General features: G+C 42.9%; 1 protein-coding gene across 1 annotated transcript; it reads right to left on the bottom strand.

The window, feature by feature from the left end:
- Positions 1-7691: 7691 nt before the first annotated feature.
- On the bottom strand, positions 7692-49139 carry STMN2 (stathmin 2). The gene is made up of 5 exons (XM_080929485.1): positions 49051-49139; positions 26290-26385; positions 22609-22781; positions 13201-13392; positions 7692-8233 (listed from the first exon to the last, which is right to left on the bottom strand). Exons 1-5 carry the CDS (start codon positions 49067-49069, stop codon positions 8174-8176), a joined length of 540 nt encoding a protein of 179 aa, XP_080785611.1. The 5' UTR covers positions 49070-49139; the 3' UTR covers positions 7692-8173.
- Between the last annotated feature and the right edge of the window lie 13080 nt (positions 49140-62219).

The following is a 62219-nucleotide window of genomic DNA, read 5'->3' as shown; positions in this document are numbered from 1 at the left end:
CGCGTGAAGCCAAATCAGCCATGTCCGGAAGGACAACTGTGTGTTCTCTCATATGCAGGCTGGAAGGAAAACACGAGCTGGAATGAAGGGATTATTTGAGAAGAGGAGGTACTAATGGGAGAAGGAAGGAGCAGAAGAGGTAACGGAGGAGTCACAGACATCAATCAAAGTCCACTGCAAGACTTACATGGGATCAAGGAAAGGAAATGAACAAAATACAAGCCACACCCCAGACTGCCCAGTGTTTATTAAACGGGTGCGGCTGGGCCTGGGTTTGTCTCCATTAGATCCTGCATATCCTTGGCTCTTCATACAAATGGACTGACCTAGAGCACGAGGGGTGATGAAGAGTTCGACAGAACACAAAATGACAGAGCAGGGAGAGTTTTAAAGGGTCGACATTGAGTACGTGTGGTCTGGCTTCATTTGTCACTGAGTTGATACGTTTATTTAAAGGATCTTTAGGGTATGAGGTAAGCCTTATCACGAACAAGTTTGACAAGATTTCTTTTGGGGGGGGGTGTTACCCACAAACTGAAATGACTCTTCCCTAGTGTTCCAGGTTAGTGGTAAGTTAATGAACTGAGCTTTTAGCTGTGGGAACTTGTTGGGAGCACAGCACAAAGGTCCCTGTGCTCACAGATCTTCAGAGAAACCGTGAATATTAACCACACAGAATTCCAACGGGAAAGACTGGAAAACCTTTTCTTTCATCCAGAGAGCTGAGAATTGGTAGTGATTAATATAGGCTGGTGATCTGCATTATCTGTATAATTAACTTTAACAACCAGGACTGGAGGTAGCTAGGAATCTAAATGACCCTTAGAGCCAGAGGCTCCTTCAAGCTTCCACAATGAGGACCAGAGGTGGTTAGAGCCCAAATGGCCTCTACACTGTCTGAGTGACTGACACCAGGCCAGACCCTTAGGCTCTTAAGCTAGTACAGGTAGTCTATCTCTAGAACTCATCTTCTGAAAGAAACGACCTGTAAACTAAGTCTCAGTGTAATTACATTTTCTTGAGCAGTGGGGATTGGATCACACCAGGAAACATTTCCCCAAACTATGCTGGGATTAAATACAGTGGGAATAAAAGGCCTATTATTAGACTCCCTGAAGTCTGACCCAGGGTGACGAAGTCAGTCTACATGGGACTGTCACTCTTAACTCTCCACTGGATTCACTTTCTGGAATGACACCGGCAGAGATCCCCACGGGACTAATGTGTTCGGAGACTGTACACAGCAGAAGTGGCAAACTCGGTCTGTGTGTAAGAGCTCACATGAAGTTTCCCTTTCCCTGTTTCCCTGTTCCCCTGCAAAGGAAAGCTGGTGATTTTAGCCATCATCAACCCAAGCAAGGGACGAAGTCCAGCCGGCCCCGAGCCTCTGGGTTCAATAGTTTGCTTAGTTAGCTCAGTTCTTCCTCTTTTATATCATGTCTGACAAGTTTCTTTGACATTTAGGTTCTGAGAAAGTGGAAGATACGTAAACCGTTTGAAAGTGGTTGAAAGAGTTGGAGAAACACTTCCTAACCCTTTCTGTATGCGCTTTTGGATTGGGGACGACGTAGCTGACCAAGAAACCTCTGAGATGGCGAGAAGATGCCATATTTCTTACCCCATAGTAAAACACAGAACTCATTTCTCGGTCATGCCAACTGTCTCCTGCAGATGGGGCTGTGCTCTGTCTTTGTCACCGCTATTCCAAGTGACAGTGCAGAGGAAGAAGGCCAGGTGAGCTGAGGCACATTTCCTCTTGAACTCTACCTAAAAGTGCCAAGTGTAATTTCTGCTCATTGGAGAAATCGTGTCACAAATCACATCTTCCTTCAGGCGCAGGGCAAGCACAATCTGAAAACAACCCAAACCAGAGATATTCAGGCCACAGCACCGGTGGCAGACTCATGGGAAGGACCAGTTGTGATTCATGCTGGCTGCTGAGAAAGTCTGTGGTCTGTCATGTGAAATGCACGCTGTCTCTGTCTGTCTTGATCCCACACAGCCCCAGAAGCGGAGCTCCACATGTGGCACCCACAGGCTTCCTTGTCCTCTGGGTTTTGAGTCTGTTTGGCCAACATGAGGTCATGGTTAGAATGAATAAAAGAGTTTTTTGCTGCTTGTATTTCCCAGGCCCTTCAACAGCCTGCGATGGTTTTACTTAGTAAGCTCCACTACCTGTAATAGAACTGTTGTCAACTTTCCCTTGCTTTGCCTTTGTAAGGTACTGTTTTCTGTTTCTTGCTGGATCTCCTAATAGGACAACCAGTAAAAACATAATGGCCCTTGGACACTCAAGCCCAGTGGGTAGCAAATGGACAGAAATAGTCACATAGATGCCAAGCGGGGCATATTTCTTGATGCCCCTGGCGATACATTCATGGAGAACTGAGGGCAAGGAAGACTAGTTAAGGGGGCAGAACGTGGAAATAGCTCAGTGGATAAGTTACTTGCTGTGCAAACATGAGGACAGATCCTCAGAACCCACCTAGGGTCACCTGTAATCCCAACATCCTGATGGCAAAACAAGGAGAGACAGAGACTTTAAGTTCAGTGGTCAGCTACCCCAGCTACCAAGAGACCTTACTTCCAACAAGTGAAAGGAAGACAGACACGTGAGATTTTCCTGTGACCTCCACACAAACACTATTCATACATGACAATCCAGGTGTCTGCATGCACACACAGGAACATGTACCCACATACAGATCTCTCTGCTCTGGGAATAAGATAGGGACAGAATAAAAAAAAAAAAATGTTTCCTATTCCGAGCCTTCCAAGTCTGGCCAGTGGGGTTGGCAGGATCTCTGAGGGGATCGGAGACTGTGCGTCTCTTCCCTTCAGAGAGAGCAGGGCTGAGGGTGTGTCCTGTTTAGTTCCACCCACCCAGCCATCGAGTCTCATGTGTGGGGGATGGCAACCTGCTTTTTAAATTTGCTTTTGGTCATAAGAACTTTGTTAGTCACTTTTCTCATCGGTGTGGCAAAATACCCAGAGCATAAGGAGGGCGGGGTGCAGTCTTCATGGGGGAAGGTCCAGGGGCAGGAGCAGAGGCCGTTGGTGGTCTGGAGCCTGCAGTTAGGAAGCAGGCAGAACACTCAGGCTCTTTTCTCCTTTCCCCACATTTGTCTTGTCTGGGAGGTCAGGCCCGTGTGATGCCGTTGCCTATTTTTTAGGTTGGATCAAGCCTCTCTGGAGACAAGCTCACAGACATAGCCAGAAGTGTGTTTCCTAGCTCCTCCCAAATGCAATCGAGCTAAAAGTGAAGGCAGGCGACTACTAGGACTGTATCAATGGAGGTAGGAGGGGGTGGGGCTGTGAGGTCGCCACACTGAGTTTGGTACATGACTAAATGGGACTTGGTGGTTTTCTAGTTGACATCTCTGTAAATGATGAGTTAAACATTTGGTGACCAGCAGGGTGGTGGCCATTGATGCAGCTCATTGAACATCCTGGGTTTTCTTCCTGAGATTATGATGGGGTGAGCCTTCTTGGCAGCTTGGTGTTGACGGGGTTCATACCACTTGCTTCGGTGTGGTCTGTGCTACTTCAGAGGGGAGGCTTTAGAACGGGCAGCGCTGGACAAGTCATGCTTACAATCTCCCTTCTCTACAGTGACCAGTAAAGTCAGCTCCGTTTGCTTTTGGCTCCAGAATGAGGAATGGCGCAGATGTAAGTAAATCCATGGCGACCCACGTTAGCTATTTCACAGGGGTAGCAAATGAAATATTCTGCTTTTAATTGATTGGGATAAAAAAACATTTTAAGATCACAGCCTGACCCAGACTTGAGTTGTAACGAACATCTTCTATGCAGACCATGACAGGGCATGGGGACCTGAAAGATCACGTCACACGTGTCGGAATGTGCAGTACTGTGCAAGGGGGTGGTGTTCTGGAGGAAAGAGGGATTCATGGGATACGTCAGTGTCACCCTTTACAGAAAGGGGAGGGTAGGGAAGTGACAGAAAGACCAGATCAGTGTGCAGAGGTGGCTGCAGACTGGGGCAGAGTGTGGCAGGAGGTGACAGTAAGAGTCTCAGAGGACAGGGCTGGTAGTCACGTAAGGGAAGACAGGATGAGGGACGATGTGACTGCTAACTAACTGATGGTACTTGCTGACCACTTGGAGATGTTAATGGACACAGAGGGGAGTCCAAGGTAGTTCGGAAGTTTGGCAAAGTTTGTTGTGGGCTCTGTGTTTGCCTTGCATTTTCCAGCCAATGGCCTGGGGTGTTTGTACTGGTTGTTCAAGCCAAGGACTCCATGTGGTCATCCTCAGCAGGCTGGCGGATGGTGCGGCCTAGCCTCGTGGTGCACTGTGCACTGTGCGCTCTGTTTTCTCTGCTGACAAGGTTGTGAAGAGCCCATAGGCATATCCCTAAGCCTGAGTCTGGATTGTTCTCCAAGGTTTCTTGTGGTAAAAACTTGGTCCTGACACAAATTTGGCCTGGTGAGATCTTTCTCTTCCTCTCCCTCCCTTTCTCTCTAGGTGAACAATTCTGTTCTGTCTTACACAGCCGCCATTTTATGCTATTTTTCCGTGGGCCCTAGCATAAAAATATTGAACAATCATGGGCTGAAACCTTTGAGACCATGAGATAAAATAAAACCTTGATAAAGTAAAAAACCTTTCTTGACTGTCCTAGGTGTTTGCACAGTTCTGGTGGCTTTTCTGTCACCTCAGGCTCTTGGGGAGAGAGCAGTATTTGCTGATATGTGGATGTTCTGTACATTCTTTTGGGTGTGGAAGACACGAGAGAGAGGAGTGACTCTTCCGATCAGTAGGATCTTGTGAGTTTTTCCCAGAACATGCCAGCGGCATTTACACAGTTTAAGCATGGCCCTCACCATACCAAGAGCGTGTTAAAGAAAAATCTCTATGTGGACTCAGACTATGCACTGAGTGCTTCACTAAATGGCATCACTCCCACAGATAGCTCTTTGTTTGTGCAGGGGCTGGAGAAACTCCAGAGGCCGTAAGCCTTTCTAAAACACTGCACACCGTGGTATGCCAAGGCACTGTCCTTGTCCTCTCCCGCTTCTCCCCATGCTCTGCCTAGGCAGCTCTTCCCTCTACGCTTTCACTACCCAGCAAGCAGGACGTCATTTCCTCCTCCTTGGCTTCCTTTCTGCGCGTGCACCTACAGTGTGAACAGGACTAAGTAAGCTTCCTTCATCCCCTGATCCTCACGGGACATACCACAACTGACTCAGATCGCCTCTGCCTAGCAACCACTGGGACAGTTTCACAGAGCTGTGTGTTTCTAGTGAGGCGTGGGGAGAATGTGGGACCAATGAGCATCTTGGCTTCAAGGGACAGAGCTCAGGGATAAATTCTAGAGGTGTGGGAAGGTCAGCAATCCTGGTTTTGTTTTTCTTTCTTTTTCAGGGCTGAAGATCAAATCCAGGGCCTAGTGCATGCCAGGCAAGTGGGAAATTCGCTGTTAACAGGCCCTCAAGATGACTTGGAGAACTGCTGGTCTAGGCTAACTTCGTAGACATCCTCTGTCTTCACCAGAGAAATGGGATTTGGCAGCACTTGCTGGAGAATTGTAATCCTGAGGTCAGTTGTAAGAGGCAGGCACTGGACTGGGGTGGGTCACTCACCTCTCTGGGTCCGAGTTTTCTTTTTCCTTTTCTTTTTTTAACATTATGCAGTGGGCCTGGGCTGTGATTTCTGTTTAGGGAGGGACACACCTAGTGTGATGCAGTACCAACCATTTTAATACTCAGAAAGCCTCATGGGAATGATATTTTCATTCATTGTGCCGAATGAACTGACGTACCGTTTACTGTGTTGGGGTCAAATTAAGCTTTGGGCTTGTGACCATTCACGGTCACATTTTCCTACTGATCTATGTAAACTCGTATGAAAATAGAGCTTGCTCTGTACTGATAAGGACTGCCAGTGTTTCAAAGCATGTGATACGGCTGGGGAGATGCCCTTGAGTTGACTTGGTGGCTCGCAATCATCTAACTCTAATCCTAGGAGATCTGGTGCCCTCTTCTGGCTTTCCTCAGTCACTGCACACATACATCCACATCCACAGCAATACTCAACAGACTAAATCCAAATAACAACAACAATGACAGACAATGATAATAATAGTACTACAGAATCTAAAGATTTTAAAAGCATTTGTATATTTTTTTTAATTAAAAAAATTTAAAGAGAACTTCTCACTATGTACACTTGCAATCCCAGCATTTGGGAGGCAGAGACAGCAACTTGAGGCCAACCTGATCTACAGAGAGTTCTAGTCTCGTCAACGCTGCATAGGAGACACTGTTTCACCGGCTTACACTTAGCCAGTGAGCTTGTGAGTGACAGTCCAATTTACTTATTCATAAATCTGCGCTGCTCCAATTATTTCTGACTTTCTGCTCAAAACTGGATGCTGTTTGTCTGGTCATGTAATACCCATCTGGGCCCCTGGCAGGACCCTGCCGGGCCCATGTGTGCAGCGTGCTCGTTGGCAGGACACGGTTTGGCAGTATGGTAGGGAAGTCACATTTTAACAGACGGCCCAAGCTGGGGGTGTCCTGTGGGCAGCATGACAGGACTTGAGGCGGTGCCAGGAGCCCCACCATTCCCAGAATGAGGCTTGATTGCTCAGGACTGCAAACCTGGACCTTCAGTTTCTCCTCCACTGTGCCTGTTGCTAAGGGGAACAGGTTGAAGGCCTTCCCCACTGTGTCAGCCTGTCCAAGGAAGTGGGGGAAAGGAGCGCCCTGCTGCTTCGCAAGGGAAGTCGACCAGCAGGCCACTGGCTTCCTCCAAACTCATTACTGCCTCTTTGCTCCCGAGACTGCCCAATCCAACAGCTCTCCAACTACAAGCTCAGCACCAGGCTCTGAGCATACAGGGCCGAGAGACCAGACCAAACGGTTATTAGTTCACAGAACTCCAATTCTTTATTTATCACAGCTTGCTCACAATGACATACAAGAAGAGAGCACTGACGAAGAGTAGATATGCAGGCAGCAACCTTCAGGAGTTGGGAGTTGGGGAGGAACAACTTCAGAACTGCAATAGGTACGGATGCTGGGTGTCTGCTGACTCTTATCGTTGGCACACATGCCCTGCCTAGCCCATTAACTGTGTCAGCGTCACAGATGGAGTGATTTGGTCTTGTTCATAGGCAGGATTGCCCTACACTGGGGAAGAAAGACCAGCTTGAGCAAAAGTCCACAGTGTTTGTGATTTTGTTTGTGTTTTTAATGCAACAACCAGCTCACAGTCTCCAAGTGGAAAAATATTTAGTAGCATTATGTTCTTGTACTACAGGCAAAAGCTTAAAATGAACATCATCACCCAATGCACCCACAGACAAGCCAACCGACACGTTAGTTAATTCATTCCATCAAAATAACTGAAAGAAGAGAAGTAAGCCCACTTCATGAAGAACATTCTGAACCCTCTGGCTTTGCGTTGTGTTCGGCACGTTAGAAGGCTCAGCCTTCCGCTTCTACCCTGATTGAGCTCAGCTCTGCCTTCCCATCCATCCATCTGTTTCTAAAACCCAAACACACGTGTGGCACATAATCCATGAGAAGCAGAAGGAAGTGCTATGACTGGTAGGTTTCCTTAGCCTGGCTTTGTGGTTTCTAGGCAGGAAGCAGATCATGAGCAGCCCAGTGTGGAGGTTCACATGGACACACAGTACGTGACCTAGGCGTGGTCGTGGTCAAGCTCAGAGATTATGAAGTCCTCTCGGCCATTAGGCAATGGTGGGTTTCTAGCACCATGGACTGTCTACTGACCTCATTTTTGGGTTGGAATGACAGGGCAGGGACTGAGTTCGACATGGGGAGCTTCCAAAAGAACAAACCTAGCAAATTCATCTGAGTGGAAAGACACAACAGCAGAAGCCTGTTACAGGACACGTAAGATTATGAAATAACTTGCATAATGCAATACTTGTATTTTTTAACAAAAATGTAAATATTTACAAAATAAGATCCAAGGTACTTTTTTTTTAAACATCAAGCAAAACATTCTGCAAAGAGACCGCATTGATTTTATTTTATTTTTGATTCTGTTTTTGTTTCGTTTTTCATAATGAGTTCTTTTTAAACCATGTCATACATTTCCCATACTGATATCGCATGATCCATTATAATATAGGCAGGGGGATTTACTATGGGAGGGGCGTGCCATACCCGCCATTGCTTCAGCCGGATAGTTCAACCTGCAGCTCCTTGTTCCTGCGCACCTCTGCAGCATGCCTCTCCTAGAAAACAGCGAGGGCAGAGGGGTCAGTCCGCGTGGTCCCAAGAGTTCAGAGCGCTGCTCTAGCCATTGCTGGACATGGTTGGTCCCAAATAACCCAGGGTGGCGTATACCTAAAGATAAGAATTCCTAAAGGGATTTTCTTCTCTTCATAATGGAAATGTGGGCCCAAGAGACATCACAGTATAGACTGTAAGACATATAGTGTCTTTATGATCTATACCCTTCCCTTGCTGCTGATCAACCCTGGAACCAAATGCCTTGTAAATTATAGGTGAACCTTTTACTGTGGAACTATAACTAATCAGCATCCTCCTCCTCCTCCTCATCATCAACAACAACAATACTATGTTCTTTTTTAAAACTATGATCAAAAGGCCAAATGAAAAATGATAAAAGAGAATATTGACTATACCGACTTCTGTATAGATTCAGAGACGGGCACTGACATATGACACCGATGGTTCCAGCATCTCTTAATTCTTTCTTTCCTTTTATTTTTTGGAGGGGGGCTATTTTAAGGCATCTGTGCTTGCCCATTGGTACTTTGGGAAACTGAGATCCACACTGTGCTCTCTGGCCTACACTGGCTAGTCAGTCCAGCAGAATCATCTTTTCAGGATACCTTGAATGCGTGGAGTTCCCAACCTTGCATCTAGACTGGTTACGGCTGTAAACATATACTCTAAGGGCCCCCTTTCTTCATAAAGGCTTCTCAAGAGGCCACAGATCAGTCCCACTGCTGTTTGCATCTAAGCACTTGCCAAAACAAACTCTTCCCTTTTATGGGGCAGTCCCATGGTTCAAAACAGGAGAATTCCTGTTCTTGTTTCCTTGGCTGTGTTGATGAGAAGGTCTCAACTGTGTCATTTCATGCTGGGCTCATTGCATGTGGTTGGTGCATATTTATTTCCATGAGGAAACTTCACTGATAAAGTTATTAGGCTTGGCTGGGGCATCAACCTTCTAAGGAGTGTATTGATGAAGAAAGATTGGGTCTAGTTTTTTTTTTTTTTTTACATCGGATGATCATAGGCACATAGCTTTGTATAAAGGTACTAAATGGCCGCTGAACTGAATTTTGAAATGTTAATTATTATTATAATATTGTCTATTTTCTATTTAGAACATTTTAAAATTGCTTTTCTCCTCAGATAGTTTCTTTGATTCAATCTTAATGATTTTGATCAGCTATAAAGTAAATCTTATCATTAAATTCTATCAAGGTTAAGTATAAGATTTATATTATATCACTGAACATGCATTTATTACCTATATCCATATAGATATAGATTAGATTAATTTTTTATATGTACAGTATTGTAGTAGAGATTCTGTTATACCCATTTTACAGAAGAAGAAATTAAGGAATAGGAAGGCTGAATAACTTTTCCAAGTTCATAAAGTAGCAGTTGGTTAGATTCAACATTAGTTATTTATGAATGTGAAAATGCTTTTAGACTTTCAGGTTTACGGAGTAGAGCAGAAAAAAGCTGTGATCCTCTAAAGCTTAACATTTTGAGGAAGTAGGAAGCTGACTCCAGAGAAAGATTTTTGGAGTAATGTAATTTAATCGGTTTAAATGAGCCTTTCACAAACATTGAAAAACCACAAAGACAAGGAAAAAAAGTATATGTAGGGAAATCAAGTTGTGTTTGGGAATGTGAGGAAATCAGAACAGATGCAGATGAGTTTTCTTTTGTTCAGTTATTATGAAGCAGAGCTGTGCTGGTGTCCCTTTCTCACACAGAGTCATTAGTGAAAGATGGGCTTGTATAAAAACTGGGAAGATGCGGACACCTTCCCTGCCCTGGAAGATGGCAGAGCTTCAAGCAGGAGCCACAACTCCACAGGATCCAGCACTACAATTACCATCGTTAGTTTACATCTACAGTGTGATATGCACACTCCTGATGTGTTGATGTGACTTTAACTGAAAGTGTTGGGAAAGCTAGGGTGGGCCTGCACATTAATGTCACCAGTCTGTGACATTGGTCAGAGGACTGCTCAATGACCAGAAAATTCCAGCTCAGAGCTGTGAAGGTAGCTGTGAGGCTTTGTCTACAGAGTTCACTAAGGACAGTGTCTACGGAGTTCACTAAGCATGCTGTCTATGGAACTCAGTAAGAATAATGTCATGAAATTCACCAGGGACAATATCTATGAAGTCATCTAAGGACTTACTTCTTCAGTAATGTCCATTTCATTATGGATCTCATACTTAATTTTTCAGGTATACGTGGATGTCCTAAATGTGCAGTAGCTAGGCCCATGCATATCTACATTTACAAAAGGATCTCTTTAATTTCTCCTGCCACTCCTCCTCAGGGAAATACAGTAGTATTTTGACACTGTAAACAGTACTTTTAAAGGAAGACATCTTTGAAAGGTGGCTTTGGGAAAACTTCTGGTCCTCTGAAGTATGTAATAGATATTTCTTACTAGAATCCAAGAAGTGTGAGGTCATTTTTTCCCTTCATTTATCTCTTAATGCCTCTTTAACGGCTGTAAGTATCAAATATAATAAGAACTGGAGTTAGATGACCTCTGGTAATAATTTCATGAGATACCATTTTCTAAGTTTATTTAAACGTAAGATGATGTCAGCACTGTTAGGTTCCTTTCTTATGAATGGTTATGAGCCAATGGTGTGAAAGAAAGGTCAGATATGAGTTGGGAGAGCTCGTAAAAGTCCTGATGCCATACATCAAGATGCTGGTGGTCATGGGATCAAGGACGGTGTGGAGTATGGCTTCTAATACTTATCATGCTGTGTTCAATGACTGAGAAAGATGATCAATTTCCGTTCAGAACACACCCTGGTCTGGGAGAGACCTGCATTCACATCTTCACTCTTAACTCCCCTTGCTTTATAATCTTGGCCAAATGCAGCAGGCTCTCTAAGGAACATGTTCTTTAGATGTGAAATGGAATAGCAATATTTTTTTGGTAGCCTTGCCGATCAGATTAAACATGATGATACATGCGAACATGCCCAGCCTTTATTGAGTAATCAGCAATGGCTGGGTTTAATCCCTTCCCTTATTACTTAATCCTCAGACACACTCAGTAGTAACTGCTCACACCAATGGCACTTGTGTATCAGAACAAGAAAGTGGATATAAGTCAGAAGAGAAGAACGGAAAGTAATAACACATGACTTCATCAGGATTAAAATCTATGCTTGTATTTTATCAATACTGCCTCATAGAGAAAGAACCTTGTTAAGGAAAATATTTTCACTTTAAGCTAAATCATCTTCTGCACTGTGGTTGTCACCAAAGTCATGGCTACGATGCATCTACTTGGTGCTGGTTGGGTTATTAAACTGCTCACAAAACTGCTCACTGTGCAGAGAGATCAGGTCTCTTTGTTCCTAAGTTCTACACTTCTTGTTACTGAGGCAAACCTAATTGTGTGTGCTTTGCTGGACACTCCTTTGATTTTGGTTTTGCTGTTGTGAGGTTTTGCAAATTTTATGAACTAGTTGACAAATAACATCAAGAGGGACAAGCTGTAGGTCTACATGCATCCTTCAGAACCGGTGTCTCTCCTGGACTGCTAGTGATGGTGTGGATAGTCAAGGTGTGGTTGGCTTAGCGTGAGATCAGCACGGTGCACCACTGTCAACTGCACTGGATGTTTTTGGGCCTGTGATGCAAGGGGAAGAATAGGAGCTCCCAGAAAGGACTTGTAAACTGAGGAAGAAGAGAGGAGAGAACAACAAAGGGAACTTGGCCGTCCTGGATCTCAGTGAAACACCTGCTTTGGTGCCACCACATGTGACCTGTGAAGAGCCATGGTCTGACCTGAGACATTGGGAGAGACAGGCCGTTGTTCTGAAGATCAAGGACACACCTACTTATAAATTTTAAAAAGTTAATCTAAAGTTGACTCTCCTGGCTTCTGCCCAAATACCTGGGCCGTGTTCACACATCTTTGAGAGGGACTCAGTGGTTTACTTTCTGTGTTGGAGCCCTGAGTGTTTTCTGGGCAGAGATCTCAAAACAAACAAACAAACAAAACAAAACAAACAAACCAACAGCAACAGAAAAACTCAGGAAGAACACATTCCGTCTAAAAGACCTCTGGGAAATAATATTTTTAGAAACTGTAGCTGGGTACCGTAGTACATGCCAGCAATCTGAGCTCTGAGTCTGAGGCAGGAGAATTATGAGATGGAGTGTAAACTCTCAGTACTTAGAAGACAATGTCAGTATCTCTCACGTCTCAGTGTCTGAGGTAAAAGAGCCACGAGAGCAGGCAGGGTTGATGAGACGGATGTAAAGGTCCATCTTTTTCAGAGTTCCTGTTTTTTTGAAGCTTAATCTACTTTCTGGAAATGGACAAAGCAAGACTATTCACAGCTACTATGTGAACTTTTTCAAAGGCAAGCTTTTGGGAGATGGAATGTGTGTGTGTGTGTGTGTGTGTGTGTGTGTGTGTGTGTACATGTGTGTACATGTACAGAGGGTTAATTAGAGGTCTGAGGACTCCAGAACATCATGAAATAATAGTCTCTCTGTCATGTTTCTCATGTTCCAGAGTTCCTTGTAGATTTTGTTGAATGGAGAAAATGGGCTTATGATAAATATATATTTTAAATTTAGTTTTTGTACTAAATATATGTTACTTTAAAGAAATATTTGTTAATTTTATATCAAGATTAAGTATTGTATTATAGCATTTATATCACCAGGTAAATATTATTCCAACACAATGACTTGTATAGGTGACACACACAATCGAAACCAGCCTTCCTGAGTCCACCATGTGGTGGGGGTGTTTGACTAGGCTCCCAGTGCTGATGTAGGGTTCCCTTACTCCACTACAGAATCAGGCCCCAGGGTCAAGCTACATGATTAACCCTCTGAGGCTGGCTGTCCTGCCCTGGTCCCTAGCCTACCCAGGGCTCCCCAAGCTGTACTGCATGGGAGTGTCCCCTGCTCTGCCCTTGGCTGCTCTTACCTTTTCCTGCAGACGTTCGATGATAGCAGCTAGATTAGCCTCGCGGTTTTCCTTAATTTGTTCCATTTTCAGGATCAGCTTCTCCTCCGCCATCTTGCTGAAGTTGTTGTTCTCTTCCAAAGCCTTCTGGAGGACTTCCCGCTCATGCTCTCTCTTCTCTGCCAACTGCTTCAGCACCTGGGCCTCCTGAGACTGGGGAGGAAGCACATCGTTTACACTCATCTGGATGCCCACTTGGCCTGATGCTAGACCTGGGGCTGCAGCAGCCACTCTCTCCACCCTGCGCCTTCTGTAGGGCAGCACTTCCAAGAGAATGTGTTGGCGGAGACATGGCTCCCTGAAGTTTTGGCTGGGAAGGTTTCTTAGAGATAATATTAGCTCTCATAGAGGAACCGTTTTGTGGACTATGTGGACAGTCTTTCCTTTCCTTTCCTTTCCTTTCCTTTCTTTTCCTTTCCTTTCCTTTCCTTTCCTTTCCTTTTTTTTCCTTTCCTTTTTTTTCCTTTCTAAAATAAGACGTTGCCAAGGGTTTATGCAACATGCAGTGTTAGAATGATCCTTAGCTTTCTGTGAGAACCTGAAGAAAATGGAAAGACCTGGGGCCTGGATTTTCTTTCCCTTATGCCCTCTTTTGCTGCCCCTCTAGTTCTGATTAAAGTGCAGGGTGGGCCCTGTAGGAACTGCTCAACTTTTGTTCATCAAATTCACTTTTTCTTTTTCTTACACACCTGTCCTCCCCTTTACCAGGAGCTGTAATAAGTTCTTTTGAGCTGAAGACATGGCTTTGTGGTAAAGGGCACTTGCTGCTCCTGAAGGGACCTGCGGTTTGATACCCATGACAGTCGCATGCAACTGTGATCTCCAGTTCTCGGAAATCCAGTGCCTTCCTCTGGCTCCCCGGACACCAGGCACACACACGGCATACAGACAGACATGCGGACAAAGCACCTCACACATTAAGTAAATGCTCTGTAGACACTTGAAAACATTTATACAAATTTAATGACCTCTTGGCCAAAAAAGAAGGAAGCCCTGGTTGTGACTGTCACTCCTTACTGTGGTCCTTTAGGAGTGAGGACAGAGACGTTGTATTAGCTGTGACTTATGCATGCAGCTTCTTCTGAGCCTCAGGAAGGTGTGTGGCTCTCTGCAACCATCATCACCAGGGGCTTGATAATGGCAGAGATCCCAGTACCTACCTGCTGAGACTGATTTCCAAAGTTCTTCAGTGAGGTCGAGGAATCTATACTTTTGATTAGTAACCCCAGAGATCCCATTGCTGGTGGGGCCACAGTCTACTTTTTGGAAGACACTTTGGATGTCGTCCTGCTTCAACCTTTAAATGCCAGGATTACAAGAGTAAACCAACATACCTTGCAGTATTAAAATCTCCCTCCCACCCCTGTGGTGTGTGTGTGTGTGTGTGAGTGTGTGTATGTGTGTATGTGTGTGTATGTGTGTGTATGTATGTGTGTGTATGTGTGTACGTATGTGTGTGTATATATATGTGTATGTTTGTGTATGTGTGTTTATGTGTTTGTGTGTGCATGTTTGTGTGTGTGCATGTTTGTGTGTACCCCAGTGCACTTACTTCCCTTTGCAGCTGTATGTTGAGGTCAGAGGTTAGTGTTGAAATGTAACCCAACACTGTTTCTCTGTACTATTCACTCATTTTTTTTTGAGATGTGGTCTCTTGCTGAATCCAGGATCCACCCACCTGTCTGTGACCTCGGGGTATACACAAGTGCCTAAATATTTACATGGATGCTGGGTATTTGAACTCAAATCCTCAGACCTGTGCAATAAGCTTCTTACTCACTGGGCAGTCTTCCCAGCTGTGGAAGTCACCACTTAAAGAAACCCTTCACTAGAACCTGGCTCGGGGGGAGGGGCTCTGAAGCTCCTCACAATTCTGCTGGTTCTGAAAGGTGGCCTATTGCCTGCTTACTGCAGCGTCCTGACAAGCTCTTCCTGCCTATCCCATCTCTGGGGATCTTCCTTGCAGAAAACCCAATTCTCCCCCGAATATGGCTTATTCCTGTGCCCATGCCGCCCAGGATGCAGGCTGGCTCTGGTTCCAGCATTTCTATCAGTGAGCAAATACACAGGAAGGTCAACAGTGGTGGCGCACGATCTAAACAAGTGGCTGTGTGTTCTACCAAATCCTCACCGCGTGCTCAGAGTTCCTACTGTGGCCTGGAGCTGGGCAGGCTAGGAGGCAGATGGGCTGAGATGGATGGAAGCTGATCAAAGCTGCTGCAATACACTGTTCACAGGTGAGTGCTTGGCCCCGAGGAGCGTGGCTGAGAGTGTGGTTCTGACACAGAAGGTCTCCGAGAATCCAAGTGGAGACTTGGACAAGACAGAGGCTAGTTGATAGGATGCAGAAGTAAGGTTGGGGGGGGGAGGGGGATAGAGTCACTCAGATGTGGCATCCCGGGAGATGTCACTTGAGCTCACTGTGTGAGAAATTGAGGCAGCCTGCCAGCGGGCCCTTCTGTGAACATCCTCATAAAGAACTGAGGATCACTGGAATGACTGCGAGAGGCCCACGGACGCCCGTGACGAGACAGGGAGGAAAGTTATTGTCCATGTAGGAACGCTGGAACATTTTGCAAAGAGGTTAATTAGCATCTCTTATGCCACTGAGTCTAAGAGTCTAATTACTGCACAAATGAACTGGATGATAAATCTGAGTTAACTGGTCTATAAAACTCACTTCCTTTATATACACATAAGAGATTTAAGACTACACTTTAGAGGCAATGGTTGTCCATGACTTTTGAAGTACACATTTCCCTGATGCTTCATCTTGTCCCCTCTCATCATTTGGCAGTATATTACTCGATACCCAGAACTACTCATCAAACGCCAAATCCCTTAGTTCCAGGATGCCTTTCCCTGAGTAGGCTGGATGCTGCCTCTGTGAACATCACCTTTCTCTAACGCTGAAAGCACCATTGACCCGGTGAAGGCGCAGAAACATGCTGAACCACGACAGTAGAGTGTATCTGTGTGGATCATCATGAAGCACTCACTTCATGCTAAAAAGTGGGGAGCCCAGAAAGAACCTCATGGAGTTATCATAAGGAGCCTTCTCCTCCTAAGCCTCAGATGGGTTTGCTGTGGTTCCCTTACAGAAAGAGAGTTTGGGTGATTTTCCTTGGCAAGAAGACCACTAACAGGAAGACTTCATGACCATGAAGCACTCCAACTTCCTGAATACTAAACTGTGACTCTATAAACCATCCCCCCCTTTTCCTATATGCCATATCGGGTGCCATTTTACAAGTTAGGATGCCACCTTCCAATGACAATTCCCAAAAGAATACAAACTTGCTGCACCATTCAGATAGACTGATGGCTGGGGGACCGTCAGTGGAAAGCATTGGAGTACTGCAGAGCCAGAACCTAATTGCACGTTGTCTCAGGCTATTTGGGGCCTTTGAAAAGTCATTATCCTTCTTTGTGTGTGACCTGGTGTCCGAGGGAGCACCACTTTACCCTTTGAGATGGAGAAGTCTGACAGACCACGAGGCTTCACCAAGCCCAAAGCCTCCCGAGGCTTACAACAGGTTTCTCTGCGTTGATGTGACCCGCCTCTCGTGTGTTCCCGCCTATTGTGTGTTTCCTCCAGTCTCTTTGAAGAGTGTCTTGGTTTATGATTCCCTTTGTTCTGCTAATAGAAACTGTAATAGAACCGTCACCATATCTTGACCTGTTATCATAGTTGCTCATAGTTGACTCAAGATTAAACCCTCATTACTTCTGCTTTGAGGAGAGATTTGTACTTTTGTGTGGCTACAACATGCCACTGAGAGAGAAGGTCATGTACCCTAGCATTATTGTAGGAGGTAGAGGGTCCTCCCATAAAGACTGAGAGCCAGCACCACGAAAAGGTTGGTGACTGTGTAAACTGCACCCAGTTCTGACCCCGTAGAGGCCATGGCTTGACAAATGCACAACTTCCTAAGGGGAAGGAGAGTGACCATCCTAAAGATCAGAGGTCAAATGGAGAAGCTGAGGCGACCAGGTTTGCCTGCTAATGAGTCCCTTTCATGGCGTTTCACTTAGAGCAAGGAGCTCACTTCTCTTTCAGAGAGAGGCTCATAGGTCATTAGAACCCATTGAGCAGAGATGTCAATCCGTGAATTAAGTCCTGTTGGACTGGTTTGAGTGGGGGAGACGTTTAATTTAGTCGGTTTAGTGTACAGTTTTATCAAGCCTGTATCATTAAACTTACACTGTTTTTCATGATCTTAATGTTTTAAGGCCAGTTTTAGTTGACCCAACCTATTTATACGTCTATTATTCATCAACCTGCTTATTCTATGTATTTCTGATAAAGACTGACTTATATTTAATATATATATATATATATAAAACGCAGTATGTGTCATCACTGTTTATCAGAACTGCTTTCCTTTGTAAAATCATTCAGTGCACCGCAGTCCTTGCAGGCCAGAGCTGGGTGCGTTTAAAGCCAGGAACAGTCAACCCCTTAATGCTGTCCCTTATCAGTCTGGCAAAGACTAATGTCCCCATTCTCACAGAACTTGTGTGACATGGGACATTTTACAAGTCATTTCTATAGGTGAGAGTGTGCTGGTTCTTTTTTTCCCCCCAGTTTGGCAAGAGATGTCAGTTGAGGATTTGCCCTCATCGGATTGGCCGTGAGCATATTTGTGGGCATTTTCTTGACCAATGATTGATGTAGAAAGGCCTAGCCCACAGTGGGCAGCACCACCCTGGGGCAGGTGGGCCTGGGCTGTATAAGGAAGCAGACTAAACAAGCCTGTGGGTGATTCCTAATTCCTAAACTAATTACTCCTTAGTCTCTGCTCCAGGTTCCGCCCTGAGTCCCTGGCCAGACTTCTCTCAGGGATAGATTGATACTTGGAAGTACAAGTTAAATGGCCTCCTTCCTTTCCAAGGTGCTTTTGGTCATGGCATTTGTCACAGTCATGGGAGATGTGAGAGCCTAGGATAATGGGTAAGAGAAGATAGAGTTTAGATGACTCTCCCAACGGCATTAGTTATTAAGTAGAGAGGTGAGTTCAACTGTAGACACTCTAAGAATCACCTGTTCTTGGGATGATTTGAAAGATACCTTTAAACTCAGTAGTATGCTGCAGATAATGAGAGCACAGGTTGCCTGAACTGGGACATGAGGGAAAGAGAAGCCATTAGAAAGGAGGCTGGCACAGCGGAGTGTCAGAGGCGCAGGCTGGGGATGTGTGCGAGCCTCCTGCGGTGCGGATGATGAGTGAATGCACACAGTGCCTGGCTGGCCAAAGTGTTAATGTCTTTTCCCAAATGTGGTCACTTGCAATATGAAGAGTTTAATTAAAAAAAAAAAAAGACATTGATTACCAGAGGTACTTCAATAGAGGAGAAAAAGCAAGAAAAGGTGACATTTTTTTTAGAACACATGTTTCGATCAGCTACACCATGGAGCATTAGTTCTGGCTGGAAGGAGCCTGCGAAGTGCCATCCAAGCTCGTCACCAGATGGTCGGTGCTATGACAGTGTGCACAGTGGACTAGGGACGTTGGGGAACGGCCAGTATATTTAGTACACGGCACATTTGATCCCCTGTGGAAATACTTGTTCAGCAGCTTTCCAGCCCTGAATTCAGAGAGCCCTGTCTGCACAACTTGGACTCCAGGCTCACAGAGGGCTTTTGGATTCCCAGCGACAGGCCGTAAACCCTCTAATAACTAACTGGGTTTGTCTTTACAAATCCCTAACAAAAAATCATGTGTTACGCCTCTGCCCAAGTCTACCTCTGTTCTTTTCTGGAATTAGGGTTATGGTAACTTAATGAGAAAATGCTCGCTACCTTAAGAGAACCAGGGATGTTGGAAGTAACAGTTGACTTTGTTCATAACAATATTAAAATATTATTAACACACATGTAAATGTGTGATTTCTGGGCAGAGTCTTCACACTTTGTAATGCATGGGAAAGGAAATAGGCCCAGGGCGGTGAGCCTGACTCCGCTGAATCCTGTTTCTTGGTTTTCAGCAGCTTCTTAAAATTTTTATTTATTTTTAAGATCTAGAAGCATTTATTCAATGCAAACACTTTTAATATCTCTTTATGGTTTACATAGTAGAGTCTGGCCTGGTGTCCCCCCTGTGTCTGTCCACTAGCGTGATACCACAGCCTTCAAAGCACACGGTCTTTACTCTTGCTTCAGTATGTCCCTAATTCTGAGAACATTTGTTTGATTTCCTTTTAATCTATCACAATCTCCTGTTTTCCCTATTTATCTAACACCATTTTTTCTAGTTTATCTTTTTTTTGTTGTTTGTCTGTTTGTTTCCAGACATGGTTTCTCTACTTAGTCCTGACTGTCCTAGAACTTCCTTCGTACATGAGGCTGACTCACAGAGATCCTCCTGCCTCCCGAGTGCTGGGATTAAAGGTGTGTGCCACCACCAGCTCCTGGCTCTAATTCACCCCTTTCAAAGCTGTGCTCTGATACAGTTTTATTTTTTCCTCTGCTGTCCTTTCTCTTAACTCAAAGCTGAGGTCCTTTAAGGCATCTGCAGCTTCCCCCCACCTCCTGTGCCTCATGGTGTTTCTCAACACAGCAGAACCTTCTGGCCCTAGGGCCTTTGCACCTGCTGCTCTTGCTACTGGAACATTCTATTCTCCTGCTTTGTTCCATAGCTCACTCTTGCCTTTGTGTTATATACCAACGTCTGCTTATGATTGGCTGCCAGTCCCTTAGCAAGAGGAAGCCTAGTTCCTGGAGTTAGGGTTAGGGTGAGGAGCAGGTCCGAGATAAACACCTGTCAGTTGTGCAATCACATCAGTTACAGCAGAAGTTATTTGGAAACTTACTGCCTCTAATTTTTCTCTGGGATGATGGTATGGGACACAGTGTTAACGTCGCTTGCATAGTGCTAGCTTAACATGGGAACTTTAATTTTTTTTAAATTTAATCTTTGTTTTATTCACCCAAAAGAGTAAACTTTGTGGCGCTATGGCAGGACCCGCTAACGCACATCTCTATCTTCGTGAAGTTTAATGGAGGCAATGGTTAAATAAGTAGGAAAGGAGGTAAATTATATTTTTACTAATCACGCCACGTTCTGGGAAGGGAGAGCCGGAACTGCTAATAGAGCGGAGAGTGAGAAAGGGCACACTCGGTCAGTCACGGGGACAGTATGTGAACAGAGACTATAGGAGGCCAGGAAAGGAGTGTCAGCCATCAGTCCAAAATGTGTCCTGTGCTGGCCCTGACAATGCCGCGGAATCACAGGACAGTTTTTACTTTCCAAACTCCTGCGCAGAGGCAGTTCCTAGAGGTGATACAGTTCAAAATTTCGAGCCAGAGTGACTATTTGGTATCAGTTCAAAAGCAGATGTTAAGTTTTCTTCCCATTCCTTATGGAAGTTGTTTGATCTAACAGCCCGGGGGACTGTTCGCTTGAGTGGCTACCGGCCACAGAGGGGTAGTGTGGACTGAAAGTCACTGCAGGGGTAAACCACACCATATGCTTAACCATGTATGAAAAGCTGGGTGAGGGTTACCTGCTTGTCCTTGACTGATATCCTCTGAGATATATACACTTGCTGAAGGTTCGTTAAGGAGCATGAAGAGTTTTTTTCACATGAGTGCTAATTAAGTCAGTACAATCCGATAGAAAAACAAAATCAATGGCTGAATGTTTAAGTTGGTACTTTCTCTGAATTACCTGCCCCTTTCTCCGAATTAAAACTCTACTACCGGAACATAATCCACATGGTGATTTCTTCACTGAAAAAAATCCAAATCGCACAATAAATTTAATGAGATACACCATTTTAAAAAAGGTTCCAAAAATATTTCTTTTCTGAGTGTCAAAATGTCGGCTGATTCTTTTGGTCAATGTCCATTAGCTGGACAATTAATTTCAAGTTCGATTTAATTGTTTAAATAACTGTTACTAGTTTACTGCTGTCAGGATGTAGGAGTTTTACAAGAACCATTAATTATTTGCCTCAGGGAGTTTTATAAGTTTCATAAATTAACACCCAGTTAATTTTTATTATCTCTGTGTTCTTTTCTCTTTGGTCATATTCTGAAATACCATCAGTGTACTTGAAGCTGAACTCTGCTTTCTGAATTTTAATGTTGGACCAGTCACTGATTTGTATTCTAAGCTCTGTGTCAAGTTTGGATGCTTGCGTGTGTGCGTGTCTGTCTGTCTGTCTGCTTCATGAGAACATCTTCCTGGGCTGTGCAATGTTCTTTATATATAAGGGACCTCCGCTTAGTGAGTGAGGAGTTAAATTTCCCAGGATGCAATAGGTTCTGCAGGGCTTTAGACAAGATGGTTGATTATGTCTATGAGTAACAGCACAAGAGGCAGCAAGAAAAGTTGTCTTGTGCATTTACCTGAATTAATAGCTCAGTTTCTGCATCTTAAATATAAATTTACAACAATATTAATAGATCATGGTGTTTAAGATAGTGACAGCTTTTTTTGTAGACAACATAAAAAGTATTGAAATAGGAATCTCATTCATGTAACAAATATAATTCATATTTATATAATTCATATCATAAAATTATATAATTTATATGATTCACAGGATAGAACTGTGTGTGCAGGATACGTGTAGTGGCCACATGAGTCTAAAGTACATCATGATCAAGCAAGTGGGAAATCCGGTGCAGAGATGGATTATGTAAAAGATGCTAGTGGGGAAAATGCAGTTCCCTGGGGCAGGATCATCCAGACAGAACATCTTTAATTCGTAAATTTGCCACCACATCTTATCTTACTGCTCTCAGATTTTTCAAAAATATTTATTTTTAATTATATGTGTGTGTGGTGGGTGTGGGGATTGTGGGTGGTGTGTGAAACTGAGTGTAGTTTCCTGTGGAAGCCAGAGGTGAGTCCTTGAAGTGGATGCTTGGAATGGAACCTGGGTTCCTTGTAAGAGCAGTAAGTGCTGTTAACCACTGAACTCTCCAGCCCTTGCGCCCCAGTCTTATTGGTCATAGTGTTCTTGTTATCCTACTGCAGAAAAATTCAAGGTGTTCAGATAGTGCAGCTCATTCCGGTATTATTGTCTCCCGGAATCTCTGATTGATTCTCTCTCTGTCTCATGTGTGTGTGCATGCACTCGCGTGTGTGTATCTGTGTAAAAACGTGGAAGGGAACAGAGGGGAGGAAGGAAGAAAGGAGAGACCTTAAAAACCTCTGTGAATTTGAGGCTAGCCTGGTCTACAGAGCAAGTTCTGAGATAGCCAACTCTACACAGAGGAACCCTGTCTCAAGAAAACAAAATAAGTCAAACCAAACCAAACCAAACCAAACCAAACCAAACCAAACCAAACCAAACCAAACCAAACCAAATCAAAACAACAAGGGCAACCATGAGAATGAAGCCCATGAAGAAGGTTACCTTTCTTCGTTCCTCTGCAGCCTCCAGCTTTTTCTGGATCTCCTCCAGAGACAGGTCTTTCTTCTTTGGAGAAGCTAGAGTTCGTGGAGCTTCTGAGATGGGAGATGGTGGCTTTAAGATCAGCTCAAAAGCCTGGCCAGAGGCACGTTTGTTAATCTGCTTCACCTCCATGTCTGTGGAAGGAACAGCGAGGGCGTTAAGTAGGCAGCCGGACCATGCAACTGCTTTACTGCCTTGGAGTCCAGCAACTGCATAGATGCTTTTGCTCACAAATTTAGAAAGTTGTCATTTGTGGCTGTGTAGATAAACCTGGAGTGCACTGTCGGTAAAGAGAGGCAGGAACAGAAAGACAGATGTCCTGTCCTCGTAGGTGCAGAGGACTGTGGCTGCTAAGGCTGATGGATTCTGGGCAGATAATGGCTCAGATAGTACAAATTTTCATCTGGACAGTTTAAATAGGTTCACAGGTCTCCTGGTTTGCTTTCTGTCACTGTGACAAAAAAAAAAAAAACAACTTAGGAGAAAAGGGTGTATTTGGCTCACACTTCTACATCCCAGCCCATCACCGACGGGAGCCAGGGCACAGACTTCAGCAGAAACCCGGAGGCTGAAACCGAAGCAGAGACGATGGAGCACACTGCTTAGCAGCTTCCTTTCTGTGTGCCTTGCCCAGGACCAGGGATAGCACCACCCACAGTCTGGACCCTCCCACATCAATCAAGAAAAGGCCCATAGACATGTGCTCATGCCAGTGTGGTGGAGGTAATCTCTAACTGAGGTTCCTTCTTCCTGGGTTACAAAAAAAAAAAAAAAAAAAAAAAATCTAACCAGTTCAATGTGATCTATGGTGATGATGTATTGTTATGCTTATGTTTAAAATCATTAGCATATCCTCATTGTACAAAGTGTTGGGCATGGTTATGACATTTTCCAACTTTCCTATCTAGCGCTTTGTATGTTTTCATACTAAGTCTCCTTGTTCCCAAATGTTCCTCCTCCTACTTTCTTATTATATATATATATATATAATATATGTATATTATATATAATATATATGTAATATTTATTATTTAAATATTATTTAAATATATATGAAAACATGTGAAAAAAGATGAGATATATGCCTCTCTGATTCTGATTTCCCTTGCTAATAAAGTGATCTTCAGTTTCATCTGTTCTTGAAAATGTCAATTTTTTTAAATGTAAGCTAAAACTCCATTTTATCAGTAGTCTAAGCATTTTTAATCTACTCTCTCTGGATTCTTGACACAAATACAAAATAACACATGAGGTAAGCATGTGCTAGATAACTCGATTTAACTATTATCAATGCATATTGTATTTCAAAACATGCATACTGTAGACACGCTCAATTTTAATTGTTAAACAGATGAACAACCCAAAAAATCGCTAGCTGTGCTTATCATTGGCTTATGTACTAACCAGAAGTAGATCACCAGACCTTCACATTTTAATCATATGTAGGATTATTAATAAGCTGATTGTCAGGCTTTCATATTTTAATCCTGTGCTATTATTTGTATTCTAAAATAATTTATAAAATAGAAAGTGATAGATAGGTAGTAACTTGGAGGACGTTTATAACTGCATAGCTCATCTGTAGGAAAAGGCACTGATTTCCTTAAAACTTCATGGTCAGTCTTCGGGCGTAGCCGAGAGCTCTGGTTTGAGCCTCATGCTATAGCCCTCTGGTCTTTGTTTGCAACCAGAAACTTCTCGGGACTAAGCCACTGCTACATGTTACTAATATTTCAGGTATAGGTGTCTCCTGGTACCCTCCAAGTTGGTTCCAAGATCCCCCAGGGGATTCCCAAAGACTCAATGGGCAAATCTCTTACTGTTCTTTTATTTAAGCTCCAGAAAGAGCCCTTTCTACTGTCCCTACATTGCTCAGATAATCACTATTCAGATGGAAATCCAAAGCCAAGTGGACATGTTAAAATCCGAGTCTCCACTGAGTTTTTAGAAGTGGCAGACAAGTGATGTGCTGTCTCCGGTTTCAAACAGCTCACACAGATTTGCTTTTCTGTTCCTCTTAGTCCGAAAGCATCAGAAGCCATTCCATCCCTTGTGTCCCAAGCATTTGGTATTCTCCTTGGGGACCATTTGTGGTTTAAGACTTGTCTACAGAGTTCCGAGTCCCAGGAAGGCAAGGACCACGCTGAATTCATCAGTGGATCTCGGTGACGGCACAGACTTTAGAGTCTCTTAGGAAACATCCAGATTCCTACTGACAGCGACATCTGACAGACAGCGAGTTGCTGATGTGTTGCCTCAGTGACCTTCCAGGAAGCGGGCATGCATTGCAATGGAAGTTTGGTTGCAGACTGACTGCTTACCTGCACACAGAGCTAGGTGTTTCTGCAAAGATAACCAGTCCCTCTAATGCTTACGCCATGAGAACAGAGCTGGAGGAAGAGTGGCTCTGAGTTCTCACGTGGACTTTAGAGCAGTTAAGGCTGGGTAAAGCTTGCTCTTTACATATGTGGGAAGGCAGAGTAACTGTGAACCAATCATGCATCAAAATGCCCCAGGGAGGGTTGGTACAGGTCGTGGCTCTACTTCAATTACATTGGCTGAATTAGGTGAGGTTGATACGGATCGTGTTGAAAGGATAGAGCAATAACTGGGACATGTACTACTCTCTCTCCAACATCCCTAGAGTAAATGATGTCCTAGGAGCCTATGTATTCTTTGGCCTGAGGCCCCCCACACAGGGGAAGATCCCGAAACCAAAGCGAACTAACCTAGTCACCACAATTGGGATAAAGCAAATCTAAAACCCAGCATTTCAGTGAAGTCAACCAGCAGCCTGGCCAGTGGTGCATGCCCTTAATCCTAACACTTGGGAGGCAAAGACCTGAGGATCTCTTGAATTTGAGGCCAGCCTGTGGTATACAGTGAATTCCAGGATAGACAGGACTATATAGAGAGACCCTGTCTCAAAAACAAAACGAAACAGCAACAACAAAAAAAGAACAGCCAACAACTCAAACAGAACCAGCAAATAAAATCAACTACAGAGTGTTATTTAGTTTTCTTCAACAAGGTCCTAAGTTCCCCAGGTTAACCTTGAACTTGCAAACCTCTTGCTTCAGTCTTCTGAGTGCTGGGATTTTAAGTCTGAACCATCATGGGCTGTATTGTTATTGTCTTCTTAATCCCTCTTTGCCTGTGACCTCAGTCACAAGTCAACTTTGTTTATGAATTTAATTATTATTATCAGCTTGCTTATAGTTACCCACAAAGTGTAGGACCTGTACTAAGACAGACAGTGGTGATGGTACATTTTCTCTTCTTTGAGTGGTCTAGGTAGAAAAAAATAACTTCATGCAAATTAGAACCTAATGTAATCGCTTAGTGTGTCTCATCATTTGAAAAGAAAAACCTTAGACATCTGGTGGATTGTGACGGGCTGATGAGGATGCCGGTAACGAGCCAGGGTGCTTCTTCCAAGACATTAACCTGCTGCTGCTGGCTCCGACCTCAAACCGTTGTGGGCAATAGGCGATCAGTAAGACCTACTGGCTGGACACAGCCCTACCAATGCTAAGATCTAGAGAACACTCATCTAGTTATGTTAGCGGCGCTGAGAGGAAAGTGCATAGCCAGTGTCTGCAGATTATACAGCTGGAGGTGTCTGTACCGCAGGTGACTCACCATCGTAGGTGTAGATGCTGATGTTGCGAGGCTCCGGGTAGAAGCAGGAGCAGATCAGTGACAGCATAGACAGCTCCTTCATCTTTTCCTTGTAGGCTGAAAGGGAAGAGTCAAGGTTAGGGTGGTTCTTTCCCAGGGTTTCCTCTTTAATGCCTATGTTAATCCGAACAATAAGTATAGCCTTCTACAGAAGGCAGGCTTCTTGACTTGCTTTCCCAATGGATGAGGGATGTAAAGAACTCTGATGCCTATGTTCATGCCTACAGGGGGATGAGGACTGCAGAGGTTAACTGAAAGTGAGTTAGATTAAAGTAAAAAAGGCTTTGAGATCCAGCAGGAAAACAGAGAAAATAGTGAAAAAACGGTGAAACCAACAAAATTACCAGAAGCAGGCACATGCGCATTGTAATTACTGTCAGTGTGAGTCTGCACATAAATTATGATCCTCAGGGGTTCACTATGCATCCTCACCATTCATTTGGGGATAGTCACAGAGCTCATCCTGAGGGTTGTTAAGCAGCTGTCCCCTCCAGGGAACTTTGTTTCTGTTTTCCCTTAATCTCCAGTGCATTTTCTCATCTTCCTCCCACATATACCGCACTGAGACTGGATAGCTGATCAGGATCTCCCTCTCTCTTACACACAGTCTGGGTACCAGCCTCACAGAGAAGCTGTAGATTGGACTGTGCTGGTTCCAACCCTTCCCTTCCCCTCTCTATGCCCGATCTTCCTCTTCTAATATGCCTGCCCAGGTTAGCATCTCATGGATGACACCAGGACAAGTATCTCAGGATTGGGAAGAGAGGGTGGGACACTTTCACTTTTGTGGGTCATTTAATTATGGAGATTAATTAAAGAAAACTGAAGAAAATGATGAGTATATTATATAGTAACTTGTGACAAGGAAACGGACATCCATGGCCTAGCAATGTAACACCCGTGAGTTGGCAGGACCTAAATCACCATTGTAGCCCAAGGGGCAGAGTTTAGACCTTGGGAAAAGAAGAAATTCCAAGAAGATGAATTTGAACTTTATTGACATTTTTAAAATTATGGTTGATTAGCAGGGTAACAGATCCAACAGATGTTTTACCATGTTTAACACACAGACTGCAGGTCATACATATCTGAAGATAGCTATGAATGTAGCCCAGCACAAAATTGTATTTAAAACTTCATGAGATTTATATCTGTTTTTTTTTTTTCTTTTGGAATTCAACTGTGTGTTCTCCAAGCCTGACTTTTGCAGGCGATATACCACAATGTCAAGAGGTTGACAAAAAACGCTAAACTAAGAAATTTCTAAGAAATTTTAAAGTCTACAGTCAACCTACTCAATTACTAATTTTATAAGGGAGGAAACTGAGTCTTACAGAGTTACAAAATAACTTTGTTCAGTGTAATTAGTGGCTCCCTACTTCTAAGTTAATGGAGGCTGACCTGGGAGGTTTTAAACACTGAAAAGGGTCCTTACCCATGGGCAGAAACTGGAGCTGTGAAGGCAAACTAGGACTTAAGGTCAACAGACATATTATCACCCCATACACTGTTCTAACTCTCTCATGGGGGTGGGGGTGGGGGACTGAAGTTGGCTTGGTGACTAAGAGCACTCAATGAGCTTCCCAGGACCCACACCAGGGGGCTCACAACTGTCTAGAACTCCAGGAATTGGATATCTCTGGCCTCCTCAGCCACCTGCAGTCACATACACATACCTGTGAGAGGATGCACATATTTATACATAATTAAAAATAATTATTTCAAAGTCTATCACAGAAGATTCCTAAAGATAACCCAGGCTTAAGATTCTTTCAGTTTCCCTGCTCACTCATGGTATTTGGATGCTCTGGCACAATACTCATAATGTTATTCACATCATATGCATAATGCTCGAAGGGAGCAAAAATCCACATGTTTGACCCAAAATCTATGAGCAAAATTAACACCCAGGAAGACCTGCTCTCAGAAGTCTTAAGGCCCAATTGAGTCAACCTATAAAAAGGCTGACCCCAGAGTTCAGAGAATGCCATTCAAAGTGCAAGAGGAGAGAGCCTGTCGGTTCTCATATAGTGCTACACATAAATGTTCCTGTGTCAACAAAATAAAACACATCCTCTCTGTTTTGCTCTCTTAAACACTACCCAGTCACGTTTTAGCAGACAGGGGAGCTGGTTGAGACCAGGTGTGGCCCCAAGCACACAGCAATCCTGCATCAGGCTCCTGAGAGCTAAGACACAGGCATGAGCAACCATAGCTGAGTAGCCCTGTTCAATCTTTGTAAGCCAGGCTCATTGTTTCTGGCTGCCTGTGAAATCCAAGACATACTTAAAGTGAGATTTCAGGGAAACATACTACATGCACACTGGGGATTTGAACTCAGGTCCTTGAACTTGCACAATAAAACAACTAAGTCATTTCTCCTACTAAGTCATTTCTCTAGCACCATCCCCACCAATGCTTCCTCTCTGTTCTTTTGTGAAGGAGACATTTGAGAAACAGATACTGGAAGTTCAGGAGGTGATGGGGTGTGGCATGGCTTAGGAATTGTGTAGTACAAAAGGAGCAAAGGAGGTACACAAAACTTTATGGACAAATTGCTAGAAAATAACTGGGTTTGGGTCAAAGGTTTCCAATAACACAGAAGGTAAAAGGCCGTTCTGAACAGGGCTCTAAAAGGAGACTTTCCGTGCAGAATGTAACCAAGCTGAGGCACGTAGGTGGTTTGATGGAGAAGTAGGTGTGGGTTGATGTACTGGAGTACAAATAATGTGAATGATTTTTAAAGTAGCAACACAGAACTTCCCCGCAAATATGAAGCACCACGAGAAATGTGCTATTTCCTGTTGGTATTATATCCACTGACAACCATGTCTTCTCTTGCATTTTGGAATCAATATATGTTAATATTTTTACCATATTCGAAGACTAGGTAGAAATGCATCTTTGTAAGAATGTGGGAGTTAATAGGTAATTTCTTATGTTCCTTTACAGTGGTGGGTTGGTTGACTTTGCTATTAAATACTAATGTTTACAAATAGGTGTATTTGTCTAGGGAATTCATTTAAAATTCAACCCACACAGAGTATAATAATTATAGAGTAATAGTCTCTTAACCTAATGATGTATGAACACTAATTGAACTTTCTTCATTTTCTCCAAATGGCCACAATAAACTGTGAATAATAGTGCTGGCTGCTCTCTGCTGAGCACAAACAATGGATGGAGGCATCGGCAGACACTTTCCTGTTTAACCATCTCAGTAGTGCTAAGAAAGGTCCAGGGTTATAGCCACGGTCAGAGTCGTGGGATAGGCTCTGCACTTTTTGATGGTTTTTAAAGTGGGAAACTTAGTTTCATATAAGTATGAAATCTCTCTCTCCCATTAATGCTGGTAGATGCTTTAATGCTGCTTTGCCTCTTTGTCGATTGTTTCCCAGGTCTGTCTGTCCGTCCGTCTGTCTGTCCGTCTGTCTGTCTGTCTGTCTGTCTGTCTGTCTGTCTCTTTCCCTCCCTCCCTCCCTCCCCCCTCTTTTCCTCTGGTGCTGGTGTTGAACCAACTCTGCATGCAAGGCAAGAACTTCACCACGGAGTTTCACCCCCAGTCATCTTTCCAGCAAATTGTTGTGGGATTTGCTCTAATTTCAATGTCCATGTGTTTCCAAGAAGAAACTATTAAAGGCATTTCCTCCCTTACTTCCCCAGCACGAGTCACTGATCACACAGCTGCAAATACCACTATCCCTCAGTATACACGGGGTCAGTCATTAAAACCTTCTGCAGATATCAGAATCTGTGGATTCTCAAGCCCCTTCAAGAAAGGGTGTGGTATTTGCCAATTACCTGTGTTTAGCTTCTCTCTCTCTCTCTCTCTCTCTCTCTCTCTCTCTCTCTCTCTCTCTCTCTCTCTCTCTCTCTCTCTCTGTTTGTCTTCCTCCTGGATAAGTTCTAAAGTTTATCTTGTTTATGAGTTCATAATATAATGGCATTTATCTCTTTCTTCTCTTCCCTGCAACCCCTCCCACATAACTGGCCTTGCCACCTTTCAAACTCATTTTTTCCCCACTAATAATCATTGCATGCATATATGTATATATAGTCTATATGCTGTTACTTATGTGTGTGTATATTTTTATATACTTGAAACCATGTCTCAATTGTTTACATATCTAGTAATTTAACAATTATGACGTTAGGTAATATGTGTTATGTGCTACTGTTTAGGGAATATTAATATGAAGGAAGTGCTTAATACATGTTTAATAATGCTTAATACAAAGACTTTTTGAGTAGTTTCAGTTTGTTACTGAATCTATGGATGCCAAATCAGCGATTGGATTTTTTTTTTTCAGAAAGAAAATACAATACTTTTTGATTTGTGACTTGTCTATGGATAATAAATTCTGATATTGAAACAGTGGAAACTTCAGAAACCATTTCTCAAAAGAATGTGTGGATTTAATAATCAGTTAGAATTTTATTTTAGATCAAAGCATCATGGAGATTTGTTTACTTTAGAAAACTAAACATGATCATATGAAGATGTCTCCCATTCATCTAAATATTTGCCACAAACTCTGAGCTTTGTTCAAGCTCTCAAATACATCTTAACTGTGTATGAGTCTTGTTTTAAGTAGAAAATAATATACATTATTCATGATGTTATACTCCATTATTTTTTAAAGACCCAAACAATTAGAAGAAAATTGCTTAAAATTTTTCAATTTTCCACTTCATTTGGCTTATGTGGGAGTAACCATTAATATGACATTTCATATATCTCATTTTGTTGTTATTTAATTTGAAATTGGCAGCCTTAAAGAAATTCCTTCTGACGATTCATCGTGGGCAAAATTGTATCTTAGCCCTTGCTTTTAGCTAACATTCAACAGGAAAAGGAGTAATATATGTATGTTATATTCCCTGCTAACATGAAGAACAGCACAGACGTTCTGGAAATGACACATGTTCCCATACTACTTTAGTAGAAACCATCTCCTTTAAAATAATTCTTCTTAAAAAAATAAAATATTTCTTCTTAAAAGCTATTATACTTGAAACTCTAGTGATCAGGGGTGTTTGCGGAGGGACAAAGGCAAGTGGGTCCTGAAGCCACATCAGTGAGGTAGCTAAGCCGTATATAATCTCCCACATATGTATGTATGTACATATAATCCATATATTTACACACACATGTGACATATACACATATATGATGCATTTAAAGGTGTGAGCCTAAAGCTACGAATTCATGATACATGCTTAGAAGAATGAGTTTTGAGGTTTGGTCTTTTGCTGTGTATCCTAAGGCTAAATATCTGGTCCTCAAGGCCTGGTTGTGATATGTGACCTGACTACCCCTCCTCCCAGTTATTCCTGATTGATAAATAAAGATGCCTACAGCCTATAGCTGGGCAGAATTGAGACAGGCAGGATGCCGCGCTTCAGAACCTCTCCCTTTGTGTTTTAAAATGAAGTAGACAGGGCTTGAGGACCCTAGTTACAGCCTCACACTTGAAACTCTAACACTCAGGGGTGTTGGAGGCGAGAGACAAAGACTTGTGGATCCATGAAGCCGATTCAGCCAGGGGGTGAGCCCAGCTGATGACCTTCAGCTTCCCTAAGTCTCTGTCTCAGGAACAAGTATGAGAAGTAATCAAGGAAAGCCACGTGACATCCACTGCTGGCCTCCACACGCACGTGCACACATGTGCATGCACACCTACACGCACAGGTGCACTAACCACACAATGCAACACACACGGAGGAAAAAAAGAGGCTAGTGTGGATCTGCTTACACACTTTCTACATACACCATTAATTTAAAGGAGAATTAAAATATCTTATTGATGACTATGTAACTGAACGTTTATCACTAAAAAAGAAAACCAGATAACCCCCAAATTTAAAGGCCTATTTTAGAATCTTAGAAAACTGCTGACATGAGGTAATGTTTCTAGATATTTCTGCTAGAATGACGTGATGTTAATTAGCTTAGTGTAAAATTAGATGCAGCCTACTTTCATCCTATGTACTTTTACCCACAGAGATAGGGTCCCCAAAGCCAAAGAGGCTTTCAAACAGTCACATTTTGGCCAACGAACAATTTCCAGTATTCTTTGTAGGTTAAAACTCTCACATCAAACAAAGGGGCATCTAAGAGAGTCAGGCAACATATCCCATTACTTTAAATGTCAGTGTAGTGGACTCTTGGCTCTAGCAATAGCTGCAAGGGAAGGAAATGGGCTGCAGTGAATTGGTTCTGATCCACACTGCAGTTACAGCAAATATCACTTGGGAAACTCACAGTTGTCTTGGCTCTTTGTAGCTCCTTCAGTACATAATAAAAATTTTGTATGAGGCTGGGGGCAAGGGGAGTTGTCTCTTAAAACTCCTTCAGTGAAAGATATTAAGGTCCACTGAGGCCAAGATGCACTATGATCGAAAGAAGTCTTAGAAGCACGCTATTTTTCGTACATGTCAAGATTTTGCCACCAAGCCTTATTGTGAGTACTGAAGGGTTCTTCTCTCCCTGACCCCTAGATAAATGGTGATCAAGTTTGAATACACATAATCAAGTTAAGGAAGGCTTCACTGCAGCTGTACTGTGAGCATCTGTGGTCCCATCCCTCTATCATTCTAAGAACTTCCTAAAAGGTCAAAGCATTGGTCTAGAAGTCACTAAGAGGAAGTCAGAGAGGAGCAGGTCTGCTGAGGATAGACTAGCACTCATCTGGTTATTTTACCTGATAGGGAAAAAAATCACTTTGTGATTATTTTATTCAGATTTGGGCATTTAGTACACCAATCTTTATATGTGTTTATAGTTTGAAATCTTTATTTGGAAAGAACAGTCATTTCTGTATCTACGAATGGTGGTACATCTCTTTAATCCTAGTGCTTGGAGGCAGAGGCAGGTAGACTTTTGTGAGTTCAAGGCCAGCCTGGTCTTTGTAGAGAGTTCCAAGCCAGCTAGGGCAACATAGTGAGATCTGTCTCAACAACATCAAAAAAGACCCATGGCATGAATATTGATACTCTCAATAAAAATATTTTAATTTGGTATTACTGCCAAAGAATATGTGTGATACTTGCAGCGAATAGAATTCTTGTCTTGGTAGTTGTGTTTACATTGTGATAAGAAGGTTTGCTCACTAGTCATTAGCTGAAGGTCAAACCATCTCAGGCATGATCCACAGGAGATTCATGTGGGAGCCGCATTTACCCCGTTTCTCCAAACGTAAGAGAAATACGAAAATCTCCAGCGACGCTGTATAAAATGCATCGGACACAAACTTAGTATTGTCCCAGCAGCTGGATTTCCAAGTCACAGTCATTAGAGTTTATGCTACTCAGTCATTAGAGAAGTGTGCAGTAAATGTCTGTTCATGTGTATATGCTTATGCAAATAGGTAGGCTTAGAGCAGCAGCCCGGAAGGACTTTTCCTGAAAGAAAGCAAGTCCTGTGAGTGACACTTGACACTTTACTGCTCTTTTGCGTTTCAAGAGATCAGAGTGAATGCTCACCCGAACAAACACCAGCAGAGACCGGGGATGAATCGGTCAGAGGCTAGGACCCTCTTGCTTTACAAATGATTTTAGTAATTTTTATTATGAGGTATATATCTGGCAATCTGGGGTAGATTGTAACTGTTCTAAGCATATCCATAGACAGTAAGCTTGGGCTGGGGGAAATGTTGGTTAGTCTTTTGTTGTTGTTGTTTTACCAACAACATTCAATGATCACATTAATTCACACATCTACACATGCATTTCGTTTTCTAATGGTATCTTTATGAAGTTGAGAAAACTACAATTTAAAATTAAAGGCGGGGCCAGTTTTGCCCACAGGTAGGCTTCGCATGCTTTATACAATGATAAATGTAAGATTTCTATTCGTTCAACAGCTAACTCTCACCACCACGCCTTGGCAAATACTGTATGTGATGCAGAGAAGACAGTGCTGTGGAGAACTGGGCTTGGTTTGCCTGAACTAATCAGATTCAGGGGTAGCTCTGGCCTTTTGCAGGTGGTTTTCTCAGCACAGTTTGCCTCAGGGATAAGCATAAGGATTTCAGAAAGATCAGGCTCTCTCCATGCCTCTCGGAAACATGTCGTATGGGGTTTTGTGGTTATTGCATTTTAATTTTTCTCTTCTTTTAGAGATCAGGTTGCATCTGGTTGGTAGTGTTTACTGCAAAGAGTTTCTTCCAATGCGCTGGGTGGAGAAGCTGATGATTTGACAACTCGGCATTTGGCTTCATGCAGTTAGAATCCTTAGTCATCAGTGAACATATAGAAGTAAAGCTGTTTGGACAAAAAGGTCTATTGTGTGACACACCACGACACACTGAAGCGTCCATGGCTAGACGTCTTTTAATTTTGTTTTCTTTTGGGGGAGGTCACAGGATGGGTGGTAGATATGGAAGGGCTGGGAAAAGAGAGGGATTGGGGTGCATGACGTGAAATTCACAAAGAATTAATAAAAAAAAAATCATGGGGAAATAAAAAGAATCCCTGGTCATAGCACCTCGGATTTCAAAGCAACAGAGGAAATTCTCTAATGATGTTCTGATAGAAAAGAAAATCAGACCTGTGCCATTTGTCACTAGGTAGGCACCTCTCTCTCTCTTTGGGGGTGGCAGGCAGTGAGGGTGGCTGCAGGAACAGGGTGGGAGAGAAAGAAAGAGACGTAATGAACACAGCGATCGCAGCTCTAAAACGTATTCTGTGCCCTTATTTGATATTTGACTCGCCCGTTTTTAAACTTGATTATATGTTTTTGGTGTTGAATGATAAAAATGCTTTCCTTTCTTAGTGGCGGATGCCTGTGGTCAATAATTTCCTCGGGGGAACTTGCGGCAGACTTTTGAAAGCAGTGACTTGTGGCAGTTGGTTCGCTGAAGGGAACCTCTGAGGTGAAGGTGAGAGTCTTCCTCGACATGAGCTCCGGAGGATGGGTCCGGAGGACGGATCCGGGGGACGGGTCCGGAGGATGGGTCCGGAGGATGGGTCCGGAGGATGGGTCCGGAGGATGGGTTCGGAGGATGGGTCCGGAGGCTGGGTCCGGAGGATGGGTCTGGAGGATGGGTCCAGAGGAGCTCTGCTGCTCGCTGCTGCATCTGCCCGTGGTCAGTTCCCTGCACGCTTAATCTTTCTACACAGTCTCCAGTCATACAACTTTCCTGAAAACGTCATTTCTCTTTAATTTTGCACACGTGCAGAGTGTGTTCCTACTCTTTCAAGTAAAATTTTGCCGTTACGATTAGCACGGACTGATCTCTTGTTACAGATGGGGGAACAAACTATGAGGTGGAGAGTGTCGTAACTGAGCTTTAGGAAATTTTCACTTCAAATTCCTTCCGCCACCCCCTTTCTAGTTCTTGGGATGAAGCTCTCTAACGCTAGATGCCATCTAAAGGTCTGCAGATCTGGAACATCTCTCTAGATAGTACTGGCTGTCCTTATCGTTGGTTTCTAAATACTCAATAGATTTTAAAAGGGAGTAACTTGCCCATTACAGACCCTCAATGTTTTCTGAAGTAAAAACATCCTTTATCTACTTTTTGTGAGACAAACTATTTTATGACACAGCATACAGAAGAAAACATAAGTTTCATGCTCACATTTCTGTCTTATAATGTTTTCTTCTTTCTGGATCTTTGTGTTTCATAAGAGCGCTGTATGTGTGATAGTGTGAATGTTATCTAATGCAACAAATGTTTCAGGAAGCAACTTACATCTCTGGTTTCAAGTTGTTAAATACTCAGAGCAAATCCCACTCTTCCTAATGCTTCCTAAAAAATCTATTTTTGTCCTGAAATATTCTTCCTCACAGGCAGAAAGTGATACAAGATGCACAAGCCTTTTGCACGCCTTCTGGAATTCTCTTCCATAGTCATTCTTACGCTATGAAGATTGCATGCTTGTATTACTAGATGGGGAGAATAGAGTGGCCTATGGGCTTTACTTTATTTGTGGCAGCAAATACTCCGCTCATTGGTTAAAAACAATAAAGATAGAATTAAGCATTTGATTGGAATATGTAACTGTGAACTGAAATTTGGCATGGTACCATGCTGCTGTAAAAATATCACCAGTTGGTGATACAGAAATCTGAGGATACAGTGTTTGTTCTTTAAATTCTATTCCCTCTGAATTTATTTATGCTACATGTTTTTCACAAAAGTAGGGTTTTCATTGGAATATTGCTCACAGTTTTGAAATTCAGCCATGTTATAATAGGTTTAGTGGAGAGAAGGTCCATCAAGTAGGATGTGGTGACCAAATGTAATGGTCCCAAAACTAAATACGTATGTCACTCAAACTTCAGGGTTCCTATTGCAAAGGCTTTTTGGTACCTTTGGCTTTTCGAGGAAAGGGTCCCTTTCCTGGATTGCTCCCCACCAGCGGCCCTGATTTCCTCTGTTTTGTTTACTAATTTTTCTCAACCCTGCATTTTTTTTTTTTTGAGAGTGGAGAGGGTGTCTCTCCTAATGTATTCCGTATTCCCTTGCAGGCATTCCCCTGAACAAGCACCCAGCAGCTAACAGATGTCTACAAATGCTTACCCTTTGGTTGCTGAGAAGAGAGAGGCTGTCATTCATGAGTACGCAACAGATGCAGAGCTTGTCAGTTGCCTTAGAAACAGAGTTTGGTTGGAGGTTAACAGCCCAGAGGTAACAGATAGCCTGGGATAACCTGGGATAGCCTGGGATAGCCTGGGATAGCCTGGGATAGCTTGGGATAGCTTGGGATAGCATGGGATAGCATGGGATAGTATGAGATAGTCTGGGATAGCATGGATTGCATGGTGAAATTGGCTTCTCCCCTGAAAATTCACTAGCTTTCAGTCACGCTGGAAGATGGGATTTCTGAAATCTTTGCTGTGACCACCTCTTAAGGCAGACAACTGATTGCACCAAGAAAAAATGAGAGATGTAAATATTTCTTCTCTTATTTATGTTCTTCTGCTTTTGGTGTCAATAATAACTGGACATAAGCAAATAGTCCCCTAGGGTAGTGAAGAAAATGGGAACTGGAACTCAAGACTTGTGTTCCAGTTCCGGATCTAACTAATCCTAGATGACTATTATACCTCCTGAAAATGAGTTTATCAAAGTTAGAGAACACAAAGTACCCTCTAAACCTGAGTTTGTCCATCTAACATTATACTTTCTGCAAGTGAGTTTGTCTGCAAATGGGGATCGAATATTACTGTAGTGGATGAGGTGATGTGTTGGGACAGTGAACTGTTGACATATTACTAATAAAGACTAATCATCGCCGAATTGATCTTTCTTTCTTTTGATACTTGGCTACACGTGCTGGCTGGTTTAATGTCAACTTGCCACAAGCTAGTCATTTGGGAGGGAACCTCAATTGAGAAAATGTGTCTATCAGATTGGTGTGTGTGTGTGTGTGTGTGTGTGTGTCTGTGTGTGCACTTACCTTAGGTAAGCTGTAATACAGTTTATGTTCAGACTGCACCTGCGTATGCTGATTACTTTTTTATATCTCACTTTCAGGAAAGTTCTAACAATTGTGACCCAGGTCTTTTCAAAGGTGCTTAATTCCTCCCCTCAACTTGGAAAAGTAAATTCACCCCAGATACAGACAGAACTGTATCTTGTTTTAGTATTAAATGAAGCTCCCTGCGAGGCTCTCCAGACTGTCCTTGAGGGTTTCGAACTGAGAAAATGGCTACATCTTTTCAAAGCAATAGGGCATTCTCTTTCTCAGGAGCTGCGACCTGGTGAGGTTGGGGACCATAACAATGCTTTCATGCAATGCTCCTCCTTTTAGTGACTCCTTGTGCATGAGAAAGAAGAGTATATCTTACCGTCTGGCCTCTATAGTTTGTAAGGTTGACACAGTACCGGGCAGATTGTGTGTAGATTTCTGTAAGCACTGTCTAATCTAAAACATACGTGTAAATGTGAGCGCAGGTTTTCTCAGTGTATCCAGAGTTACATCATAAGCACAATCTCCTGTCTATACACCATGTGCTCATATGCATGGCTTTTTTTTTTTTTTTGAGAAATAGCAAGGATGCTGGAAACTGAAGTGGGGGAAGCATGGAAAACAAGGAGATGGGGGTGGGGTAGGATGACTGAGCAAAAGGAAAGAGAGCTGGGGTGTGGGGAAGCTGACGAACAATTTAGGAGAGGTGTGTGTGTGTGCATGTGTGTGTGTCTGTGTGTGTGTATGTGTCTGTGTGTCTATGTGTGTGTGTGTGGGTATCTGTGTGTATGTGTCTGTGTGTGAGTCTGTCTGTGTGTGTGTGAGTGTGTCTGTGTGTGTGTGTGTGTCTGTGTATGTGAGTGTGTGTGTCTGTGTGTATGTCTGGTATCTCTGTGTGTGTCTATGTGTGTGTCTATGTGTGTGTTAGTGTGTGTGAGTGTGTCTGGGTGTGTCTGGGTGTGACTGTGTGTGAGTGTGTCTGGGTGTGTCTTGGTGTGACTGTGTGTGAGTGTGTCTGGGTGTGTCTGGGTGTGACTGTGTGTGTGTGTGTGTGTGTGTGTCTGTGTATGTGTGTGTGAGTGTGTGTGTGTGTGTGTGTGGGCATGTTAATTGACATCTGACGTTGATGAGCTTTCCTGGCACACAAAGACTCAACTATACCGATGTTTCTTACATTGTTCAAGTAGGATGAGGTATGAACGCCAGGAAAATGTGTCAGAAGTAATATTTAGAAATACACTGTGGCTTTAATTGTCTTCATCACTATGGCACTTTGGCCTGGATGGAATGCGGTAACTGTTAAACTCTGCCCTCGCTGGACATGGATTCGTCTCGGAGATTTGACTTCTCCAGCAAGTGTATAGGATTTCAGCCTCCCTTCGGTTACACAGAATTACTGAGTAGTGGCCACTTCCACAGTCGCAAGTACCTTCCAACAGACTGTCACTGTATATGGAAATCAACGCAAGAATTGAGATGCTTCGTCTTAAAATCATTTTTATTTAGTATTTTCGTGATTGGCTGAGGGGGTCAGAGAATGTGACTCTTTTCCTTTTACAACTGTAAAATGCTAAGTGTTCTGTCGCTTCTCTCAGTGAGCAGGACACAGTTAGGCATCATTTCCCCGCTTTGGAACGGTGAGGACTGTATTACCACCGTAGAGACAGTGAGCAGCTTGCTCAGGGCTTCTCAGGCTGTGAGCAGAGCAGGGGGTCCCCGGATCTGCGCACCAGCCCCACAGCAGCTCTTTCCCACCTGCAGCATTTGGGGGGAACCGAAGTGCTGCGTTCCCATTTCCACAGGGCTTGGTATCTTGTGTGTGCCGGTCTCTTCTTTCCTACTACACGGAGCTTCGCCTTTAGCTTCTATTTGAAGTAGTTTTTAAGGAAGTGTTTGGTCTATGTGGGCATGGCCCCATGCATTTTCTCTGATTAGGATTTAATCTGCCTGACTCAGACGTAGAGCATCAAGAGGCTGTCTGCAGGGGAACTGTGCGACGCAAGGCTGGGCAGTTGAGTTCTGTTTCTTCTCGTCCCTTTCATAGTTTCTGCCTGTGTTTTGGGGTACCTGTTCTGGGCCCAGAGATCATCTCAGACGAGTGAGTGTTCTCTGGTCCATCCCCTTCCTTCCACTGAAGAAGCTTCGGTTTGGGAAGGTCAGGTGGGGCAGGACACAGATGGACCTTTGGGTAAGCTTCTTCTCAGGAAGAAGGCTCAAGGCTGCTCAGCCGCGGGTTCTGACAGCCAGCCCTCGAAGTAGTACCTGCTGTTGCCTGAGGGAATCAACCGCCATTTAAGCTCAGTTTTCTGCATTTTGAATGTACCTTTCAAAAGTAAGTGACGTCAGATTCAGACCGCGTTTCTTGTTTTCCTTATTTACTTAGCTTAAATACATGCTCATAGGCATTTGCCCATGACAGGCACCGCCCCCACCCAGACACCCTTAACTACCCAGGTGTGGTAGTCCACACATGGAATCTCATGAGTTGGAAAATGGATACTTGAAGGACAGTCACATTTGAGGTCAATTTGGACTATAGAATGAGGACATTGTCCCAAACACACACGTACGAAACCACAAACACACACACACACACACACACACACACACACAATCTTTTTAAAGTCGATTCCTTAAGATAACTAAATAAGGAGCTGGAGAGATGGCTCAGCGGTTAAGAGCACTGGATGCTCTTCCAGAGGTCATGAGTTCAATTCCCAGCAACCACATGGTGGCTTACAACCATCTATAGGGGGATCTGATGCCCTCTTCCTGCAGGTGGATGCATATGCAGCAGAGCACTCATACATTCAATAAATAAGATTAAAAACAAAAAATAAAAATTCAAAGTAATACACTTTAAAAAATGTTTCTCACGTGGACAGATTATACTGTCTAATTAAAAAGTATATTTGGTTTCTGTATATGGGTGTTTTGTATGCGTGTCAGTCTGTCCCACCTGTTTGTCTAGTGCCTGCAGAGGCCAGAAGAGGACATTGGATCCCCTAGTCACTGGAGTTGTTAGCCTTCATGTGGGTTCTGGGACCTGAACCTGGGTCCTCTGGAAGTGAAACCAGTGCTCTTAGCTGCTGAGACATCTGTTAGAGACAAACAAAACAAGCAAAACCCGAACAATTTCCAATCTTCTGAGCGTAGCTGCTTTTTTTCTAAAATGGATGAAGAATTGCTCTGACTGAAGGAGAACAGAGTGACAATTTTTCAAGGGACAGAAGTGTGAGTCTTGTGATCTGTCACAGAGACCTGAAGTGACTGCAGTCATTTTCACGTTTGCACTGTGGTTATCAGGAGGGGATATCGGCTGAAACCTTGCTCTCAGTCACAGAATGGCAGTAGGCGTGTCAGAAGTAAAAGCGATTGCTCCGTGTGAAACTGTGTCCTGAGGCAGGTTACACAAGAGGTCTGAAATTCCCTGACACCAGAGGTGAGGATTCCTGCTCTCAGCTTTCTAAGTCAATATATATTATCTGTTAGTTTCCCTCACGCCCCCTGTGGAGGTCAGGTTTCTGTTTACTAAGGAATGCAACTGGAAAACAATTACTTTACTGTGAACATTTTTTTCCCATAGAAATTAAAGTTTATGGCTAATGCTAATATAGAGAATTTTTTTTAAATAAGCAAGGCAATTACTGATCAAAATTTAGTGTAGACTTTAGAATATTTGTTGTAAAATGTATTTTGGGGATAAGATGTAAAGAGACTGCATCCAATTATCTCCATCTTGATATAAAGACATTCAGTGGATCGATAGGCTCACAGTGTTGACAGTCTGTTGCAGCCTAAGTTCTTGGACAGACCTCAAGGGCTCGAGTATGGTCGTTGCAGAAGGGCAGTGGCTAAGTGGGAGCTCCAGAAGGCGCTGCAGTGTGGTGCAGCGAGGAAGGAAACTCAGCCTGGACAATGCACCAGCGAAACCAGTCAGCCCCAGTGCGTTACTTGGGACCATTAATTATCTACCTTTTATCAGAAGACTGATTTTGGAACTTATAACTTCCCTAAGGTAAACAAAATTGTAAATAAAAAAATTTACTAAGGGTCTCATCCTGCTTTGCAGCGTAACATGGGACTTCTCCCAGGCACAAGTCCTAGACATGTTTCCAGGTGACTAATGTGATGAATGCATACCAAGATGTTAATCAGCCTTTACATTGGCATAAAAGTGTTGTGGGAGAACGAATGTACACAAAAATGCTATCCTCAATCATGACTAATGAAAATGGGTTATTATAAACACAGGCTTTACTGCCCAAATGTCTCCTTGACAAATGACAGGGCCAAATTCTCTTATTAAAGATAATTTAAAAAATTCGCACAAGGGAATCAGAGCCTTCCCACAGATCTCTCCTGCCTGTTTGCTTTTGAACTAGTAAGGTAACCTTGAAATAATGTATAGTTTAATTAAATGTAGATGCCCAGGTTGTATTTCCTTTAGATTTAAATTTCTTTCATAAACTGACAATTAAAATCAAATATCTGGGGTCAATGCAAAGATTGAAAGATACAGTTTGTTGTATCAAAAAACAAATTCTTAAAGCAACAGTGGGGTAAAATTGTTATCACAGGACTAACATTTTCTCCACGTGTTTGCTTTAAATTCCCATCATCTCCAAATGTTTTCTCTAAACCTGCCAGGATTAACCATTTCACACCTAACCTCTGCCATGCTGCTTCAGCATTCCTTTCTTAAAAATAAAACAACAACAGCAACAACAACCAACACAAGCAACATGTCAGTAACTACAACACTCTAAGTTAGCAGTTCTCGACTTGCGGGTCACATGGATAGCCTGCATATCAGATATTTACATTCTGATTCATAATAGTAGCAGAATTACATTTATGACGTAGCAGCGAAATGGTTTCCTGGTCATGGGTCGCACCAGTGTGGGAAGGGTACTGAAAGGTGGCAGTATTAGGGAGGCTGAGCAGCCTGTCGGTTTCCAGGAAACCTGGAAAGACCCGGGATGGCCCACTGAACACAGTAACAAGGGGAGGACAACCTTATTCTGCTAGTTCCGGGCTGTCTTTGTGTTCTACCACTTGGGCCAGTTGCTATGAGATCATGCTTCTAATGCTGTCTTTGAGACAGTGTGTAGTTAGTGCCATTTTTCTGCAGGACAGAATTTCCAGAAATGTAGTGTGTCTCAGCCCTGCCACTCACTGGAAACTGATATGTGATCTTTTTCATGATATTCTTTGAAGACCTATTTATTCACCTTCCAGACCAACTTTCTTAGTGGAGTAATATTGAATAATGGGGGGGGGGGTTCTTTATTGACTTAAGAAAGCAGAAATAAATATTTACTTACTTGGCTTAAATTAGGGTCTCACAGTATTGCCCAGGTTGGCCTTGAACGTAAAACCCTCTTACCTTAAGGTTCTGAGTGATGGGATTTATAGGCATGAGCCACCACCATACCAAACTTAATCTGTTTTCCAAAATACTGTCATACCTAATGAATTTCTTATAACCCAGTGAATTCTTAATACTTTTTAAAAATGCAACATCCAGGATGAAATGCTCTATTGGAGTAACTTGATAAGTAATATCTATGCACATACGCTAAGTTCAGTATGATTTTAATCTGTTTCACTTTGTTTCCCATATGGACTTAACTGTCTCATAAATTGTGTATTATCCTACTGGTTTTGACTCCTGTCCTGCGTATCGGTTGTAAATAACAGTAATATCATATGATTTATTATCCCTTCTTAACTGAGTCACAAGCTCTATTCTTTTCACAGACCCACCCACCCACACACACACATGCACAGGGTCAGTCTTATTTCTCCCACAATTTTTTCCAAAGGTCTTCTGTTGTGCCCTGTAACATAAATATATTTTAGTCCTGTAACACAAATATATTTTAAACGATCTAATTAAGAGGGTGTGATGGTACCATGTCCGTATCCTCAGAGGAATTAAATCCCCGTGCATATGAGTTTGGGAGTGAAATATTCTGTAATCCATTGCCACAGATTTAAAAAGCTTTAATCATGGCACTGGAACTCCCTATGAGGGGCACATGCACTTGATAACTGTATTCTAAGAGCGATGCGTTGATGGTCAGGACTGACACCAAGCAGCAGGTTGCCAGAGTCGAAGATCCACCTTCACTCAGTCCCTACCCCAGTGGGCTCTAAGCTGCAACGAACACAAACGTTTGAGAAACACATTGGTACGATAGTACTAAACACCTTCGAGGTAAACTGTAGCCATGTAAGGTATATAAAGAAAAAAATCCCTCTTCTACTGAACATTGAAACAATTTTCTTCGGTAGCCATCAAAATTAGTTTACAGTCTTATGGTTATTCTTTGCTTATTCTTCCTTAAAGTGGGTCTCAGTTATTTTTCTATACCCATAAAACTGTTCGAAGGCATTAGGACTAATTTTTTGTCATTTCAACGATTATCAAGTATAATTGTATATATGTATAAATATATCACGTATAAATCATAATAGTTGAACAAGCACAGAAACTGGATGGGAATCCCATTAGACAAGGCCTGAAGTTATCCTTTAGGGATGTGGGAGAGCAGTTGCTGCTAGACTGACACCTCCTCAGGACCACATTTTCATGTCTGCTTCACTCACTATTTTTTTCAGTTTCCTTTAAGGGCGGAGCCTCTGACATTAGAGCTGTGCCTAGCATGGGGCATATCTAAATAAATGAATCAGTAAACAATGATGTTAATTTGTGCCTTTGAAACATCTGTTCCTAAATAATTTTGCTGTCACTACTGACATTTTCTACCATTTATGCACCATGCGACCCCAGAAGTAACATAAATGATATAATAATTATACTGTAATGAAACTGGAAAGAAAGATCACGAGGGACTAATTATCGGGGCTCTGCCAACTTTAGATTACAATCGCTCATCCCACCGAAGAGATGTTCATGCCCTTCTCATTCATGAGAGCAAAGAATGGTATTATTTTATTAAATCAACAATTGATTGATTCCAATAAAAAAAATTTTCCCCCTTGAGCAGTTAGTGTTTGAGGCCAGGTTTAAATCAATCATAAAGAAACTGAGTGCCCTCTAGTGGGGTGAAAAGTTAGTGCAGATTCCATGGTGTCCCAATTGCAAGAACCAGGAAGCAAATAGCTTCGGTTCTGGAAGCATTTGGGTCACTAACTATTGAGTGTTTTCTTGTGGACTAGCTCATTTACGCAACGTTACAGACTGCATGATAGCAACGGTGTGTGCATGTGTGTGTGTGTGTGTTTCCCACAAACAAAAGAAAAGCTGTGGGAACTGGGGATTAACTATCAGTGTGGGGCTGACCACACCCTGATCTGGGTTTGTGCAGTTAGCTGCCACATGCTTTGAAGCCAGCTTTTTTTTTTTTTTGCAAGCAGCTAGCTACTGGAGTGACCACACTTCATCTCAGCTAAGGGAATGAAAACATCAATGGACGACGGAATAACAGTAACTTCCTTAAAGATGCACAGTATTTATCAACGAGAACACATTCAGTATGGATTCATCTTCTGTTTTATAGTCAGTCATTTGGGTTTTATGCAGAAATCTTGCTTGATAGATATCTGATAATCACAGAAACAAGTAAGTATTTTGATTCTAAATTACAAAAGGAAACTATTTTATTCTATGACCCAGCTTTATGACATCCTGGAGGGCATATTCCGAGTCTACACAAAATGGAACTTTTTGCAGCATATTTCTTTTTGTTACTGACAAGCAGATTTGATGAAAGGCATATCGTGACAAATGACCCAATGCTTATTTTTCCAAATCGCTATTTATCCATAAGCCACTATAATTTAAATAGAAAGCGATGCTAAGTCTTTTAAGTGTAAGAAGTGAAATCCTGACCCCTCCCCCAAAAAATCGTCTAATGAAGAAGCCACAGCTCTCATAGAAAATGTATCTTCCTCCCCTTGGCATCGAAACCCTCACCACAGATCTGTTTGTAAGTCACTGAAAAACTGTTAGGAATTTTGATGAAACATAAGTTTAGAATTTATTTATTTTTTAAGCTACGAAACATTCGGTACTAATGATCATTTTAAAACCTGCCTTTCCTAATAGATTTTTGTGAGGGCAAACAGCACAGATTCATGACACTTACCATGGTGCCAGTGGCTGACAATGTGCTTCTCCAGGCACAGCCCTGTTCACTGTCCCCACTCAGCTAGTATGACTTAGCTATCTGTCACTGGTTGACCGAGCTCCGTTTATTTCTTTAACCTTCCCCCTGAAATTCTGACCAAACCTTCAGTTTTTTATTACTAGTTGTTTATGCTTCGGTTTATACTGTGCCTCCATTTGAGAAGATAACGGGCAGTGCAATATGCACTTAGCACAAACGTGCTGCATACACGGATTATTTAATGAATCCGGAGAAAAGCACTTTCCTTGTAGATTAATTGATTACTCTTTGCTAGTTTTTTTTTTTTTTTTTTTTTTTTTTAAACAGAAAAACCAAACCAAAACCCAAAAGGGCACCCTTTCCACCGTGGAGGCAATGTCTCTTCTCCCGTTCACAAGTACAGTCTAATTATGGCAGAAGGGACATTTGCACCTGTTATCTGTGGGGTGGGGGTTTCATTGGTTGGCGGTTGCCGTTTCACGATCCCTGTTTCTGGGTAGAATTGAGGCTGTATGAAAAAGCACTTGGAAGAGTTGTTTTGGGGGAAAACAAAAAAAAATGTGCAGAAGTCTATATTTAAATACACACACATATCTTCTTGTGGAGGGTCATAACATCTCACCTATATATCATTTTTGCCCATTGAAATAAAAACCAATTCTCTGTGGAGAATTTTCCAGCGATTATCCGGCACACAGGCTGTCCTTAGCAAGTTCCAGCACATACATACCAGTCACACGATCAGACATAACAGCGACGAGAAGTCAAAATGTATTTGCTTTATAGAGACTTAAGTGAATAGCCGCAGACAGAATCGTCTTTGGGTTGGGGATGGGGGAGAGGGTGGAGGTCGGTGAAGATGATCAGGAAGATTAGTGGCAAGGGGTTAATCCTTTTGGAACAAGTGAGATCTTAGGGGAGGTAAGTGAGTTTTGGGCTAATAATCATGATGATTTCCAAGGAATCACAATTCTGATGATAAGGAGTAACTAGCGAGTCCTCTGCAGCTGAAACCTCTCTGTGGGAGTACAGACAGAGCAGAAAAATCTTCCCAAACCTCATCAGAAGCCCTCCGGACAAGCGGATTGATAGCCAATTGTGGCCACTGAGAGTAGCCCAGGACACTGCGCAGAACCCTCTCCTGGGATACTCCTGCGGGGGCGAGCGCCCAGTTTGAGAGGAAGGCGAGAACTGCAGGGCTGGCCTGGGTCCATGCGCGCGATCTCCACGTGCGCGCTCGCCAAGCTCACTGCTTTGGTTCTAGCAGTGAGGGGTGGGGCCGAGCCACGCCCCATTGGAGGACCCTCAGTGGGGTCTCTATGCCAAAACACAGTAGGCCAGGGGCTTAGAAAAAGGTCCTTGGGTTCTGCGTGAACAAGGACACCTTCCCGAACCACAGGGAAGGGGTCACCTCTGTGGTCCAGGGCCCCGGCAGGGCGCGGCTGCGTCTTTGTGTGGCCGGGCGGGGCTCGCCTTTCTGCACAGCCATCTATCCGCTGGGAGGGGCTTGGCCCTGAGACCCCGAGCCAGGCCAGGTGTCTGAACACCCTGAGGGCTTCGGTGTTGTTCTGAAGGGCGGGGCTAGAAAGAGGGGTGCCCGGACTGCAGACTGTTCAGCAGCCCCACCCAAGTTCGTGGGAGCCAGCGTGGAACCTAAGTCTCCAGGGTTCCGCAGACAGGGTGGGGCAAGGCAGGGTGGAGCCAGTCCTTTTCCTTCTCCCTGCTCTCCATCCACAGCCCGGCCTAGGGGAGGGGGGCTTCCAGCGCCTCCCCAGGGCAGGCCCCACCCAGTCTGTCCACCCTAGGGCAAGGAGAAGCACAGCCCCTTTTCAGAACGAAGGCCTGGGATCGGGACCGAACTCTCTTGCGGTTTTACATAGCCCAAAAGATTTGGCTCCGTCTGACCCACAAAACTGAAATTGCACGTGGCACATCTTAAAGACCTTGACCTCTTTTGCTTCATGTCTTCCTTACACATCTTTATCTGTATTATTTTCCGTATACCCTTCTAGGTTCCCTAAACGTCCCTTCCCCTCCCCCAGAAATGATCTAAGGAGTTCAGAATAGCTCCCCGCCTTGCTTCTTTTCCTTTTCCGTTTTTTTCCCCTTTTGCCACTATGTCTAAATATCTTATTGAATGTGGTTCTGAAAAATATGTTAACCCACTCTCCCCATTGCCCTACGAAGAACAACGAGGCCAGGATGGAGCGGCTGAGGTTAGTGGTCAGGTCTCTGGCAAGCAGGCTTCTAGTGAGTGAGTGGGGCGTGGCGGGGCTCCGCTGTTCCCCCAGGGCTGGGTTCTTCAGTGTCGTGCCCCATTTGGCTCCCTTTCTACTGAGGGTGCAGAGCTGGGCTCTGCACAGGGTGGGGCGGTCCGCATAGTGTGCCCAGCGCTGCAGGTGCCCCCCCGGGGGGGGACCATAGCTTCACACACAAAGAAACCCCACCCCGGCGCCTTGGGAAGCCAGGTCCCTCTACTCCTCCCCGCCGCACACGCTTCCCCGCCCCTGCAGCTGCCCACCCGTGCCCTCCACGCCCTCCTCCTGTTTCCCCTCCCTCTTCCTAAAACAAAGGAGCTAAGGTCCTACCCCACCCCTCCGGCCGCCTTACCTCCCCGCACCGCGCCCCAAGACTAGCGGTTTTTCCAAGAGAGACAATACCATTAAACGTGCCCACTCCCATCCCCCGTTCCCACCCATCTCCCAAACCGCCCGGATGGGACCGCTTTGACTTTGCATTTTCTCTTTTATCCAGACACCACCTCTTTCCCGTCTCTATTTTCTCTTTAAAATGCAGAATAAATATAGGACGTTCCAAACCACTTTTTGAAATGTCCCTTTACCTCACTGAAGGCAGATCTTTAAGATAGCCCCCTCCCCTCCGATGGCACTTTAATTTAAAATATGGAAGCAGAATAAAATTCCTGCCCATCGGAGGAAAACTTACCTGCTTCTATCTTTTAAAAAGAAACCATTTGCTTTAGTTTTTCAAGGAACCCCCCCACCCCCCTTAGGTCTCTTATCTACTCTCAGAGCTCCCTTCGACCTTCCCAGTTCCTGTGTCATGAATGTCTTTCCCTTTATAAAATATCTTTTAATGTCTTCAGAGAAAGGGAGAGATTGACTCCAGATAGAGCCAGCGGGGAGCGAAGCGCGATTCTTACCCATTGCTGTTTTAGCCATTGTAGGGATGTGCACGCACGGAGCGGTGGCGAAGGCGAAGGAGAAGGAGAAGGGTCCGGCTGTAGCCTCAGAGAGAGCGAGAGTCAGAGTAAGGCACTGAGTCTGCAGCCTGGGACCGTGCTAGAGAAAGAGCAAGAGGCAGGAGCCCATGAATAATTATCACGCAGAAGCTCAAGCAGATTGGCTCTCAGAGTCCCCTGACACGACTCCTGCAGAGTCAGAATCTCTAAGCATTAAATATTGATCGGCCAATGGTGCTGGAGTACGAAGTACCAGAATGCAGTTTGAAATGGAAATCAGCCCTTGCCTGGAAGCTCCCCCCCATTTTGGAGCCCGATAGTACAGTCCAAGTGGAGTGGTGCCTTAGCCTGGAAGCCTCCTAGGAGCTAAGGACTGGGCTGTGCCTATCTGTACCCAGGATGCTATACTTTGCTGAAACATGTGTCACTGCACAGACTGGCAAAGAGAAGAGAAAGACTCAGGGGCCTGAGAACTCACGCCCGTGTGCTGAGAGTCGGAAAAAAAAAAAAAAAAAAAAAAAAAAAACAAACCAAAAAACTGAAGCTTGTATCATTACTGTTTCTTGTTTTCTCTTTCACCTTTGGTTTGGCCTTTGGTGGATCCTGGCCTCCCTAAAAGATGACAGAATTTCCAAACCAGCCCTTGTCTGACGGTGGTGGCAGCTCAGAAGTGATCAGGGCTACTGGTCTTTCCTCCTAGCAAAGTTGTGCTCCAGGGTCCATGATCTCAGGAGGGTTTCATGGTAGAGGGAGGGTGGCCTGGTCTTTTCTCTCTTTAGTACAGAGGACAGAACTGTTGGCTACTTGGGCACAGGGATTTAAATTCCATCTAAGGACACGATCTGAGGGAGCAAGAGAACCTGGACTAGGAACGATTTTCCTGCATTCACAGACAGATTAAGCCATATGAGCTGCAACAAACTTTAAAAAAATTATAAACAAGGCATCCATTCTTTCATTTATCTATCCGCTTAAAATCAAACATTTAGCAACTGTCCATTCTTTCTCAATTCACATATTTATGCAGAGCATGTACGCAGCACTGGAGAAACAATCTTATGGATAATTTTTGGTCTTATGTTCATGGGACTTTTAATATACAAGACTGGACTTTACTGTACTGATATTGTATCAGCCTACACTCGTGTAGGAATTGTGGTTGAGGTATTTAAAAAATAGTAAGAAATAGATAATTCTATCTCAGAGATGGAAAAAAAAACCATCGTTGCAGTCATGAACATGTATGAAACTGTCTAATTTTAAAGGTATCAAAAATTAATATTTTGCTCATTGGTGTGTTTTTTGGTAGTTACTAAGTTACACTTCAAAATGTCTTTTTAGTATCCTGCACAGTTCAAAGGCCTGTGGTGGAAGAAAAGCAGAAGCTCTCTCCGTGGTGCTGAAATGTCTCTGCCCTTCCCCGTACTTTGTAAGGGCATTCTCACACTCTGGATGACTTGCTCAATGGCAGGAAGCTACTGGAACAAGAGCATTTCTTACCTGCTGAATCATGGGAAAGATTAAAATAAAATAGAATAAAATAGATCAATAAAATTATTTCTTGAGCAGGAAGATGAGAAATTATTGTTCCTGTCATTGAGCAGGCCCATGACTATGATACAGATAAGGAGGAGTGGCGATTGGGAGGATTTAGAAATAAATGATTATTTTCTTCTTCCCAAAAGCCATGTTCCAGGATAAATGTGAGAGCTTCTTCCTTCTCAGTAGGCTAGTTAACAGCCACAAGATGAGGGATCTTCAGCGGGCCTGTGACTAATAATGCCCCCACGATGCCTTCCTTCCCAGGCTCTGTGCCATCTGCATACATTCTTCAGCTTCCTCTGAGGACAGGACCTTAAGTCATGACATCATGTCTTTAATAGCTACAACTGGCAGTTCAGTGAGATCTATTGCACACGTGAGCACAAAACACAACGCAGCTTCTACTGTCCTCATTTTTCACTCTCTAGTGAGTATTCCTTCCTGACAGACAAGAGGCCAGTGGGTGCGGGGCAACTATCAGATGAGTGTCTTTTCAAAGCAGTTGTGGTCCTTTGGGAGTCCTATCCACTTCACCAAGCTCTGTATGGTTTTTCCAAGTAAAGGGGGGATAGGCTAGTATAAATTACTGTAAAACAGTAAGATATAGCATGAAATGAGTTAGTGTTGATTGGATAAGAGAGTGAGATGGATTACGAGATCTGGGTCTATATCAATTAATGCCTTTTATTTTCTTTGACACAGCACAATGTGTTATCATCATTTTGTTCTGGGAAATTATGGCAAAATAGGAGTTGGAAGATTATTTTAGACTCAGTACATTGCCTTCTTCTTCAGCTAATTCATCTATTCAACAGCTACTTATCTAATGATATTTAAGCTTTTTGTATTAAAGATTTAGCAAATCTTCTCTTTATTGCCTAAAATGTATAAAATGTATAAAATGAAGAAAAACATAGACTTCCTCCCGGAATAAAATGCTATCAACTTTGGAAGATGATGACTATCTTTTGAATCAACCAGGCCACATTCGCTTGCAAATAATGAGAGAGAGAGAGAGAGAGAGAGAGAGAGAGAGAGAGAGAGAGAGAGAGAGAGAGAGACAACAAAATAACCACACATTGCCTCTGAGAATGAAGTGGAATTTCTTGGCTCATGGAACTGTAAATCAGAGTACATTCCTTCTAGTCGTCTTGTCCCGAAGCAAGTGTTTTTCATGGTTATAGGTAATCGCTCAGATTAAAGAGTAGGTACCCCAAGTCCACTGCACATAAGTACAGTGACACTGAGATTTGGGTGAACTGACAGGTGATTATCTAAGTGTCCTGCATCTCCATAGATACACAGTTAACTGTAGGTTCTGTGACTGTGCATACAGCTCCTAATACATTTAAACACTTTAAGAGCAAGGGCCGAGTGGTGGGTATCTTTGTTTCAGAATAACACGATCCACACAATAGACGAATGCTTACAAAACAACAACAATAACAACAACAATGATAAATACACGGCTGAAATGACTGAAAAGGGTGGAGCTCTGTGAAACCACATGGTGCTTATAACTATGTTTGCTGTGAGCTCACAAATGCAACCTCACTGCTGAAAACATGTGCAGTCATCCTCCAGCTTTGGTTTACAGGCTTTTCATGTTGCTCCTCCAGCTTTGGTTTACACGTGTTCCACGTTGCTCTTCCAGCCTTGGTTCACACGCCTTCCATGTTGCTCTTAGCACATTTTTGAAATGCAGAATAACCACCATTTTATTGTTTTCCTCAGAAATTTCCTGTCAACAACTAAAGAATGTTTAGTTAATTTATATCTCTTTTTCTGTACCTAAGGTTTTTAAACTTTATGCCTCTGTGGGAGTTATGTAAATTAGTAATTAATATAATGAACCCCAGAAGCCTTACTGAAGTTAGCAAATCTTATGGCTGGTTTTGTATTTGAACTTCTAGGGATGAACTCGCTGTAATTATAAAAGACTGGTATAGACCTAATAAGCTTCATCTTCACATTAAATTGGTGACGTTGAAAAATTATTTGCCATCTTGGCAGCCATCGCTGCAATATTTCTCCCTCTCTTTTTTGAGTCACTTTACAGCTTGAACCCAGGGAGAATATTAGTTGGACATTACTGAGCTAAGAAGTTGGTTTCCCTGGAGATTCCACTCTGCCTTGCAGTTCACGAGCATTGAGTGAGCACACAAAAGGGATGCTTGTAAAAATGCCTAGAAAATAAACCTGGGAATATGAAGCTCTTTCTCTAACATGGGAGCTCTAGTGTGAATGTGGTGATGATTAACTAGCAGTAGTCATTAGTAGCCTAAAAGTCTCTCTATGTCATAGAGGAGGGGAAGGAGGAGAACTTAGAGGCAAAAAATGACCTTAACCCTAAACCTAAAAGGGTCTCACGGCACTGGCTTCCAAAGAGATTTTCCTGTGAGTCTGTTAATAACTCATCTTTGACCTTCTGAACACCCCCTTTCCCCATCTCTCCTCGTCTACTGTAGAATAGAATTACACTAACAAACATAGGTAAAATTTTGAAAAGTTTCTTGATTAAAAAAATTATCTCAATAATAGCAGAATCTTTAATGAATCTGCAGACCATAAAATCTTATTCTAAACTTCCTTGTGTTTTCACATCTTGCAGAACTTTCTTTCTTTTCCAGTTTTTAGTATGTGTTGGTTGATTATAAATTATAGGCCTTGAAACCACTTCTAAATTTTTTAGGATTCCATTCAGCAAAAGCAGAGCAATGTGCAACTTTCTCACTTATTATAACATAAAACAAATTGCTGCCATCTTATCAAATGTATTGTTGAGTTTTTATTTAGAATGCACAAGGAAGTTCCTCTTTTGAAAAAATATTCCAAGAACTGTGAACTCTCAAATATTTATATCAAAGCATATAAACATCAAAGTTACAATTTGTCATGGTCTATTTGAACTGATCTGGAGAAAGGCAGAACACAGAGTCAGCAAAGTTTAACGGTTGCCAAGGTGACCCAGAGGACCGGATTCCACAGCCATAAGGCATGAGTGGGGAAGGAGACACCCAAGATCCCAGAAGCCTCTGAGATGAGCAAGTGCATGTGGAGGATGTGCTGTGTACGCAGTGGAGATGCAAGGGCCTGATGTGAACAGCCTGTGTGGCCACCTGAGGCCATGGTAAAGTCTCAGGTTGCCACTAGGGACCATGCCGGGTTTTGGTCCTGTAGCATCAGGAGTAGGTTGGGGATGGAGGTGGGTTTCTTTCATTTTACCATTAAAGGCCTTGAAGAGGGTCCTGGTCCGGGCTGCTTCCTGGAGCCATGTTGATGTGCTAGGGCTGTGCAGAGCTGGCTGCAGCACTAAGATAGCTAGCCCCCACCCTCAGTTGGGCAGTGAGAAAGAGCTGGCCACACCCCTTGCCAGCAACAACGCTCATGAAAGTGGAGCCTGTACTTCACCCAGGCAGCCCAGTGGCAGGGGCACAGCTGAGCTGGTCCTACCCTTTGCCAGCTGTGGCACTCTAGTAAGTTAATACCATTCCTTACTGGTGCAGTGCTGGAGATCTGGCCAGATAGCCTGAGACAGGGAGAGCTATCTGGTTGACCATCTCAGCCACCACCCAGGCACAAATTCTGGGCTTTGAGTTGGCGCACCCCAACATCTGCCCTATGTATGAACTGCTGGCATGAGTGAAGGGGTCAATCCTGCAGATCCAAAGCTGCAGGATCTCCATGACACAGGCAACAACAGGATATCTGAGAGGAGTTTCAGTGAGGATCAGTATTGATAGTGAGGCAGAAGCCAGAGGCGTCAAATCAGACCAATGACTCATTGCAATGCACATTTGCTAGTAGGGTCATTTGGGCAAAAAGTTTCACTGTGTAACACACTGCAGCTTCCACAGCTACGTTTACTTTTGTTCTCATTTTTATCTTTGTCTTCTTCTCGTGTGGAGGTTGCAAGGGCAGAGGGCAGATGCGGAGGAGCAGGGACACGAGTGGGAATGATGTGCATGAGGTGAAACTCAGAAAAGAACCAATAAAAGTTCAAGAAAAAGTTTCCAAGGTTTCTTTGCTTTCATTGATTTTTTTTCTTAACTTTGTAGCATCTTAAAAAAAAGACACCATTTAAGTTAATTCTTAATCTGAATCCTTAAAATGCCCTCATTTTTAATAAAAATTACAATTTGTCAATAATTATATATTTATATAAACATATAGTTTCTAAAATTATAACCCAGGGCTTTGAGTTGGTCTACCCTAACATTTACCTGATCTATACACATCTGGAGCACATGAAGGAACCAGTCCTGCAAAACCAAACCTTCGGGATCTCCATGAAACATGATAACATGCATATTACATATAATAACTATGAATTATAATTTATTGATACCATCCAACACCCAGTCTACAGTTACCTGTTTGTGATTATCTCAATAGGGTCAGTGTGTGAAAGATATTTGAATTAGGATCCAAATGCCATCCATTGTACATCTCAAATCATTTCATTCTGTAACACAGCTCTTTTCTTTTTTTCCAGATTTGTTTATTCCAGAAAGTAGGCTAGTTGTTTTAGTGGAACGTCTTAACCATTTGGATGTGACTATCTTCATCCAATGTGATGCTCATTCCATTTGTCTCAAGAATCTCTGTAAATGGGAGCCAACCACTGAGATTTTAGATGCAAGGTCATTTTATGAAAGAATGACTCAGGTGGATAATCTTAATTAAAAGCATAGCTAATATTTAGTTACATGCTCCAAAGGTCAGTTGTGGTATCAAAGAAATAATTATACCGCAACACTCACTGCAGACCTAGGAACAATGAAATGCAGTTTTTTTTTTTATGGGCAAGATAATTAGTTAAAATGTGTTAGTTAGGCATTTACCAGGGAGTTGATTGCAAAATATTGTGACTGGAAGCAACTCAAAGAAATGAGTTATTTCAAGATGTGGCTGTTGTTGGATCAGAAGCTGTTAGTCTTCTCTGATGAACATCCTTTATATCTCAATGGAAGACTATTATTTCTGAATAATGATAATTTTGGCCCCCTTTGGGTTAAAGTTTGCAAGTTGAGCCATGATGTCTTAATGTTTTTACTGTAGCAGTATAATGGAGCCAGTACACACTTCCAGTTCATGTGCTGAGGCCCTGTGCTGATAAAATTGGAGGTGACAGCACTAGAGAGTTACTGGGTCATGAGACTGGAACTTTGTAAATGGGATTGGTGCTTCTGACAAAAGACCCAAGAGATTTCCCTGGCTATTGCATGTGTAAGGATACAGCTAGAAATCTGTACCTCGGCCTTTAACAACCTAGTTTTCAGAACTACTGTAAACAAATTCCAAATGTTCAAGAACAGTTTATGGTATCACTTGTCACAGTGGCACAATGAGACCATGTTGTGGTCAGCGTGGCACAATGGCAGTGGACCGATGTTCAGCATCTACGTTTTATCAATAGAAAACAAGGAGGACCATCACGAACATTAAGAAATATCTGAGCTGACTCTGGTGGTGCCAGCCTTTAATCTTAGCTACTTGGGAGGCTTTCAGGAGGAGTTCCATGTTCAAGAGCTGACTGAGCTAGAAAGCCAATTGAAGACCAGTCTCCAGCTTGGGTAACCTAGTGATAATGTTTTCAATATGAAAAGCAAAATGAGTTGGGTGGTGATGGCCCATACCCGTAATCCTAGCACTCAGGAGATAGAGGCCAGCAGGTGCCTGTGAGTTTGAGGCCAGCCTGATCTTCAGAGTGAGTTTCAGGACAGCCAGGGTGACACAGAGAAAAAAAAAAAAACAAAGACAAAACCAAACCAAAACAAACAAAAACTAAACCAAGTACTAAGGGATATAGTTCAACGGGAGAGACCTTAGTTAGTATGAAGCTCTAAATTCAATCTTCAGTACAGCACACACACACACACACACACACACACACACACACACACACACACTCTTTGTACTACTAGTTTGTATCCATTTTTCAACTGACCTAGAACTAACTAGGAGAGCAAAGAGTAGTCTGGCCAACTTTGAATAAGTGTGTGACTTCCTAATTAAAGTTTCCACTTGCCTTGAAGCTTTTAGACAGGTGTTATTGTATTGTTGGTCTTTAATATGAGACAATTTTAATAAGTAAGATTATCCTAACCAATACATTTATGTGGCTGGAATTCTAAACCTAGGCTTGTTTTATTTGTCTTTAATCACAGTTTGCTATAAATTGTAGACCACATGTTTCAGTCTGAAGAAGAAATTCTAGAAGACATATGGTAGTTTGAATCCTTTCTGATAAATCACCACACAGCCTTCCTCCAGATATAAGAAACAAGGTTTATTTTCAATCCTTGCAAAGGCAGAGTGATCTTGACAAAGCATAGGTCACATTTTGATGAGAGTAGCTTAGGAAGAACATCTAATCATGCAGGAAAGTGATCACTTGTGTGTGTGCTGAGAGGCTGTGATAGTCATCATTGGTGTCAGTTGCTAACTGAATGCGTTTTGGTCTAATTCCAAAGAACAGGCATCGAGGTCAACTTCAGTGAATCAGGAGATGCTTCTGAACTGATTGATGGGAACCCAGTGACCACATCTTGCAGCGTTAGTCATCCTTTTCCTTTTGTACTCTGACGGAATCCTGCTGAATATGAGGCTCCTCATCAATAAATAATATTTGTAACTCTGGGGTGAGGCTAGAATTCAACTGAGGTATATGAGTTAGATATGCTGAGGTTAATACTTTTAGGAGAATATATTTTATTTTAGTAATATACCTTCTTATATGAGCCATGTGAGAAATCCATAGCTGACAGGTCAGCTGCTAAGCAATAGTCTATTTATTCCTGTCAGCTTCTTGCTTCTGTAGGTTTTTAATCCAGTTTAGGATTAAATCTCCTAATCTATATATTCATCCAGTAAGACCCTTTTACAACAATAATTAATTTTTTTATTTATTCACTTGACATCCTGATTGATGTAACCCCTCCTATCCCCTCCACTTCCCAGTCCCTTATCGTATCTCGCCATCCTGGCGAACCAAGTCTCTGTTGGGCTAGGAGCGTCTCCTTCCTTTGAGGCCACACCAGACAGCCTTAGGGGAAGAGTCCACGGACAGACAACAGCTTTATGGATAGTCTTCACTCCTGTTCACCCAGACGAAGACCAAGCTCCACATTTGCTACATATGTGTGGGGTGGGGTGTCTACATCTTTGGTTGGGGATTCAGTCTCTGAGAGCCCCAAGGGTCCAGGTTAGTTGATTCTGTTGGTCTTTGTGGAGTTCCTATCCTCTTCAGGACTCTCAATCCTTCTCCCCAATCTTCCTTCTATAAGAGTCTTCACCTCCATCCAGTGTTTGGCTGTGGGTCTCTCCATCAGTCTGAGTCATATCCTGGGAGGAGCCCCTCAGAGGACAGTTATGCTCGGCTTCTGTCCGCAAGCATAAGAGTATCATTAGAATTGTCAGGGACTGGTGCCTGGTTGGGCTGGGTATTGGTTGGCTGTTCCATCAGTTCCCACTTCATCCCTGTTCCTGCATATTTTTAAAGACAGGATAAATTTTGGGTTGAAAATTTTGTCGGTGGGTTGCTGTCCCTATTGCTCCATGGGGTTCCTGCCTGCTACAGGAGGTGGCTTCTTCAGGTTCTGTATCCCCACTGCTATGAGTCTCAGCCAAGGTCACTCCCATTAATTCTTGAGAGCCTCTCCTATTGTAGGTCTTTGACACAAACTCCAGATGCCCCCCACAACACCCCCACCCTGGCCAGATGCAGATTCTATCCATTCTCATGGCTTTCTGGCCATCTCCTTTGTCTCTCCCCACACCTGATCCTGACCCCCCCATTCCCCCCTTCTGTAGGGAGCCGTTTGTGCTGCACCCAAATGTGGTGCCGGCTTCCCACCTAGAACTCAGCAAACAGAGCTGTGGCCCAGCCAAGAGACTTAATGCGCATGCACCACATAAGTCACAGCCCACCCCCGGGGCACGTGATTGAGCTACAGGAAGATGCACCAATCAGGTAGCAACACAAGTCTCTGAGGCATGTATAGCAGTGCATCTTCTCCCCCACGAGAGAGAAGAAGAGGAAGACGGAGAGAGAGACCCCACGTGGAGGGATGGCGGAGAGGCGCCACGTGGAGAGGGACCCGATAGGAGAGATTGCGGGAGATCCCGCGTGGACAGAGACTGGACAGAGAGATCGTTCATGGGGAACTGCGCGTGAGAGGCCGTCTAGACAGTAAAACTCGGTAGGGAGTCCCCGACTCAGAGACAAGTTTCTTGCTCATGAAGCCCCTGCTCAAAGTGCTGTACAATAAAGGTTATTCCGCAAAAGAAGCTGTTCGTTTGTTGCACGCCTGTTCCTAGCGGCGGGAAGCGTGGGCGTGTGACACCCTTCATTTCCTATCTCATCCTGTTTCCTTCCTCCATCTGCCTCCTACAACTATTTTTATTTCTCTTTTAAGTGAGATTCAAGCATCCTTGATTGTGCATCCTTCTTGTTTAGCTTCTTTGGGTCAGTAGCGTGTAGCATGTATAACCTGTACTTTATGACTAATATTCTCTTACAAGTGAGTACATACCATGTATGTCCTTTTGACTCTGGGTTACCTCACTCAGGATAATATTCTCAAGTTCCAGTCATTTGCCTGCAAATTTCATGAAGTCATTGTTCTTAGTAGATGAATGGTATTCCATTGTGTAGATGTACCACACAGTCTTTATTTATTCTTCAGTTGAGGCAGATCTAAGTTGTTTCTAGTTCCTTACTATTATGAATGAAGCTACTATAAACATAACTGAGTTTGCTTCTTGGGTCTTTTTGCTTGGAAAAGTTTTCCAGCCTTTTACTCCGAGGTAGTGCTTGTCTTTGTTGATGAGTTGTGTTTTTTTTTTTTTATGCACCAGAATGATGTATTCTCCGTTCACATCCATTCTGTTAGTAGTTGTCCTTTTATTGGGGAATTGAGTTCATTGATGTTGACAGATATGAGTGACCAATGATTGTTACTTCCCGTCATTTTGATGTTGGTGGTGTTTCTTTTTTTCTTTTTTTTTTTTTTTTGTGTGTTTTCTTGCTTATTGCTGGTATGAAATTGCTTGTTTTTTTATTTTATTTTATTTTTTGATCTAGTTATCATCCTTGGGTTGGAGTTTTCCTTCTAGTATTTTCCATGGGGCTGCAGTTTTGGATAGATATTGTTAAAATTTGAATTTGTCCTGAAATATTTTATTTTTCTCCATCTATGGTGATTGAAAGTTTTGCTGGTATAGTAGTCTTGGTTAGGTCCTAAGGTTTTTTTAGAGGTACCAAAACATCTCACCAGGTCCTTCTAGTTTTTGAAGTCTCTATTGAGAAGTCGGGTGTGATTGTGATAGGTCTGCCTTTGTATGTTACCTGGCCTTTTTCTTTTGCCAGTTTTAATATTCTTTTTTTGTTCTATAGATTTTGTGTTTTCATTCTTTTGAGACAGGAAGAGTTTCTTTTTTGGTCTAGTCTAATTTTGTTCTATAAGGTTCTTGTATGTTTATAGCATTCCCCCCACCCAAGTTGTGAAAGATTTTTTTTTTTTATGATTTTGTTAAAAATATTTTCTCATCCTTAGAGAGGGGACCTTAATTTCTATTATACTCAAGTTTGGTCTTTTCATGGTATCCCAGATTTCCTGGATGTTTTGTGTCAGGAATATTTTAGATCTAACATTTTCTTTGACTGGTGTATTAATTTCTTCTACTGTATCTTCTATGCCTGAGATTTTCTCTTCCATTTTTTGTATTCTGTTGATGATGCTTGTGTCTGTTGTTCCTGTTCTCTTCCCTAAGTTTTTCATCTTTAGGATTCCCTAGATTTATGTTTCTTTATTGTTTCTATTTCTATATCCAGGTCTTATATTATGCCCTTTACTTGTTTAGTTGTATTTTCTTATATTTCTTTAAGGGATTTGTTTCCTTTTAAAAATGTTTGATTGTATTTTCCATTTTCTTTAAATTTTCTTAAATTCTTTAAGGAATTTATTAATTTTCTTCTCTAGAGCCCTCTTTTATCTGTATAAGATTGGATTTAAGGCCATTTTCTTGTGCTTTGGTTGTGTTAGGATATCCAGGCCTTGCTGAAGTAGGGTAGTATGCTGAAGGTGTCACATTGCTATTGCTTTTGTTGATTATGTTCTTTTGAGGTCATTAATGATTTGGATGGCTTTAGTCCCTTGATGTTCCGGTTGTAATAGGTATTGAGGCGGGGCGGCTAACCTTGATGATCCTGGTGTGGCAGGACTGATGGCTATCCCTGGGATGTATGGTTACTGGTCAGCAGGTAAGATGAAGAAGGCGGAGAGGCAGTGGGATAATGGAGATCTTCTGGGGATAGCAGGGTGGCTCAGGGCAGCTGGGGTGCCCAAAGGACTCAGAGGGTAGGGAAAATAGGTACAGGCCTAGTAGAATTCTCAATGTGTTTGCATTGAAGAGAGTAAGCCCTCAGGTTGTGCTCTCTGGCATTTGAGAGATGGTGACATTAACTGTTATTAACATTTATTTTATTTTCAGTTTAGTTCTAAGGTGTCCTTTGTATATAATCACTTGGTGAATATCTTGTACGGGTGTTTTTACAGACAATCTCTTTAGGAAATACAACACACGCCTGTTTGGTATGGCTGTATATCTGACCACAGGCCTTAAAAACACTTTAAAAAATAAAACGATAAAAGGCAGCACTGGCCAGTAAAGGAGTAAAAACCTTTGAAGAGTTTCTGATGTGTTTTACATTATCAGTAATGTCAGGATGAGGAGTATTAAATTCTTTTGTAAATAAGATCATTCTGATTTTAACTAACAATTTATAACTGTTAAACTCATTGATTTTGATTTTATATCTTTCAAGAAAATATTTCATATTTCTTAATTTCTTGTTTGCATAGTACAGTGATTTGTCTTTATAGTAAGGTAAAGAAAATTAACTAATGAAATTTCACTATTCAGAGCCAGACTTACTGTGTGATAATCAAGAACATATATGAGATGGGGGAAACTAGAAAAGAATCTGGTCATGTTAGCAGAGTTAGAGGTATGTGGATCCATAGTATATACACATTTACACATACATTTCTTTTATTAAGAATTATTTTTGTTCTTTGACAATTATGTGTGTGCATGTGTGCTCATGAAGGTGTATATTCATGTAATTACAGGTGTCTGAAGAAGACAGACAGGGTGTCAGGTATCCTGGAGCTGGAGTTACAGGCCATTGTGAGCCACCTGACAAAGGTGCCAGACCAGTATGTGCTCTTAACTGTGGAGACATTTTCGAGCTCCTGAAAAACGTTCTATGTTTCCTAAGAAACATAAAACTCAATTTCTGCACTGAGTGAATGTAGGAGAAATTATGTCTTAGTATAATGAAGGCAGAGAATATGCAGGTTATGTTTTGAAGAAACCCAGTATTATTATGTTGTATGAAGAACTGGATTGAAATAAATATTTGGAGAGGAGAGTAGAAATATTGTGAATATCAGGTCACATTTCCTAACTTCACAGAAAAAAGTAATGCCACACCTGGCACTGGGGTTTTTGTTTGGCAACCCATGGCTTCTAGTGGGGTTGATAGGTTTTCCTGCTCCTATGGTTTCTTCATATTTATA

This window comes from Micromys minutus (genome assembly GCF_963924665.1).
Source record: "Micromys minutus genome assembly, chromosome: 15".
Classification (NCBI taxonomy): domain Eukaryota; kingdom Metazoa; phylum Chordata; class Mammalia; order Rodentia; family Muridae; genus Micromys; species Micromys minutus.
Note: the sequence above shows the minus strand (reverse complement) of the source record. Positions and strands in the feature narration are given on the sequence as shown.

Excerpts from the sequence above, each read along its gene's own strand:
- STMN2 (XM_080929485.1), bottom strand. Across the intron at positions 13,393-22,608 it reads CTGCAGAGGAACGAAGAAAG|TCTCAGGAGGCCCAGGTGCT; the intron begins GTAACCTTCTTC and ends CTTCCTCCCCAG. Across the intron at positions 8,234-13,200 it reads TCGAACGTCTGCAGGAAAAG|GAGAGGCATGCTGCAGAGGT; the intron begins GTAAGAGCAGCC and ends GCTGTTTTCTAG.